This window comes from Globicephala melas, chromosome 8 (genome assembly GCF_963455315.2).
Source record: "Globicephala melas chromosome 8, mGloMel1.2, whole genome shotgun sequence".
Classification (NCBI taxonomy): domain Eukaryota; kingdom Metazoa; phylum Chordata; class Mammalia; order Artiodactyla; family Delphinidae; genus Globicephala; species Globicephala melas.
This window is the reverse complement of record NC_083321.1, coordinates 90,208,366-90,280,454: the sequence shown is the minus strand read 5'-3', so window position 1 is coordinate 90,280,454 and position 72,089 is coordinate 90,208,366. Positions and strand designations below refer to the sequence as shown.

At 39.5% G+C, this 72,089-nt stretch overlaps 2 protein-coding genes across 3 annotated transcripts; one reads left to right on the top strand and one right to left on the bottom strand.

Annotated features, from left to right (window-relative positions):
* Positions 1 to 3,963: 3,963 nt before the first annotated feature.
* On the top strand, positions 3,964 to 4,542 carry LOC115844778 (NXPE family member 4-like). Its single transcript, XM_070046234.1, is given in 1 exon segment — positions 3,964 to 4,542. A coding segment is annotated over 1 exon segment (579 nt).
* A 46,101-nt stretch (positions 4,543 to 50,643) lies between these two features.
* REXO2 (RNA exonuclease 2) lies at positions 50,644 to 61,272 on the bottom strand. Of its 2 annotated transcripts, XM_030837455.2 has the most exons (7): positions 61,074 to 61,272; positions 60,029 to 60,112; positions 56,326 to 56,403; positions 55,698 to 55,809; positions 54,259 to 54,367; positions 52,983 to 53,036; positions 50,644 to 51,081 (listed from the first exon to the last, which is right to left on the bottom strand). In XM_030837455.2, the coding sequence occupies exons 1-7, from the start codon at positions 61,218 to 61,220 to the stop codon at positions 50,952 to 50,954; spliced, it is 714 nt and encodes a 237-aa protein (XP_030693315.1). In that variant the 5' UTR covers positions 61,221 to 61,272; the 3' UTR covers positions 50,644 to 50,951. The 2 variants fall into 2 exon arrangements, with proteins under 2 accessions (XP_030693315.1, XP_060160057.1); XM_060304074.1 differs by lacking the exon at positions 60,029 to 60,112.
* Positions 61,273 to 72,089: the final 10,817 nt, after the last annotated feature.

The following is a 72,089-nucleotide window of genomic DNA, read 5'->3' as shown; positions in this document are numbered from 1 at the left end:
AGCCTCTGCACCATCCCCTAGGGTCACAGTCACATAAACGAACAACACCTGCCCCACCACCGCTACACACACACACACACACACACACACACACACACACACACACACACACGGAGGTGGGGCTGCAGTATCACAAGCTTGAGAGTCAGATTGCCTGGACTTGTATCTTGACTTTGGCAGTTATTCCTCTTATGGCCATAGGCAAATTATTTAATACCTTCCTGCTTCATTTCCTAATCTATGAAATAACTATCAGATAGGACTTACCTCACAGAGTTGATTGTTTCCTCATATTCACAAAATAATTATGTAGCTGGTTAAGTCTTCATCGCCTCCCAAAATATTCTTCCATTGCCCAGGAAGAATTTAGATCCCACATCCAAATCAATTCAAACCTCAAGCCTTCTGGTGATTTCTTTCTTTCTACATACCAGGGACCCTCATATCTAATATATCTTGACAACACACTTTACAGGCCACACCTGGAACCTTGTTATCACCCAACTGATATCTCACACTTTTTAACCAGACACTTAATACAGGCATATCTTGTTTTATTGAACTTTGCTTTATTGCACTTTGCAGAGATTGCATTTTTTTAAGTTATTTTTTTTAACATGGACCAATTTTAAAGTCTTTATTGAATTTGTTACAATATTGTTTCTGTTTTATGTTTTGGTTTTTTGGCCCTGAGCCACGTGGGATCTTAATTCGCTTACCAGGGATTGAACCCGCACCCCCTGCATTTGAAGGCGAAGTCTCAACCACTGGGCCACCAGGGAAGTCCAGATATTGCATTTTTTACAAATTGAAGGTTTGTGGCGACTCTGAGTTGAGCAAGTCTATTGGTGCCATTTTTCCCACAGCATTTGCTCACTTTGTATCTCTGCGTCACATCTTGGTCATTCTTGCAATATTTAAAACTTTTTCATTATTATTTTATTGGTTATGGCAATATATGACCAGTGATCTTTATGTTACTCTTATAATTGTTTGGGGGAACCACAAACTGCACCCATATAAGACAATGAACTTAATTGATAAGTGTTGTGTGTGTTCCAGCTGGTCCACCCACCAGCTATTCCCCTCTCTTCCTCTCCTCAGGCCTCTCTATTCTGAGACACAACAGTATTGAAATTAGGCCAATTAATAACGCCCCCCTGATCAGTCAGCAGCCATCAACGTCAGGGCAAGACCCCCTACCAGCCAAAAGATGACAACTCACTGAAGGCAAGATGATGGTTAGCACTTTTAGCAATAAAGTCTGGAGCCGCACAGGCTCAGTGGCCATGGCTCACGGGCCCAGCCGCTCCGCGGCATGTGGAATCTTCCCGGACCGGGTCACGAACCCGCGTCCCCTGCATCAGCAGGCAGACTCTCAACCACTGCGCCACCAGGGAAGCCCACAATAAAGTATTTTTTAATTAAGGTATGGACATTGTTTTTTTAGACATAATGCTATGGCACACTTAAGAGATGACAGTATAGTGTAAACATAACTTTCATATGGAGTGGGAAAACAATTCACGTGACTCACTTTAAGGCGGATATTCGCTTTGTTGCAATCTGGAATTAAATCCGTAATATCTCCAAGGTATGCCTATACTCTCACTCTCATTACACCTTGAATTCACTCACTAATCCAGTAAACAAAAATGTTTTGAAGCCTTTTATGTCCCAGGCACTGTTTCCTTGATTCTTTCCTTTCAACTCATAAGACTCTGCCTGGCCCCAATTTTCCTTTTCTTCCCAACATAGGTTCTGTAGCTAATTACTTGAACTGTTTTCTCCCCTAAATCCTCAAATTCATTGAACATGTTTTTCTGTTTGAAGTCTCAGTTTCCTAGAAGGAAAGCATATTTTAATTCTTAATTTGTCCCTTGTACAGTTGCGTTTTTCTGAAGGTTAAAGAAATAATAAGCAAAATTGTTTCTCTAGATATCATACACTGCTGGAGATTACAAGTTAATTTGTATTCTCACCTTATACCACGTATCAAATGAATCTCAGGTTATTTATAGATTCAAACTTTTTTTAAAAAATCTAACTATTACAACAAACACAGGGGATATAGTCCTTACGAACTCTTCTTTTTAAAATGTAGAAGACCAGCCTCAGTTAAACAAGGGATAAATGATGAAAAACTCTTACAAATAGAATGACAACAATTACTGAATCCACTAAACTATAGTACTGGCCAAAACCAAAACAAAACTAGGGAGATTATGGTGGAAAACCATAAATGTTGTGTGTTCTGACACACAAATATTATAAACTCTGATAACACAGAAATGTTATAAATAACAAAAGATGGAGGAGGGCAGGTGGAGAGATTTCCTTATCATTTTCAGCCTGGTATTTAAAGATACTTTTTAAAGCTAATAAGTACACACACATATATATACATAAATATTAAAAATATGTGTTTTAATAAACAAGTTATACATAATACAATTATATATTATATATGTATTACATATAGTACTTACATATACTATAGTATAATATGCTATACATTATAGATAATATATAATATATAATATTATATATATTATATAGTACTATATATATCATAGTATATATAGAATATTCTGTATACAGTTATACATATAATACATATAACTTTATTAAAACACACACTTTTAAGGAAATAGGGTGAACTCAAAGATAAATAATTTAAAGAACAAAAATACAGTAGTGGAGAGGAGAAAATTGGGGCAAGACAGTATAAATAATTTTGGTCACTGCTTATGGTAGGGAGTCAACAGATATTGCTGAAAAAAGAATATTAAATGTGTTATGTAAATCTATTGCATGTACTTGTTATATTATATAAAGAAAATTACGAGAATGAAAACACAAACCTGGAATGCCTGGTGGTCCAGTGCTTAATACTCTGCGCTTCCACTTCAAGGGGCATGAGTTCCATCCCTGGTCAGGGAACTAAGATCCCACATGCTGCGTGGTGTGGTCAAAAGAAAAAACCCACAAACTTTTCCATATTTTAGGACATACACATAAAAAAATGCCCTTAAATTTCAACCCAGTAATTCCACTTCCGAGTAAATGTACAAAATGATTAATTTCCGTATTAGTAGAAAATGAGGAAAATCTGTACGTCCACCAACAGGTGATTGTTAAAGAATGAGACATCCATTCAATGAAATACTTGGTGTCCATCTCAATGGATGACTGAAGCAGCTCAGTATGTGTTAAAATGAAGAGATATTCAGAATACATCCTTACATTAAAAAGCAAGGCACAGAACAATGCATATGTTACCATTTATGTAAAAAGAAAAGAGAATATATGTAGTGTGTGTGTGTATGTGCACACACATGTGTATATATACATAGGCTCTGGAAAGATATTTATAAAAGAGATAAGAGTGATTACTCCTGGGAGGAAAACTGTGTGGCAGGAGACAGGAATGAAAGAGGGAGGCTCCTTTCATACTTCTTTCCATTTTGTATCTTTTTAATTTTGTACCTTGTTTATGCGGTACCTACCAAAAAAACTTGACATTTCACTATTAAAAATGTTTATTTTTTTATTATGATTTTTCCTTTCATTTTATTAGGACACAGACATGGTGAAATATTTCTTAATATTTAATTCTTTCAATGTACTGTTGTAACCACTTCTTAATCAAAAGAATTCTTTTAATATTTTTTAATATCTTTAAATATTTTTTAATGGGCTTTAATAGCCTATGGAATAGTAGTGGAATAGTAATGGAACAATTGACACATAGGTTTTACCAAAAGCTTTCTGCACTTTAATTATGGAAATTCCTGGGCTGGACTCTTTGGTGGTAAAATATTAATAAAGATATAAATCCAACCTTAAGGTTAACAGAGACAGGCTCAGCTGTGTACATAGAATATGTCTCAGTCTTTGTCATTTCAAGTTTGGTGTGAATAAGAGATGTCTCCCTTTATGCATCACAGAAATACCTTCAAAATGGTCTTACACCATGAAGTACCACTGGATCCAGCAGTTTCACCAACAGAGACTGAGCTGAGAATAAAGGGGAACATGGAGAAGCTAGACCAGCTGATCCCACCCAGACCCTTCACCCACGTGAGCTCCACCACCAGCGCCACACACAGCAAAGCCACCCTCCTCAGCCCTCAAGACACATACTGCAGGGGGGATCAGCTAGACGTCCTGCTGGAGGTGAGGGACCACTTGGGACGCAGGAAGGAATATGGCGGGGGTTTCCTGAGGGCCAGGATGTCCTCCCCAGCCCTGAAGGCAGGCGCTTCGGGAAAGGTGACAGACTTCAACAATGGCACCTACCTTGTCAGCTTCACCCTGTTCTGGGAGGGCCGGGTGTCTCTGTCTCTCCTGCTCATCCTCCCCAGTGAAGGGGTGTAGGCTCTCTGGAGGGCAAGGAACCAAGGCTATGACAGGGTGATCTTCACAGGCCAGTTTGCCAGTGGCACCTTGCAAGTCAATACTGATTGTGCCCTCATTTTAAATTCAAGTGCTGAACTGTGTGAGAACCTGGATACTCGTGTCCAAGAAGCCTTTTACTAAAGTCTACAAATAATAAATGTTGGAGAGGGTGTGGAGAAAAGGGAACCCTCCTGCAATGTTGGTGGGAATGTAAATTGGTACAGCCACTATGGAAAACAGTATGTAGGTTCCTCAGAGTTGCCATATGATACAGCAATCCCACTCTGGGCATACACCCAGACAAAACTATAATTCAAAAAGATACATGCATCTCAATGTTCATAGCAGCACTATTTACAATAGCCAAGACATGGAAACAATCTAAATGTCCATCAACAGATGAATGGATAAAGAAGATGTGGTATACACACACACACACACACACACACACACACACACTGGAATATTAGCCACAAAAAAGAACAAAATAATTCCATTTGCAGCAACATGGATGGAACGAGAGATTATCATACTAAGTGAAGTAAGTCAGACAGAGAAAGACAAACACCATACGATATCACTTATATGTGGAATCTAAAATATGACACAAATGAACTTTTATGAAACAGAAACAGACTCATAGACAATAGACTTGTGGTTGCCAAGGGGAGTGCGTGGGGAAGGGATGGAGTGGGAGTCTGGGATTAGCAGATGCAAACTATTCTATATGGAATGGATAAACAACAAGGTCCTACTGTATAGCACAGGGAACTATATCCAATATCCTGTGATAAACCATAATGGAAAAGAATATGAAAAAGAATATATATATATATGTATAACTGAATCACCTTGCTGTAGAGCTGAAATTAACACAACATTGTAAATCAACTATACTTCAACAAAATTTTGTTAAAAAAGAAGCCTTTTACTATGTGAGGCCTCAACACATGCTCTGTGAGGCCCTGTTCATGTGACCACCAGAGACTCAGTCAAGAAGGGTAGAGACTTTTACATAGTGCAAGCAAGCTTTCACACTAATGTGCATTGAGACATTTTCCTATAGCAACCACTCCAGTCCTTTTAATTAACAGTGAGCGCTGCACTCTCAGTGCTCAAATACCTGTGGGTTATCAGTGTTATTCTCCTAAAGGCCACAGTTCTGTCAGGTGATTTTCTCCATACAAGTGGTTCAGGCCTGGGGATGGATGGTTCCCTGCCCTTGTAGGCCCCAAAGTACTGCATCATCCCGTGTTGGTTTCCTTAAATCTCGCCTTTATTAAACTCTCCTGGGTCACCAAGTTTGCGCCTGTCATGTTTCCTCCTGGGCTCCTGAATGAGCCAGAGGAAACTTCATGTGCAAATTTACTAAAAGGGCCTTTACAAAATTGAAAGAAGGTAATGCGGCTGGGGGTTAGACGAGGAGGAAGATGATGAAAGATGAGGAGGGAAGGTGGCCGGGGCCAGCCATATCATGAAGAATCTGTTAAAGGAGTTTGGATTTTATTTCAAGTGAAATAGGAAGATATCAAAGTGTTCCATGCAGGAAGATAGTCTTCTTTCTTATTAATCTGTTTATTAAACTAATACATATGCGTGGTCCAAGACATCAAATTGAGCTCACTGCAGCATCAATTGTACCAAAACCCAGCAGTTTCTACCACACTCTCCCCATCCCCCCATACAATCAGTCTGAATTATTTTAACTGTTTTAAACATTATTTACCACCATATTTTTTAGCTATTATGCTTATGTAGCTTGATCAACTTAATTTTCTAAACAAATCTCGACTTTATGAACAATCGACTCAATTTTCTGAATAAATCTCAATTTTCTGAACAAATCAGGGATTTTCTCAGGTAAAAGAAGCCCAGAGGCAAAGCAGGGATGGCACACGACCCAATATGCCATCAAGACCCATCTGAGACCTTTCTGCTCTAACTCCCCTCATTAGCACATGACTTTCTCTCTCATCCTTGTCACCTCAGTGTCTCAAGATGGATGCTGCACCTCCAGCAATTCAACTGTATTCCAGGCAAGAAGAGGAAGGGCAAAGGACACATTTCAGCTGCATCTGCCACCCAAAGACTTCTGATCATGTGTCACATGTATCACTGGCTAGATTGATATAAAATGACCACTCTTACTGACAAGAAAGGCAAGGAAATAAAATTTTTTTGCTAAGCATGTTGCTACCATATGTTCTGTTAGGAGAAGAATGGACCCCAGGTAGGTCTCTAGCAGTGTTTGTAACACTGCTATGTCTTCCTTTTGCCATTTTGGCATTTTATATCAATTCCCTAGGTTGGTTGTAAAAGATTTCGTTCTCTTACATCACACTTGCACCACATTTTCCTTTACTGCTTTCTCTAACTATACACAAGGGCTTTACTAAGTTAACTTAATAGTGTTTTGCATTGCTAATTAAATTTTGCTATCTGCTGAGCCAAGTAGTACACCTTCCTTACCCTCTCCAAAAAAACACAAATTTTTTGGTTTTACTGGAATTTCATTTGCTCTGTTTTCTATGTATTTATCTTTAATTTGTCCACATCCCCCATCATAACTGTCAAAATTCTTCCATTCTTATTTTCCAAAACATTGACGGCGTCAGATAAGGTTTCAAGTCTATCTTTATCCCTGCAGAATTCTTGCCCGGAGCCTTTTGCCACCTATTCTGGTTGGGAATGACTGCTTTCCACCTGCTATACAAGGAAGAAAATGACCTAGGAACTCCTCACCACTTCCCTGTACAGCATCTCCAGTCTCCTGAGTTTACTGCTCATTTGGCTTAAGCATATCTTTCAAAAACTTTCTTAGAAAAGAAAAATTTAATTTTTACTTCTTGCTTATCTAAAATTATCTTTATTCTACCTTGGCACTTTTTGGAAAGCTTGGTTGGGTTTAGATTTCTGAGTTGATTAATGATTCTCCTTCAGAATTTTAAAGTCCATTATTTTTCAGTTTTCTCTAACTACAGAGTTTGGTGCCATTATGATTCCTAATACTTGCTATGTCATCTGTTTTTCTCCTCATCTCTTTTCTTCAAATCATCTCTATACCCTGGTGTTGTGATTATTCAATTTAAGGTGGGTAGGAGTAGGGATTTTTTTCATTTATTGTGCTGGACACACCCTAGAACTTTTCAAACTGGAGGCTAGTACTCTTAATTTCAGAAATATTATATTTTCCTGGTATTTTCTCTATTTTCTCCTTCTGGAATTCCTAATAGTCTATTGTATCTCCTGGATTTACCTTGTAAACTTAAGTTTTCTACTGTATACCACTGTATCTTTTGCTATATTTTCTGCCAGATTTTCTTGATCTTATCTTTTGGCACTTCTGTTGTTGATTTTTTTTTTTCAGTCACTATATTTTTTTTCATTTTAGAGCTCTTAATTGTTCTCTGGTTATACTTTTTCACAGCATCCCATTATTTCCTGGATGCAATATTTTCTCTTACATGACGAAAACATTCAGATTATTATTAAGATGATACATTTTTTGAAATTTTATTTTATTCTTTACATTGTCCCTGTTGCTTCTGGATTTCTTTTATCTGTGTGATTATTTAGTCTCTCTTTCAAGTAGGAGGTATTCATCAAATACCTGAAATCCTTAGATGTCTGCTCATATCTTTTCATTGGGCACTTGAAAATCAACACGGATGCTCTATGTACATGGATGGGGCTGGTCAACAGGAACGTCTCACTGTGCAGTGATAAGGTGGCAAAAGGCCTATTCAGTGGACTACACACACACACACACACACACACACACACACACACCAGTACCTGGAAGCTTTTCTCTTGGCCCGTCCAATTTCTCAAGAGAAAAACATCCCCTAATCTCTGAGGAGTCCAGCTCCTGTCCAAAATCCTATGTATGATCTTTCAGGCCTGACCACAGGTAACTGCAAAGGCTTTATCTGACAGGTCTCATGGGGAAAGCTGTCCCACTTCCCACACCAGACCTAGTACACAGCCAGTGTTTGGCAGCTTCTGGAGGTAGTTACAGTCAAGGACTCAGACTTCCAGCCGTGCTCTTTTGCATATCTTCACTTAGAAATGTGCCTGACAAATAGCGAGCACCCAATAATATTAGCTGAACAAATGAAATGTCTGCAAAGTGGCAGGCACCGTGCTAGGCACTGGGGATACAGTGATTGTACAGCACTTGGCCTCATGCAGCCTATATTCTAGAGGAGGAATCTGAGGCTAACAGAGGGACCCTAAGCTCATCTGGATGTGTGGTAGGGGGAAGGGCAGTCATGGAAGCCTTCCTTGAGAAAGCAGTATTTGAGCTGAGATATAAAAGTTGGGAAGGTGATAGAGATAGGGATGGGGCAGAGAAAAAGAAGAGCATCTGAAAATCCATGAGGAAGGGTAAAGCATGTTGTGGCCATATCATAGTGCCGTATTATGGGAGAGAGTGATGTGAAATGGAGCTGGAGATATTGGGGCGGGGGGGGAGGGGGAGGGCAGGTGGCAGTGTGGAATGAAAGTCACACCAAAGATTTTGGTCTATTGTAAGGAGATAGTAGACCACTGAAGGGTTTTTTGTGTAGGGAAATGGGGGAGGGGAACATAATCAGATTAGCTTTAAAAAAAAAGATCAATCTAGCTGCAAATTGGATGACAGGTTAGAGTGGGTCAAGAGTATTTGTGATTTGGGATAGAAGAAAAATGTTCTACAGTTAGGTTTTAGAGATGGCTGCATATACTAAAAACTACTGAATTGTACACTTTAAATGGGTAAATATATGCTATGTGAATTATATCACAATAAAGCTGGTTTGTTGGGGTAATTTTTTTTTTTAAGTAAAGGAGGAAACAAGTTTTCAGGCTATTCCTGTAACCTGGATGATAGGATGATAATATAAGCCAGGGTGACACTGGCAGAAATAAAGAGGAGTAGGGAGATTCAGAAGATATTTAGTAGGCAAAATAAAAATGGACTTGTTTAATGGAGATGTTGACCGAAAAAAAATGCACAACCTAAAAGTTGAGAATTATGTTTTATTTGATGGACAAAACTGAGGGCTGAAGCTTGGAAGACAGTCTCTCAGATAGCTCTGAGGGACAGCTCCAAAGAGGTTAAGGGAGGAGCGAGGATATATAGGGGTTTTTGCAACAAAAACCAGGTAGTTGGAACATCAAAAGATTACTGTTGATTAAAGAAAACCAGATATCTCAAGTTAATGAATTTAGTGAGCTTTTTTGTGTATGGGAAGATGCAAGAGTCTGGGCTATTGAAATCATCCCTTTTATATGCACCGTAACCATCTAGGTAGGGCCAGTGCCCTGCTTTCCATCCTGACTTCCCTCAGGGCACACAGTAGGGGGTGGCTGCAGTGGCCTAGGGCTTTGTTTACTGATATGGCAGGCAACATTTTTCATCCACAGAAAGGAGAGAACAAGAATATATTTCTAACCCTCACATATACGGTCAAATGATTTTTGACAAGGGTGCCAAGACAATTTAATGGATAAAGGACAGACTTTTCAACAAAAAGTATTGAAAAACCTGGATTCCGTATGCAAAAAGAATGAAGTTTTATCCTTACCTTAGACCATAGAAAAAAATTATTCAAAATGGATCAAAGGCCTAAATTTAAGACCTAAAACTATAAAACTCTTAGAAGAAAACAAGGAAAGCTTTATGACATTGGATTTGGCAATGATGTCTTGGATATAACACCCAAAGCACAGGCAACAAAAGCAAAATTAGGTAAATTTGACTACATCAGAATTTAAAACTTCTGTGCATCAAAAGACACAATCAACGGAGTGAAAAAGCAACCTATGGAATGGAAGAAAATAATTGCAAATTAAATACCTGATAAGGAGCTAATATTCAGAATGTATTAAAGAACTTCTACAACTCAACAACACAAATCCAAACAACCTGATTTTTTAAATGGGCAAAGGACTTGAAAAGACATCTCTCCAAAAAAGATATACAAATGGCCAACAAGCAAAGAAAAGATGCTCAATATCACTAATCATTAAAGAAATGATTTAAATGACTAATCATTTAAAGAAATGTAAATCAAAACCACAATGAGATATCATCTCACACCCATTAGGGTGGCTGCTATAGAAAATTTTTAAAAACAGAAAATAACAAATGCTCACGAGGAGGTGGAAAAATTGGAACCCTTGTGCACTATTGGTGGGAATGTAAAATGGTGTGGCCACCACAGAAAACAGTATGGCAGTTCCTCCAAGAATTAAAAATAGAATCACCAAATGACCTAGCAATACCACTTCTAAGTATATATCCCCAAAAGAATTAAAAGCAGAGTGTCAAAGAGAATTTGCACACCCATGGTCATAATAGCTTTACTCATACCAGCCAAGAGGTGAAAGCAAACCAAATGTCAATCAACAGACAAATGGATAAACAAAATGTGATTGATACACACACACACACACACACACACACACACACACACACACACACAGAGGAATATTATTCAGTCTTGAAAAGGAAGGAAATTCTGACACATGCTATAACATGGATGAACCTTGAAGACATTACACTAAGTAAAATAAGCCAGTCACAAAAAGACAAATGCTGTATGATTTTACTTATATGAAGTATCCAGAGTAATCAAACTCATATAAACAGAAAGTGGAATGGTAGTTGCCAGGGGCTGGGAGGAATAGAATGGGGAATAGTTATTAATGCACATAGAGTTTCAGTTTTGCAAGACGAAAAAGTTTTGAAGATTGGTTGCACAACAATGTGAATATACTTAACATTATTAAGCCGTACACTTAAAAACAGTTAAGATGATAAATTTTATGTTTATATGTATTTTACTGCATTTTAAAATATATATATACTTTTATTTCTTCTAACACAGTAGAGACAATGTAATCTAAAAATACATCTGCTAGGACTTCCCTGGTGGCGCAGTGGTTAAGAATCCGCCTGCCAATGCAAGGGACGTAGGTTCAAGCCCTGGTCCAGGAAGATCCCACATGCCGTGGAGCACATGTGCACCACAACTACTGAAGCCTACACAGCTAGAGCCGGTGCTCTGCCACAGGAGAAGCCACTTCAGTGAGAAGCCCGTGCACCGCAACAAAGAGTGGCCCCCACTCGCTGCAACTAGAGAAAGCCTGTGTACAGCAATGAAGACCCAAGGCAGCCTAATTAATTAATTAACTAATTAAAAATACCCAGAAATTCTAGGTGATTTATAACATCTTTTTTAAATGAATAATCTTATAAAATCCCACAGAATTTCATATCATATATAACCTGGCAATTACCAAATTTATATATATAATGTGGACATTTCCTCTCATGTCTCCCAGCATCTTAAATTCAACTGTCAATCTACATCTCCATTTGTATGGCTTAACAGACATCTCAAGCTTATGATCTAAGTGTCCAAAACCAAATTCTTGATTTTCCTCCACCAAACTGTTCTATCCAGTCTTCCTCATCTCAGCAAATAGCAATACATTTCTTGCCAGTTGTCTAAGCCTAAAACCCTTGAAGTCTCTCCCATATATTCAATATTCAGTTTATTATCAAATCCTATTTTCTCCACCTTCAAACCATACCCAGAATTTTACCACTTCTCACCACCTCCGCCATAACCACCCAAGTGTACACCATCATCACCTCTCACCCACAATACTGCAATAGCCTTCAACTTTGTCTCCCTACTTCCATCCTTGGGCCCCATAGTCTATTTTCTAACTGCAACCAGACAAATCCATTTAAAATACAAATCAGATCACATTCGTGCATGTCATATCTTTGCTCAAAACCCTCCAATGATTTTTCATCTCACTGAGAGTATAAGCAAAAAATCTTGTCCTGACTCACAAGGCCTTACATGTTCTTGCCTCTCATTACCTCTCTGGCTTCATGTCCTGCCATCATTGTCCCTCATTCATTACCCTCCAGCCTCACTGGCTTTCTTATTTTCACTCAGACAGGAAGAAAGGGGCCTGAAATCCCTGCATAAGCCTAAACCTTCAAAGGGCTACTCTCAGAGAAAGGGAGAACTGGAAAAAAATATACCCATGAAAGATGACAAAGAAGTTTGTCTGTCTTGTCCTAGATTCTGATAGAAAAAGGGAAGTCTCCCTTTATGAGTTAGTAAGCACAGACCTGCCTCGATAAAGATCTGAAATTCTAATCCATACTACCTGTTCAATTCAGGAAACCTCAATCCAATAACTAAGTAAATAAATAAGCAAGTAAGCTGGGGCTAATTCCCTAGGGGAACTTGACAGAAACAAATACAAACTCTTTCTGAATTCACACACTCAAACCAAACCACACATAATTCCCATGGTAAATCTCACCAACCATAATATGATTCACAATCCAGATTTACAACAACACAAGAAAACCATCTAGGGGACTTCCCTGGTGGCGCAATGGTTAAGACTCTGCACTCCCGATGCAGGGGGCCCAGGTTCGATTCCTGGTCAGGGAACTAGATCCCACATGCATGCTGCAACTAAGAGTTCACATGCCACAAATAAGGAGCACGGAAGCTGGGCTCCTTTTTTAATAGTCTCACCAATATAATGAGATCGTAAGTCTCTCCAAAAGCCTTCCCTCTGGTCCTGAACTGTAATGCACTTCATTTGACAGCTCTCTTGGCTTTCTTGGAGCTTCCCTGATCCATTAGCCCTGGAATAGATAAGGCACCTGCCTCCATGCCCCAAACAGTTCTCCCTAAAACTTTAAGTCACCGTACTTGAATAGCAAAACAGTCATCCAGAATCCAATTGTTTCCTACATAAAAAATCTCTTAACTACACCACAACAATAATAGATATTACGTCCTCCCAAATTAAAAAGAATGTCATTCAAAGATGATGTGAGGTTCATGTTCATTTCAATGCCTGAAGAAGTAACAGGCTAATTTTTTGTTTCCCTTTTTTGAAGGTCTAGTCTATACACTGAAATAATGGAACAGATTGAACCCACTGAGGTCTCAGCATGTAACTATAAGTCTGCTCTTTGTTGTAAGAGGTGGTGCTTAGGGCAATGGTTCTCAAATTGACTGGACGTCTTAGAATCACCTGGAGGGCTTTTTAAAAAGAGATATTCTCCAGTTTTTACACTGAAAATTAGGTCTGGAATAGGGTCACTAAATCTATTCTTGTTTGTTAACTCCCTGTGTAACACTGCTAAATTTTAGAACTACTGCTTTAGAGGATGACATTATTACTTGGCCTCAGTCCTGATCTGGCTCCAACATAATGGTCTTCAGGGTCATAAGTTAGAGTTGTTGTTAAAGATGGCAGCATATTCCTAAGCAATTCATGGGTCAAAGAGAATACCAAACCTGCAACTACAGAAACAGTCTAGAAAGTCTAGAAATAGACCTACAAGATACATTCAACTGATTTTCTTTCTTTTTTAATTTAATTTATTTTATTTATTTTTGGCTGCATTGGTTCTTCGTTGCTGCTCACAGGCTTTCTCTAGTTGCAGCAAGTGGGGGGCTTCTCTTCATTGCGGTGTGCGGGCTTCTCACTGAGGTGGCTTCTCTTGTTGCGGAGCTCAGGCTCTAGGTGCGCAGGCTTCAGTAGTTTTGGCTCACAGCCTCAGTAGTTATGGCTCGTGGGCTCTAGAGCGCAAGCTCAGTAGTTGTGGCGTACGGGCTTAGTTGCTCTGCGGCACGTGGGATCTTCCCAGACCAGGGCTCGAGCCCATGACCCCTGCATTGGCAGGCAGATTCTTAACCACTGCACCACCAGGGAAATTCTCAACTGATTTTCAACAAAGGCACCAAGATAATTCAATAGGAAGTGGATAGTTTTTTCTACAAATGGTGTTGGAACAACCAAAGAGCTACTGGGTAAAAAATAATGAATCCTGACTCTACACTTCATCCCAAAAGTTAACTGGAATGAATGATAGGATCAAAAAAAGCTAAAACTGTAAAGCTTCTACATGAAAATATAGAATATATTTGCAATATTCAGGTAGGTAAAAATTTCTTAAATGAAACACAAAAAACAATAACCATAAAAGAAAAAAAATTACAAGAAGGGAATTCATTAAAATTAAAACCTCCTATTCTTCAGAAGACACTGCAAAGAAAAGATAAACCACAGACTAGAAGAAAATATTTAGAATCATAAATCTGACAAAGAACTTATATCCAGAACATATTAATATAAAGAATTCGTACAACTCAAATAACTAAAAGACAATCCAATTTAAAAATAGTCAAAAGGCTTGAACACTTAACAAAAAAAGCTATATAAATGGCCAAGAAGAAGCACACAAAAAGATGCCTAATATCATTAGACAACAGAGAAATATAAATTAAAAACACAATGAGATTCTATTTTATACCCCCCAAAATGACTAAAATGAAAGACTGACAATACCAATTATTAGTAAGGATGTGAACAACTGGAGTCTCATGCATTTCCGGATGGAGTCTGTAATGGTACAACTACTGGAAAAAGATTGGCACTTTCTTTAAAATTAAGCATACATCTACCCCTTGGCCCAGCAACGCCATTAAGTATTTACCCAAAAGAAATGAAAACATATCCACAAAAAGACTTTTACAGGAATGTCCAGGCAGTTTTATTCATTATAGTCCAACATTGGAAACACCTCAAAAGTCCATCCAGAGGACATAGGATAAACTGTGGTACAAACGATACAATTTTTAAAACTCAGCAGTTTAAAAAAAATGTGCCGCTGATACAAGCAACAATATGGATTAACCTAAAAGTCATTATGCTGAGGGAAAGTACTCAGACACAGAGAGTACTACTGTATGATTTCATTCATATGAAGTTCGAGAATCAAAAAATGACTCTGGTGATAGAAATCCAAACAGTGGTTGCCCAGTGGGGGACTGATTGGAAGCGGGCAGAAGGAAAGCTCAAGGGAGGGACTCTGCATCTTGCTTGGTGTGTTGGTTACACAGACTTGTCAAAACTCAACAAACGGTACAATTAAGAAATGCATTTCACTGTACATAAATTTTACTTCAATAAAAAACTTATCAAATTGTACTATTCAAATATGTGCATTTCAATGTTTGTAAATTATACTCAGTTTTTACAAAAGTTAAAAATAAGTGCAGCTATAGAACATTACACCTATAAAAGCAACAACATCTACAAATCAAAATTGCTATGGTGAGGACAACTACATTCAGAAGAAATCTCACAGCCTTAAATATATTTATTTTTAAAAACAGAAAATGGAAATAAATTGGAAAAAATGTCAAAAAAGAAGAGAAACCTGAGCGATAAAGAGAAATGCATTAATAATGATGTAAAAATAATGATGTAGAAATTATTAGAAAACAAAAATAGATATGATAAATAAATCCGAGAAATAATTTCTTTGAAAATATCAATAAAATAGACAAAGCTTACAGATTTAGACAACAGAAAATATATTCAAATCATTAAAAATGAGAATCAGGCTTTATTCACAGATATACAAGTACCCTGTAATGCTATAAGAAATTTAAATGCACCACTCTAAGCTAAAAATTCCAAAAATAAGGATGAAACACAGGATTTTCTAAAAAACACATAACCTTCCAGAAATGATTTGAGAAACTAGTCCATGTGGATACCAACAACCGTGGAAGAAATGGAAAATTTTGCCTAGGGAATAACTCCAAATGCAGTACCATGTCTAGACAACTTTACTAGTGAGTTCTAGCACAGCTTCAAGGAAAGATAATTCACATATCACTTAAAGTGTTCCAGAGTACAGAGAAAGACGGCACACTGCCCAATTCATTTTCCCAAACCAGCAATAGTCTAATCCCCAAGTCCAACAAATAGAGCACAAAAATGTAAATCACAAACTAATCTCCCTATATAACATGCTAATCCAGTAGCATATAAAATATACCAGTCAGTTAATTAGTCACTTCAGTACCTCAGAAGATTAAAAATAGTTCTTTTAATAAATGCAAAGATTAAAAAATAAATGAAATATTAAAATAAATACAAAAGCTTCCTGACAATAGAGGAAAACCTCCTTAATCAATTAGAGTATAGTTATTGTATAGAGATAGCCAATATTAGAGTTAATGATGAAATACTAGAGCCCATTCCCATTAAATTTAGCAACAAGAGCAGTGTGCTGGTTATTATTTAGCACTTTCCTGGAAGTTCTAGCCAATGCAATAAAGGACAGAAGAATTCTTTTAATTGGTAAATTTTAGAAACATGGGGACAAATTACTCTCTATTTTCAGATCATGCTTCTTTAAATGGAAAACCTAAGTAAATCAAATGAAAATTCACTAGTAGAAGTCATTAAGGTAATTAGTTTTAAAATATACAAAAGTCTAGAGAGCTTCAAGATAGGGGAGGAGTAAGACGTGGAGATCACCTTCCTCCCCACAAATACATCAGAAATACATCTACATGTGGAACAACTCCTACAGGACACCTACTAAACGCTGGCAGAAAACCTCAGACTTCCCAAAAGGCAAGAAACTCCACGTACCTGGCCGAGTGGCTGACAGGGTCTTGGTGCTCCAGCCAGGTGTCAGGCCTGAGCCTCCAAGGTGGGAGAGCCAAGTACAGGACACTGGTCCACAAGAGACCTCCTGGCCCCATGTAATATCAAACAGCAAAAGCTCTCCCAGAGATCTCCATCTCAACGCTAAGACCCAGCTCTACTCAAGAACCAGCAAGCTACAGTGCTGGACACCCTATGCCAAACAACTAGCAAGACAGGAACACAACCCTACCCATTAGCAGAGAGGCTACCAAAAATCATAATAAGGTCACAAACACCCCAAAACACACCACTGAACACTGTCCTGCCCACCAGAAAGACAAGATCCAGCCTAATCCACCAGAACAAAGGCACTACTCACCTCCACCAGGGAGCATACACATCCCACTGAATCAACCTTTGCCACTAGGGGCAGACACCAAAAACAACGGGAACTAAGAACATGCAGCCTGACAAAAGGAGACCCCAAACACAGTAAGTTAAGCAAAATGAGAAGACAGAGAAACACACAGCAGATGAAAGAGTGAGGTAAAAACCCACCAGACCAAACAAATGAAGAGGAAATAGACAGCCTACCTGAAAAAGAATTCAGAGTAATGATAGTAAAGATGATCCAAATTCTAGGAAATAGAATACAGAAAATACAAGAAACGTTTAACAAGGACCTAGAAGAACTAAAGAGCAAGCAAACAATGATGAACAACACAATAAATGAAAGTAAAAATTCTCCAGAAGGAATCAATAGCAGAATAACTGAGGCAGAAGAACAGATAAGTGACCTGGAAGATAAAATAGTGGAAATAACTACCACAGAGCAGAATAAAGAAAAAAGAATGAAAAGAATTGAGGACAGTCACAGACACCTCTGGGACAACATTAAATGCACCAACATTTGAATTATAGGGGGTCCCAGAAGAAGAAGACAAAAAGAAAGAGACTGAGAAAATATTTGATGAGATTATAGTTGAAAACATCCCTAATATAGGAAAGGAAGTATTCAATCAAGCCCAGGAAACACAGAGAGTCCCACACAGGATAAATCCAAGGAGAAACATGCCAAGACACACATTAATCAAACTGTCAAAAATTAAATTCAAAGAAAAAATATTAAAAGCAGCAAGGGAAAAGCAACAAATAACATACAAGGGAATCCGCATAAGGTTATCAGGTGATCTTTCAGCAGAAACTCTGCAAGCCAGAAGGGAGTGGCATGACATATTTAAAGTGATGAAAGGGATAAACCTACAACCAAGATTACTCTACCCAGCAAGGACCTCATTCAGATTTGACGGAGAAATTAAAAGGTTTACAGACAAGGAAAAGCTAAGAGAATTCAGCACCACAAAACCAACTTTACAACAAATGCTAAAGGAACTTCTCTAGTCAGGAAACACAAGAGAAGGAACAGACCTACAATAACAAACCCAAAACAATTAAGAAAATGGTAAAAGGAACCTACATATTGATAATTACCTTAAATGTAAATGGATTAAATGCTCCAACCAAACGACATACAGACTGGCTGAATGGATACAAAAACAAGACCCGTATATATGCTGTCTACAAGGACTCACTTCAGACCTAGGGATACATACAGACTGAAAGTGAGGGGATGGAAAAAGATATTCCATGCAAATGGAAATCAAAAGAAAGCTGGAGTAGCAATTCTCATATCAGACAAAATAGACCTTAAAATAAAGACTACTGGGCTTCCCTGGTGGCGCAGTGGTTGAGAGTCAGCCTGCCGATGCAGGTGATGCGGGTTCGTGCCCCGGTCCGGGAAGATCCCACATGCCGCGGAGTGGCTAGGCCCTTGACCCATGGCCACTGAGCCTGCGCGTCCAGAGCCTGTGCTCCGCAACGGGAGAGGCCACAAAAGTGAGAGGCCTGTGTACCACACACAAAAAAATAATAATAAATAAAAATAAATAAATAAAATAAAGACTATTATAAAAGACAAAGAAGGACACTATATACTGATCAAGGGATCAATCCAAGAAGAAGATATAACATTGTAAATATTTATGCACCAACATAGGAGCACCTCAATATATAAGGCAAATGCTAACAGCCATAAAAGGGGAAATTGACAGTAACAGAATCATACTAGGGGACTTTAACACCCCACTTTCACAATGGACAGGTCCAAAAATGAAAGTAAATAAGGAAACACAAGCTTTAAATGATACATTAAACAAGATGGACTTAATTGATATTTACAGGACATTCCAACCAAAAACAACAGAATACACTTTCGTCTCAAGTGCTCATGCAAGATTCTCCAGGATAGATCATATCTTGGGTCACAAATCAAGCCTTGGTAAATTTAAGAAAATTGAAATCGTATCAAGTATCTTTTCCAATCACAATGCTATGAGACTAGATATCAATTACAGGAAAAAATCTGTAAAAAATACAAACACATGGAAGCTAAACAATACACTACTAAATTACCAAGAGATCACTGAAGAAGTCAAAGAGTAAATCAAAAAATACCTAGAAACAAATAACAATGAAAGCACAACAATCCAAAACCTTTAGGATGCAGCAAAAGCAGCTCTAAGAGGGAAGTTTACAGCAATACAATCCTACGTCAAAAAAAAGAAACATCTCAAAAAAACAACCTAACCTCACACCTAAATCAGTCAGAGAAAGAAGAACAGAAAAACCCCAAAGTTAGCAGAAGGAAAGAAATCATAAAGATCAGATCAGAAATAAATGAAAAAGCAATGAAGGAAACGATAGCAAAGAACAGTAAAACTAAAAGCTGATTCTTTGAGAAGATAATCAAAATTGATAAACCATTAGCCAGACTCATCAAGAAAAAAAGGGAGAGGACTCAAATCAATAGAATTAGAAATGAAAAAGGAGAAGTAACAATTGACACGGCAGAAATACAAAGGTTCATGAGACATTACTAAAAGCAACTATATGCCAATAAAATGAACGACCTGCAAGAAATGGACAAATTCTTAGAAAAGCACAACCTCCCAAGACTGAACCAGGAAGAAATAGAGAATATGAACAGACGTATCACAAGCACTGAAATTGAAACTGTGATTAAAACTTTTCCAGCAAACAAAAGCCCAGGACCAGATGGATTCACAGGTGAATTCTACCAAACATTTAGAGAAGAGCTAACACCTAACCTTTTCAAACTCTTCCAAAATATAGCAGAGGGAGGAACACTCCCAAACTCATTCTACGAGGCACCATCACCCTGATACCAAAACCAGACAAAGATGTCACAGAAAAAGAAAGCTACAGGCCAATATCACTGATGAATATAGATGAAAAAATCCTCAACAAAATACTAGCAAACAGAATCCAACAACACATTAAAGGAATCATACGCCATGATCAAGTGGGGTTTATCCCAGGAATGCAAGGATTATTCAATACACGCAAATCCATCAATGTGATACACCATATTAACAAACTGAAGGATAAAAACCATATGATCATCTCAAAAGATTCAGAAAAAGCTTTCGACAAAATTCAACACCCTCCAGAAAGTAGGCATAGAGGGAACTTACCTCAACATAATAAAGGCCATATATGACAAACCCACAGCCAACATTGTTCTCAATGGTGAAAAAATGAAACCATTTCCACTAAGATCAGGAACAAGACAAGGTTGCCCACTCTCACCACTATTATTCAACATAATTTTGGAAGTTTTAGCCATCGCAATCAGAGAAGAAAAAGAAATAAAAGGAACCCAGATCAGAAAAGAAGAAATAAAACTGTCACTGTTTGCACATGACATGATACTATACATAGAGAATCCTAAAGATGCTACCAGAAAACTACAGGTGATCAATGAATTTGGTAAAGTAGCAGGATACAAAATTAATGCACAGAAATCTCTTGCATACCTATACAATAATGATGAAAAATATGAAAAAGAAATTAAGGAAACACTCCCATTTATCATTGCAACAAAAAGAATAAAATACCTAGGAATAAACCCTACCTAGGGAGACAAAAGACCTTTATGCAGAAAACTATAAGACACTGTTGAAAGAAATTAAAGATGATACCAACAGATGGAGAGATATACCATGTTCTTGGATTGGAAGAATCAATATTGTGAAAATGACTATACTACCCTAAGCAATCTACAGATTCAATGCAATCCCTATCAAATTACCAATGGCATTTTTTACAGAACTAGAACAAAAAATTTTTTAATTTGTATGCAGACACAAAAGACCCTGGATAGCCAAATCAGTCTTGAGGGAGAAAAACGGAGCTGGAGGAATCAGGCTCCCTAACTTCAGACTATACTACAAAGCTACAGTAATCAAGACAGTATGATACTGGCACACAAACAGAAATATAGATCAATGGAACAGGATAGAAAGCCCAGAGATAAACCTACACACATATGGTCACCTTATCTTTGATAAAGGAGGCAAGAGTATACAATGGAGAAAAGACAGACTCTTCAATAAGTGGTGCTGGGAGAACTGGACAGCTACATGTAAAAGAATGAAATTAGAACACTCCCTAACACCATACACAAAAATAAATTCAAAATGGATTAAAGACCTAAATGTAAGGCCAGATACTATAAAACTCTTAGAGAAAAACATAGGCAGAACACTCTATGACACAAATCACAGCAAGATCCTTTTTGACCCACCTCCTAGAGTAATGGAAATAAAATCAAGAGTAAACAAATGGGACCTAATAGAACTTAAAAGCTTTTGCACAGCAAAGGAAACCATAAACAAGACAAAAAGACAATCCTGAGAATGGGAGAAAATATTTGAAAGGAAGCAACTGACAAAGGATTAATCTCCAAAATATACAAGCAGCTCATGCAGCTCAATATCAAAAAGACAACCCAATCCAAAAATGGGCAGAAGACCTAAATATACATTTCTCCCAAGAAGACATACAGATGGCCAAGAGGCACATGAAAATTTGCTCAACATCACTAATCATTAGAGAAATGCAAATCAAAACTACAATGAGATATCATCTCACACGAGTCAGAATGGCCATCATCAAAGAATCTACAAACAATAAATGCTGGAGAAGGTGTGGAGAAAAGGGAACCCTCTTGCACTGTTGGTGGGAATGTAAATTGATACAGCCACTACGGAGAACAGTATGGAAGTTCCTTAAAAAAATAAAAATAGAATTAGCATACGACCCAGCAATCCCACTACTGGGCATGTACCCTGAGAAAATCATAATTCCAAAAGAGTCATGTACCCCAATGTTCATTGCAGCACTATTTACAATAGCCAGGACATGGAAGCAACCTAAGTGTCCATCAACAGATGAATGGATAAAGAAGATGTGGCACATATATACAATGGAATATTAGTCAAAGAAAGAAATGAAATTGAGTTATTTATAGTGAGGTGGATGGACCTGGAGACAGTCATACAGAAGGAAGTCAGAAAGAGAAAAACAAATACCATATGCTAACACATATATATGGAATCTTAAAAAAAAAAAAAAAAAGGTTCTGGTGAACCTAGGTGTAGGACAGGAATGAAGATGCATATGTAGAGAATGGACTTGAGGACACAGGGAGGGCGAATGGTAAGCTGGGATGAAGTGAGAGAGTGGCATGCACATATATACATTACCAAATGTAAAACAGATAGCTAGTGGGAAGCAGCTGCATAGCACAGGGAGATCAGCTAGGTGCTTTGTGTCCACCTAGAGGGGTGGGATAGGGAGAGTGGGAGGGAGACGCAAGAGGGAGGAGAAATGGGGACATATGTGTATGTATAGCTGATTCACTTTCTTATATGGCAGAAACTAACACACTATTGTAAAGCAATTATACTCCAATAAAGATGTTAAAAATATATACATATATACAAAAATCAACAATATTTTTTTCTATATACCACCAGTAATCAGTTAAGAAATTTAACAGGAAAAATGTCACATTTTAAACAACCATCAGAAATATAAAAGGCCTAGGAAACTTCTAATAAGAAATGTGAAACACCTTATATGACGAAAACTACCAAACTTTACCAAGGTCCAGAAAAGAAAATCTGTTTATTTGAATGTTTAATATCATAAACATTAAGGTAATCTTAATGAAAATACCAATAAAGTGTTTAAGAAGTTAACACAATAATTGCAATGTTCATTTAAAAGAATAAACAAGTTATAATTGGCAGAAATTATTTTAAAAGATGTATAATAAGATAATAAAAGATGTACAATATTTGTTTTACCAAGTATTAAAATGTACTATAAAGATACATAAATTACAATAATAGAGTATTACAACAGGAACAGAAAGGAAGAATCAGAACCAATTATATATAATAATTTCCCTCTGTGATAAAAATGCCATCTTGAATCAAAACAACCCTCTGTGGGAGGAAGAAAAGGAGTTATTCCCATTTAGCAAAGGAGAAAACTGAGCATCAGATAGTAAAGTAACTTGCTCTAAGTCACCCAGTTAGCACCCAGCTAGAAAACATTAACTGTGATTACTTCCTGGAGATGGGATTACAAATTATTTTTTTCTACTTTGTGATGATCCCCTTCTATAACGAACAGAAATAATAAGGATGATATTTTTGAAATATTAAACTGATGTAAGTTTCATTTCCCATATGTTGTGTTATCCTGCCTAATCAACAGCATTCATTCAACATTTTGGGGAGAGAGAGAAGTATTGCTCAGGTTTGATCTTCAAACCAGAATTCTAGCACATAGGAACAAGAAAAGATCTGAAAGCTAGGTCTGGTTGTTTGTTTTTTGAGGGGACAATACCTCAAAAGTGTATTTAATATCTTTCATATATCAAGAGAGTCAAATCTGGCCAACTTGATCAGAGTCTTACAAAACCCATAGAACAGGCAAAAAAGAAGATATGGCATTCACATCACATAGAAAGGAAAAGTAGAAAGCCCTCTGGCCACTGGGAAAAGAAGCTGGGAGAGGAGAGAGAGAGGTTATCAAGGAGAGTCCTCAATTCTGTTCCCCTGCCTCCCATATCTCCCACTGTCAAACCTTGGGTAAGGTTTGCAATAAAAATACTCCAGATAGTTTGAGGTCATGCCAAAAGCAAAGAGGAGACTTGAATTTCCTTTTCCATTTGGAACTTTGATAAAAGAATGGCTTGCAGGTACCTTGTGCCAACATATAATAGAATGAAAATGAAAGGGGAGGGGAGAAGGGAGCAATGTTGCTGGGTCACATAAGGGCATCAGCATCAGTAGGAGTTAAGTGGGAGCTCAGGAATCAGTGGGTCATCTTGCACTTCCCTTGACTAGAAAACACAAGCTACATCGGCCACAAAGACATCAACAACAGCTGCAGAAAAGACAGAAGACGACTCTCAGAGATGAAGTGGCACAAATTACACATGGATCAGAGTTCAGTGGGAGCCAGCCGAGAAAGCCCTTTCTTAGGATAGAAATCTTTCCTTCTACCAGGAGGTCATGTAAGTGTCTCTGTGCCCAGAGAGAGGTAAAGAATGAGGAAGACAGGGCAATCAAGAGGAATATGGCAGGGAGAGGAATCCTCCAAGATTGTCCATTTATCAGCAAAATGGGGAAATAATCTGAAAGATACCATTTATCTGAAAGATACTAGAAGAGACATTGACCTGTGATGGGAAATTTCACTTTTGTCCCCTCAATAGCAGAAGCAATATTCATCCAGTCATAAAAAAGTTAGAAAGCTATATACTATTTTACATATCTGAGTTTTAGTTTATCAGCTTTGGCCCTGCTGTGTGTTTTTCCTAAGAATATCTAACATGTTTTTCTGCACTTAAAGTGTGCCAGGCACTGTGCTAACTGCTTTACATGCATATCATATTCCATACAATAATCCCAAGAGGCAGGTGCTATCATTATCCTTGAACTGCAGAAGAGCACACTGTGACTTAGAAAGGTTAAGTAAATTTGACCAACATTAGACCGCAAATAAGTGACAGTGAAGATTTGAACCCAATGCCAGAACCCTCTCAATACAACCTGTGTACCACTATTACACTCACTCTCTGGATGCTTAAAGAAACAGAATAAATGACTAACCCAACCAGCAAGAGGCAGAACTGGGGTTTGAACCAACGCAGTCTGCCTCAAGATACGCCAGTTTCTATTTCTTGAATAATTTTCAAACCATTTTAACAAATCTACTTAGTGAAAATGTAAACTTTACTCTTGCTTGTATTACTATGGAAAACAGGGAATATACCAATTAGGGAATACATAGATTAGGGTAGTGGGAAATGAAAGAATAAAAAGGTAACAGAATATAAGTAAGTTCAGCAAGGTTTTATGAATAGAAACTTGGTGAAAGAAAGACAAACTATAGGAAGGAGTAAAATTACTGGTAGCTGGACATTGGGAATAGTGAGAGGAACCTAACTATTATAATCTAGCAATGCGAGATTACAACTAACAACTGGCTCAGTGAATGGGTAGGAGCCCAAGAAAGAATGCTGAAAAGTCCTTGTGGATTGTACATGCTCAGTTCTCACAAGACAACCACACTTCCTACTGGAAAGAAGCTTCTTATTTGTTTTTTTTATTGAAATATAGTTGACTTACAATGTTGTGTTAACTTCTGCTGTACAGCAAAGTGATTTGGTTATACATATATACACATTTTTTATATTCTTTTCCATTATGGTTTCTCACAGGATATTGAATATATCAATAGTTCCCTGGGCAATACAGTAGCACCTTGTTGTTTATCCATTCTATATATAATAGTTTGCATCTGCTAATCCCAAACTCCCACTCCATCCCTTCCCCAACCCCTCCCCTTGGCAACAACAAGTCTATTGTCTATGTCTGTGAGTCTGTTTCTATTTCATAGAAGTTCATTTGTGTCATATTTTAGATTCCACATATAAGTGATATCATATGGTATCTGTCTTCTCTTTCTGACTTACTTTACTTAGTATAATAATCTCTAGTTCCATCCATGTTGCCACAAATGGCGTTATTTCATTCATTTTTATGGCTGAGTAGTATTCCATTGTATATATGTACCACATCTGAAAGAAGCTTCTTAAAAAATGACACACATGCAGAGGAGTGCTGGACAGCCCATGTCTAAGTGTTCAAGGATTCAAAGTACAAGGGTGGAAGGTATGGGAATGACAGACTGGACAACATGAGAGTATCTGGTATGCATTATGGGGGGAAGATAGCTGTGCAAGACCTTTGTAGTTGTAGACTATTAGCTAAGGCACCTTGCACCTGCTTTCAACAGGGATGAATAACTAAAGAAATGTAATTTGCTGTTATGTAGGGAGGATGGAAGGGAGAAAGAAGATTTGTAAATGTTCAAAGTACAGTTAAAACTAATGGAAAATGCTCCAACATCCCAAATAATCAGCATGTGTTGACTCCTTTGTTTGTAAGGAGGAGATTTCCTGGGAGTTACTGTCTGAAATCTTTTCATTAGAACTTAGGTAATGTCCACACTTCAGAGACAACTCTAGTTGCTTAACTCAGTTCATTAAATCACAATATTGACAAGGCAAGTGTCTTGAGTGTCCAGGTCAGTTAACTGCCTTGTTTCAGAGCTAAAGGCTGCTCTCCTAACCTCAGAGTCAATGGTGAAGAGTCTGTATAGTATTGCCTTTCATACTTGGATTCACACTAGGCTGTAGGCTACTTAAGAGCAGGAGATATTGTTTTCATCTCTGAGCCTTGCAGAACTATGGTGCAGGCCCTTGATAAATGGGTGAGGAAAGAGCAGGCATGCAGCCACCACTTGCCAATGAGCACAAATTGAGAGATTCTTTAATGTCTTTCAGCTGAAACCTGCACATAGCCATCTTTAACAAAGTAGCTGTGCTACGTTCCTCCACGTGCCGAGGTAGGAGAAATGTACGGCTGATGTTTCTGATACTTGCAAGTGTACAGGAAGGTCTGTAACAAAAAAAACAGCAGGGCTTGGCTTCCCTGGTGGCGCAGTGGTGGAGAGTCCGCCTGCCGATACAGGGGACACGGGTTCGTGCCCCGGTCCGGGAAGATCCCACATGCCGCGGAGCGGCTGGGCCCGTGAGCCATGGCCTCTGAGCCTGCGCGTCCGGAGCCTGTGCTCCGCAACGGGAGAGGTCACAACAGTGAGAGGCCCGCGTACCGCAAAAAAAAAAAGCAGGGCTGAACATTGCTTATGAGGGGTATTGTTTTACCAGAGAGTGAAAAGATGGGGGGAAACAAAAGATTGAGATAAGTTCTCACCTCCCAGTGGTTGCCCTTTGGAAGGAGGACGGATTGCAGAAATTTGCTAACAGAAAATTAAATGTCATCAATGACTCTTTGAAAGGAAAACTGACTTATACCTCTACACCACAGGATTGACTACTTTCCAACAGTTTCTGAAAGTACGTTTCTTCTATCTTAATTTTAAAATTCAAGCATCATTTTTTGAATCTCTTTAAATGTGATCTTCCTATGCTAATGGTCTTATTTGGGCTCATCCGCCTTTTCAACTTGTGAGTTACTTTTAAAATTTCACTTCTCCTGTCACAAGGAATATTAAAAATATTCTTCCTCTTCACATGTTCTAATAAAAAGTTCTGTCATTGCAGTTTTAATTCATCTGAGCTAGAGATCTGCCCTTTTTAGGCAACATGCTCAAAATTTGATTATCTTGTCATGTGTTTTAAAACCTTACCAAAATCTGGGATGAGTTCCTTTTCTGTGCTGGGCTAACTTTGAAATTTGTTAGGCAATGAGATGGAAATTTCAGGACACCAATCAAAGGTTCACTCATTTCCAAGGCAGGACTACGCAACATTAAATATTACTTTGCAGTTTTCAGCCATCTGCCACAGTGTGACACCATCATCCCACCCCCACTGTAAGCTGGGAACTCACTTGGTACCAAGGGTTGAACAACAAAGTTCTGTGCACACAACAGGGTGAAGTTTCTGACTAGTTTTGCTTAGGCCCTGGGGTAGAAATAAATGGTCCTTGGTGAATCCAATCATAACTCCAGAACCTCGTTTGAGGCAAGTTCAGTGGGCAGAGTCCCTCTGTGATCCTCTACTTAAACATTAAAACAGCAAGCAAGCATCATTTCTAGAGAGAGATTTCTCAAAAAAATTAGCAACTATTGTATATTCTCTTCTCTTGTTGTAATAAATATCATTTATTTCCCTGAAAGGGAGAATACTGTTCTTAACTGACTTAAAATTAACAAGTCACAATTTGATGACCCCTTTTTTGGTGTTGTTATGTTAAGTATAGAGGAATAGGGTAGTGGGCTTCAGGCCCATAAATGATGTTTAATAAATATCTCTGAAAACATTAGAGTGAATATTTTAACCACTGGGTCATTGGATTAATTATGACTCTCAGTTGTTAATGACAACAGTCTATCGCTAATCAGTTTAAGTAAGAAAGGGTATTAAGTGGGATACAAGGATTCAAAGTGAGAGCTGGATCCACCACTCACACTGTGTCACCGGAGCTCATCTCTCGACTTTGCTTCTGGTTATGGGCTGGTTTCCTTCTTCAGAGAAGCCCTTCACCATGCAGAAAGAAAGGCGGCTGCCCAAAGACCCAGAGGCACATCCTTCTAGCTCATCCACCGCTACAGGAACAAAGGATTTTCCTCCCCTAACATCCAGGTACCTATTCCGGGCAGAAATCCGTATGGGCAATGTGCCTATCACCAATCACTTGGCCCAGGGGACCCCTAGCCATGTGTCCACAACCCATGTGGTGGAAAGACAGGGCACCAGGCCTGACAGGTTGACAGAATGACAGCTCACCTGGTGGGATGAGGGGGGGACTAGTTGCTCGAGAAAGTTAAACTTGGCATATATATGGCTATTACAGTCAAACGTTTTAAAGTGACAAATTCTATTCTTGTCTTTAAAATAAAAAAATATATATATGGTTTATTTACCATCAGTAAACAGGTGTGTGTGTGTGTTTCTACCGTCATGGAAGTGGATTACTTAAGAAACGTGTAGGGACTTCCCTGGTGGTGCAGTGGTTATGACTCCGCCTGCCAATGCAGGGGACATGGGTTTGAGCCCTGGTCCGGGAAGATCTCACATGCCACAGAGCAACTAAACCTGTGTGCCACAACTACTGAGCCTGTGCTCTAGAGCCCGCGAGCCACAACTATTGAAGCCCGTGTGCCATAACTACTGAAGCCCACGTGCCTAGAGCCCGTGCTCCGCAACAGGAGAAGCCACCGCAATGAGAAGCCTACGCACCACAAAGAAGAGTAGCCCCCACTCACTGCAACTAGAGAAAGCCCGTGCGCAGCAATGAAGACCCAACGCAGCCAAAAATAAATAAATAAATTTATTTTAAAAAATAAAAGAACGTGTACTTCTGATAAGGGGCTAATACCAAAATACATAAAGAACTCATACAACTCAACAGCAAAAAGAAAAAAGGAAAAGAAAAAAAAAGAAACAACCTGGTTAGAAAATGGACAGAGAATCTGAATAGACATTTTCCCAAAGACAACTCAGAGATGGCCTACAGGTGCTGAACAGCACTAATGATCAGGAAAATGCAAATCAAAACCACCATAAGATACCACCTCACACCTATTAGAATAGCTATTATCAAGAAGACAAGAAATAACAAGCATTGGCAAGGATATGGAGAAAAGGGAACACTTGTGCACTGTTGGTGGGAATGTAACTGGAGGTTCCTCAAAAAATTAAAAATGGGGAATTCCCTGGCAGTCCAGCGGTTAGGACTCTGCTCTTTCACTGTCAAGGGCACGGGTCTGATCCCTGGTAGGGGAACTAAGATCCCACAAGCCGTGCAACGTGGCCAAAAAAAAAAAAAAAAAAATTAAAAATAGAATTACAGGGTACTTCCCTGGTGGTCCAGCTGTTAAGTCTCTGCACTTCCACTGCAGGGGGCCTGGGTTCAATCCCTGTTCAATCCCTGGTCAGGGAACTAAGATCCCACATGCCGCATGGTGCGGCCAAAAAAAAAAACCAGTAGAACCACCATATCATCCATCATTTCCACTTCCGGGTATTTATCCAAAGAAAACAAAAACACTAATTCGAGATGTATGCACCTCTATGTTCACTGCAGCATTATTTACAATAGCCAAGACATGGAAACAACCTAAGTGTCCACCAACAAATGAATGGATAAAGAAGATGTGGTATATATATAATGGAATATTTTTCAGCCATAAAAAGGAATGAAATCTTGCCATTTGTGACAACATAAATGGAACTTGAGGGTATTATGCTAAGTGAAATAAGTGAGACAGAGAAAGACAAATACTGTATGATCTCACTTATATGTATAATACAAAAGCAAAACAAGAAAAAAAAAAAACCTGAGCTCATTTATAGATACAGAGAGCAGACTCATAGTTGCCAGAAGTGGGAGGAGGGGGGAGGGGTTGGGAAAAATGGGTGAAGGGGGTCAAAAGGTACAAACTTCCAGTTATACAGTAAATAAGTCATGGGGGTATAATGCATACCACAGTGACTATGGTTAATAGTAATACTATTGATATATTGCATATTTGAAAGTTGCTAAGAGAATAGATCTTAAAAGTTCTCATCATAAGAAAAAAAATTTTGTAACTGTGTATCGGTACAGATGTTAACTAGACTTATTGTAGTGATCATTTTGCCATATATACAAATATCAAATCATTACATTGCACACCTAAAACTAATATAATGTTATATGTCAAATATAACACAATTTAAAAATTAATTTAAAAAAGAAAGAAAGAAATGCCCTTTCTCTGGTCCCACTCCAGACACTGGGGATGGAGCCCAGCAACCTGTACCAGAACAAGGCTTCCAGGTGATTCTGACCTATGCTAAAGTTTGAGAACCACTGGCCTAGTTGCCTTTCCCATTTGAGTGAAAAGATTTTTTTTCAGTCTTTGGTAGTTAAGATCAGGGATTGCAAAATGTTTCCATAAAAGGCTAAATAGTTAACATATTAGGTTTTGTGGGCCAAGAGGCAAAATCAAGGTTATGTAGGTATTTATGTAATCCCTTAAAACAAAACAATTCAAAAATATAAAAACCATTCCTAGCTGGTGGGCTGTACCAGAGCAAGTGGTGGGCCTGGTTGAGAACTTTGAGTCAGGCAGATTTATAAAGAATATTTTTTTTAAAAAAGAAGAGAAATATGTACTTCTAGATGCAGAAAAAACATTCACATTCAGTGGAAAAGATAAGGACTTTATCACGCTGAATTTTTTCTCAGTGAAAGATAAACACATCACCCAGAAACTGACCTGAGAGCAGCAAACAATGCAGTCATCCTCATCCCCCTGGGCCGGAAATCCAGATCATTTCCTATCAGTGTTTTTATTCACAGGGTCAAAAAGCCATTGAGGGCTTCCCTGGTGGCGCAGTGGTTAAGAATCCGCCTGCCAATGCAGGGGACACGGGCTCGAGACCTGGTCTGCGAAGATCCCACGTGCCGCGGAGCACACGTGCCAAAACTACTGAGCCTGCGCCCCAGAGCCTGCGAGCCACAACTACTGAGCCCGCACGCCTAGAGCCCATGCTCCGCAACAAGAGAATCCACTGCAATAAGAAGCCCATGCACCGCACCAAAGAGTAGCCCTCACTCACTGCAACTAGAGAAAGCCCATGTGCAGCAACGAAGACCCAATGCAGCGAAAAATAAATAAAATTAATTTATTGAAAAAAAAAAGCCATTGAATGTCTGCTCCTGAGAAGTCCAGACACCAAAGTGGGATGGAAAACATCAATGATGTGCATATGGAAGGAGAGAGACTTGTGACTTTTGAGGCTGTATTAACTCACTTATCCTGAAAGGTATGTTTTAAGATCTCATTGTGAATGTGACTGATGCCTGGGATAAAACCATTGCATGTGGCACTGAGAATATCCACCCTCCGGATCGTGTGATTGGAAATGAGACTGAAATGTTTTTTAACTTGCTTTTGCCAAATTACAAATATAGAAAAATCACCAAGGGCCACTCTCCATAGATGGATACCACACTCTCCCAGTTTCCCTCCCATCACTTTAGCCATTCCTTTCAACATCGACTGCTGGATCCTCTTCCTACCAAAATATATCCTGATATGGCTCATGCTTTGTTCCAGACCTTCTTCCCTTCTCATCTACAGCCTTTCTTTGGGGGATTTCATCTGTTCCATTCAGTTACCATCTATCGGCTGACTGCTCCCAAATCCCCATCTCTAGTATAGAACCAGCCAGAGCTCCTGAGCTCCAGACTGCTGCATTCAGCTGCCTCCTAAACATCTCCCTGTGGCTGTCCCTGTGTCTAAAAAATGAACTTCTCATCCCTACCCCTCAGTCCCAATGCTTTTCCTCCAATGTTCATTATCTCAGGAAATGATATCACCATCCTGCCCATTTCTCGAATATGAAATCTGGGAGTCATCCTTGATACCTCCCTCTCCTTCAGAATCTCCTTTCACATTTAAACAATCACAAAATCCTATTCTACCTCCTAAATGTCTCAAAACTGTCCACTTCTCTAAATGCCCACTAATCCAAGCCACCATCATTCTTTCCTTGACTACTGCAGTAGCCTCCTAACTATCCTACCATTCTTGTCCCCTCCCTCCACCAATCCATTCAAATCCAATTATGTCAATCTCTGCCTTTTAAAATTTTCAAAGGCGATGAAGTCCAGAGACTCTCAAAGGGATATGTTGGGACTAACTGCTCCAGAGTCCTACAGAAGAGCTCCTTAAAACCATTGGCTCTGAAGTTGTACCAAACCAAAGAATCAAAATCCCTAGGGATAGTCCCAAGACACTGAATTCTTAATCCCAAATCCTCACTAAAGTTTACAGGACCTCCATAATCTGACTTCTTGAGATCCCGGGCTAAGGCAGGCACTTTATTCACTATCCACTCTGTACCTCCCCTGGAGGTGTACTCAGGGCATTGATTCCTATGTGTTAAACTGATTCCCTGCCAGAGAGTAAGATCCAGGAGGGAAAGCACCGCAGCCGCCGTGTTTAGCACTTATCCCTAGTGCGCAGGACAGTGGGGCACATCTGCTGTTTAATATTCATTGCCACTCAAAATCAAAGAGAATTTAATGTAAAGGACTTTCTCTTTAGCATGGTTAGTTGAACATGCCTGAAAACATGTTCATTTGTTGATATAGTTCACAGGCCAAGAAAAGAAAGGGCTCAGATAACAATGACTGGAGTAATTAATTAGTGGCCTAAAGGAGAGAGGATAATCTTCAAAATCAAAGTAATTATTTGGAGGTTGACAACAAGCTCTTCTCCTGTCTCCAATGAGACCATATGAACAGAAATAAGCTTTGGACTATGTTCAAAGACTTTCTGATCCTAAGTACTGTAATGGCACATAGGGAAAGACACCTCCCCCCTCCATTTCCCTTTAGAAAACTTGTAATTATAAATTCTTTCTCTGTCCTTTTGAGAGGTATGCAAATCTTTTTAAAAGCTAAATAAGCTTCTCGCCAGGTTTACAACGCCGGAATGTCTTTCTCAAGGACCTAGGAGCCACCTCTTTGAAATGTAAACATCAACGGAAAGAACAGCCCACTCTCGCAGTCTCTATGAGAGTTTAACTTAGTCCTCTGGCTCCAAATTCTAACTACCTACTGTCATAGAGAGAAGAGAAGCTTCATTATTCTTCCAGATGAAGACAGTTAACAAACACAGATGGTCACCCCAATTACCAAGTGAATCTATGAGGGACTATTTGTGACAAATGGTGCTGTCATGTCCTCTTACCTGAGGACTGGTTACCATTTATCTCGAGAACATGGTGTAGAGGTACGTTTTATCTGCCTGGCTATATGAGAGGGTGAGATTTCCTTCTGCCTTTACATTCTCTTTAGCTGACTGCCTGTGATGTGCATCCCGTTCTGCTCAAACCCTCATTCAGTAATAAAACTGTTTCGTCTTCAACCTTTATGGAGCAGTTTCCTTCGGTGTCAAGAGATGCTGTTTTCAATTCTATTTCCCCAACAGCACCGATCACCAGCAAGACTGACCAAATGAAAGGTAGGGAATTTGTGTCCAAAAAGTTGTTTACCAGCAGAAAAAACAGCTAAAGCTGCTTGAACATTTCATCAGATCCTATTCACCTGGAGGACCCTGCACAGCTGAGTTTGGGTGAGATATCCTGCCCTTAAAAACCAGTCTTTCCGGGCTTCCCTGATAGTGCAGTGGGTGAGAATCTGTCTGCCAGTGCAGGGGACATGGGTTCGAGCCCTGGGCCGGGAAGATCCCACGTGCCACGGAGCAACTAAGCCCGTGCACCACAACTACTGAGCCTGCACTCTAGAACCTACGAGCCACAGCAACTGAGACCACATGCCACAACTACTGAAGCCCGCGTGCCTAGAGCCCAGGCTCCACAACAAGAGAAGCCATCGCAATGAGAAGCCCGCGCACCACAACGAAGAGCAGCCCCCGCTCGCCGCAGCTAGAGAAAACCTGCACGCAGCAACGAAGACCCAACACGGCCAAAAATAAATAAATAAATAAAATTTAAAAAACAACAACAGTCTTTTCCACTTGTACAATACTTGCCCACTGTACTCCTGTCTCCACTGACTTCTCCCTCCTGGTCTCAGTATCCTTTTTTTTTTTTTAACTTTGGCATATTAGCAATAGAAGGCTCAGGCAGGGCACACTCGGACCCAGACCCACAGAGGGGCAGATATGCAGCCTGAGGGACTTAGAGAAGGAGGATTTATAAACATAAATGAGGAAGTGGTTATGATGAAAAGGAGGAGACATCCCAGAGGGAGTAATACCCGCAAAAACGTCACATTAAATCGACTCTCGGAAATATTTCACAACACTGAAAGAGGAAAAGCTAAAATGTTGGAAGCTGATGTACAAACACAGATGAGAAGGCAAGCACTGTTCAAACTAATCTTGGTATGTTACAGTGAAACAAACACTTTTGTCTTTAATGTTTTTAATGTTTTAAATTACAATGTACTATAAATATTAGTTTTACTAACTTTTTTCACTTCCCGATACATTAATAAACAACAGAGCTAGTTAAAATAGAGAATGTTTTGGGCTTCCCTGGTGGCACAGTGGTTGAGAGTCCGCCTGCCGATGCAGGGTACACGGGTTCGTGCCCCGGTCCGGGAAGATCCCACATGCCGCGGAGTGGCTGGGCCCGCGAGCCATGGCTGCTGAGCCTGCGCGTCCGGAGCCTGTGCTCCGCAACGGGAGAGGCCACAACAGTGAGAGGGCCGCATACCGCAAAAAAAAAAAAAAAAAAAAATACAGAATGTTTTGATGAAAATGTTGAAGGTCACATCTTAATCTTTCTCACTGATTTTCAAGATTGCTTTCCATGGCTTTAGTGCATGTGGTCTTACACTATCATGCAAACCAAGGACCAGCTGTATTTCTTATTCCTCATTAAACAAGTTAATACAAGTGCCTAAAACAGTGTCTGTCACACAGTAAGTGCTCAATAAACGTCACCTATTATTTCGAAGACATTACATACTGTTTATCACTTTGAATGTAAAACTTTATTTTTTTAATGTCTATGCTTCTTGCTCCTATTTCTCTCCTTCCATTCTCTCTTGAAACCATTCCAATCAAGCTTTTGTCCACTCCTCCACCAAATCTGCTCCCCTCAAAGTCACCAATCACTGCTGAATGGCTAAATCCAACAGTAGCTGTAAATCTTACTTAATATACTAGACAGCGGAATTTAATTCAGTTAATCACAAACTAGTTTGGTTTCTAAAGACACTTTCCTGGTTTCCTCCTACCATGTAGGCTTACCCTTTTCAATTTCCTTTGCTAGTGTTTTCTCTCTCTCTCTCTCTCTCTCTCACACACACACACACACACACACACTCAACAAAGTCATCAGCATATTCTGTCAGCCTGGTATTTTCTAGTCATTAGAATTATCCCTATTTTATAGATGAAGAAACTGAGCCACAGAGAATTATGCACTTGTCCCAAGTCATGCAATTAATTAGCTGCAGAAATGGGATTTGTACCCAGGTAGACCAGCTTTAAGAGTTTTTAAATGGGAAATTTCCTCAATTCTAGACATCAAGGTTTCCCAAAAAACTAAGGTCTAATTTCAAGAGTGCTTTCGATAAAGACAAAAATAATCATTTTCTAACAGTTTCCTCCAACTAGACAATTCAGAAAGGAAATGTACACCTAACACAAAACAAAGCTTTGTAAACCAAAACATAGCTCTAACAGTCTGTAACGAAATTTCCCTTGCAGTTTTCTAACCTTTGTGTTTGTATATACAATTTTTAAAAATTGGAACTTTTTTGTTTTTTAAATTTGTTTTTTTTTAATTCAAATGTATCATAATGTCTTACCCACTGTAATAGAGTGCCCTCAATAAAATTAAACTTCAATTTTTTAGGGAACCCTAAGGACTAGGAATAAGAAAATCTGCCATTTTAAAACTGTAAGAACTTTTTCCATTTCTCCAGAAATAGAGGATTACTTCACTTTTAACACACTGACTGTTTTGACAAAAACACTCTTTGGTTTTGCAAAGATGGGGCAAAGACCCCATTCTGGAAAAGGAAATATTGAGAAAATGAAAAGCTAAAATTGCTCAGTAAGGAGGCAAGAAAACTAGAAACACTTGATCTAATCTAATCTGATTTAATCACTGTCCCATTATTTCTGGGTGTCCCTAGACGAGATTAGCATTTGAATTAGCAGCCTGAGTAAAGCAAGTTGCCCTTTCCAATGTGTGCAGGCATCATCCAATCCATTGAGGACCTGAATAAAATGAAAAGTCATAGGAAGATACAATTGGCTCTCTGCCTGACTGTTGAGCTGGGACATTGGTCTTCTCTGCACTCAGAACTTACTGGGACTTACATCATCACTTCCCTGGTTCTTGGGCCTACAAACTCTGACTGGAACGTAACAACACTGGCTCCCTGGTTCTCAAGACTTTGGGTCTGGACTGGAACTACACCACAGGCTTTCCTGGGTCTCCAGCTTTCACTCACAGGATTTCTCATTCTCCATAGTTGCTTGAGCCAGTTCCTTATATCAATCTCAATCTCTCATATATATCATCAATAAAAGATTTGAACAGACATTTCATAAAAGAAGATATATGGATGATAAATAAGCACAGGGAAAGATATTCAACATCATTAATTACTTACATTAGAGAATACAAGATACTACTACTGCTATGCTCTGAATGTTTGTGTCCCCTCAATATTCATATATTGAAATCCTAACCCCCAGGTGATGGTATTAGAAGGTAGGGCCTTTGGTCATGCTCAGGTCATGAGGGTAAAGTTTTCATGAATGGGAATAGGGCTCTGAGACCCCAGAGAACTCCCTCGCCCCTTCTACCACGTGAAATTACAGGTGAAAATACCGTCATCTGTGAACCAGGAAGCAAGTCCTCACTGGAACCCAACGTTGCTGGAGACTTGATCTTAGACTTTCCAGCCTCCAGAACTGTGAGAAGTAAGTTTCTTTTGTTTATAAGCTACCCCGTCTATGGTATTTTGTATAGCAGCCCAAACACACCTATTAGAATGTCTAAAATTATAAAGACTCACCATAACAAATATTGGAGAGGATGTGGAGCAACTGGAACTCTCTTACACAGCTGGTGGGAATGTTATGTGGAACAATAACTTTGAAAAACAGCTTGGCAGTTCTTGAATATTAAACATATCCTTACCATATGATCCAGCCATTTCACTCTCAGATATTTACCCAAGAGAAACAAAAGCATCTGTCCATACAAAGACTTGTTCATGAATGTTTATAGCAACTTTATTTGTAACAGCCAAAAACTGGAAACAACCAAATGTCCATCAAAAGGTGAATGGGATAAACAAATTGTATTATATCCACACAATGGAATACCATCTATCAGTAAAAAGAATGAACTGTTGATACATGCAACGACATGGATAAGTCACGAAATAAACATCCTGAGTGAAAGAAAACATAACCCCCAAAAAAGTATATATTGTATGAGTTCATTTACATAAAACTCCAGAATATGCAAACTAATCTATGGTGACAGAAAGCAGATCAAAGGTAGATAAGGATTGGAGGAAGGACCAGAAAGTGAGCGGAAGGAAGGATTACACATTATAAAGGAAGGAGAAAACTTGGAGCGATAGACATGTTTATTATCTTGATTGTGATAAAGATTTCACAGGTATAGACATATATCAAAATTTATGAAATTACATGCTTTAAATTTGTGCAGTTTACTGTATGTCGATTATACTTCAATAAGCCTGTTTACAAAAAAAAAAAATTACTACTATATTTCAATTACTTCCTACATGTCCAGCAGTTTTTGCTTTATATATTTCAGGGTCATATTACTTAGTGTTCAAAGTTTCATGACTAAAATATTTTCTTGGGACTTATACCTTTCCTTTAAAAATAAATTATCCTCTCTATAAATCTTCTTACCTTAAATTTTATTTAGGCTAGTACTAATATAATTGCTCCTCTCTTTAATGCTTGCACTTATCTCCCTTTGGCCTGGTCTCTCCATTAGATAGATGACATTGGGCAAGTTACTTATCTGCCTTAACGGTTGCCATGAGGATTAAATGAGTTAATATTTGTTCAATTATTTAAAATTTTCCAGGATTTTTCAATCTTGGCACTATCGACATTTTGGTCCTGATAATTTTCTGCTGTGAGGGCTGTCCTGTGCATTTTAGCATGTTGGGCAGAAGCCTTGGTGTCTACCACTAGATGCTAGTAGCAGCCTCTTCCCAGCTGTGACAACCAAAACTATCTCAGGAGATTTCCAAATGTCCCCTGGGGGACAAAATCACCCCCAGCTGAGAACCACTAATTTAAAACAATGCCTGGAATATAATAAAGGCTATGTAAGTATTTGTTACATAATTGTTCTGTGGCTTTGGCTGTGGCCTTCCTCCTAAGGCCACGGGGCACTGCACTCTGGAAAAGCCCAGCTGTATCAATAAGCAGCCCATTGCCCACATACTACTATGTTGATGTTGCCATGTTTATCCTGGGGCCTCTTGGTTTAACTGCTTTAGATGCTGTTGATTCATATCACAGTGTTTACTTTTTGTCCCACAGCCCTCACCTCTAGCCCTCACCTCTAGCTCTCACGCCTCTAAATGAGGGCTCTCAGTAGGGTTCTCCCATAATCTCCCTTCATTTCATGTGATACTGATGATTTTTTAAAAAGCAATATTACAGGCCATTTCTAATGTTTTCTTTCAACATAGTTCCTCCTGTATTACAGCAGATGGTCTCTAGTATCGGGGTATGTGGCTTTCTTCCCTACTTCCAGGGCTCTCTCGGATTTGTCCTCTTTTGGGGTCATCTTAAGTCAGTTTTGGGAATGTGGGGAAGCCTGTGGAAGAGTTTACATATTTCCTAGACCTCTATCCTACATAGATCTCCCCCCCCCCCAAAAAAAAGCCTCTTTTCTATTTTCCAAAGAGAAAAGATTTAGCTTTTCCCAGTCAAAAATGTGGAACAGATTGGATTTTAGTAGAAAAACAATGTGCTTAGAAACTCTTGGTAGGAATTAAACATGTTTAAAAAGAACCCTGCAGTTTTCTTTTACAACAATATAAAAATACTAGCAGTTCACAGATTTATTAATAAGTTAAATTTCTGAAGCTCTGACCTTTGCCAAATGTCAATGTTATTCTTTCGCTATAGATAGCAGAGATGTTTTCCCTAGGATTGTTTGATAAAATGTGCACAGTGTATTTATGAAGTCACCTAAGATAAAACTTTGTCAAGGAGTCAGAAGGTCATATTTTCTTGACATGCTTAAATTTGAGGTCACTACTGTATCATAAGGAAGATTATATTTCAGTTATCTATTATCTGAAAGCTGTCTGAATAGATGTGATATTCACTTACTTACAGAATTGGAGAGGATCAGTGCTCACATTCTTTAACCTTCAACTCAATTCTGCAATCTGGGCTACATTATCTCTGCCAAATGATCATCTTCTCCCTGCAATAAAAGACTAAACTGCTCTACATGAAATAAGATGAAAAATGTGGGGATATTTCTTCCTGAAGAAGAGGAAGAAAAGAAAGGTAAAAAGAATAAGTTGAAATTAAAAAGTAAATAGCAAATGGGGTGGGGGGGGATTGCAACAAGGGATGATATCATCCTAAATACATAAATAGGTTTTTAAAATTAATTAAAAGAAAAACATTGCTTCTACAATACAAAATTACATGAACAATTCACACAGAATGACAATCGGATAATGTATGGATAAAAAAGTTAAACGTTAATTATAAAGAAAAAATATAAGTGAAAGATATATAAAGAATAAAATAGGGCTTCCCTGGTGGTGCAGTGGTTGAGAGTCCACCTGCCGATGCAGGGGACACGGGTTCGTGCCCCAGTCCGGGAAGATCCCACATGCCATGGAGCGGCTGGGCCCGTGAGCCATGGCTGCTGGGCCTGCGCGTCCGGAGCCTGTGCTCCACAACGGGAGAGGCCACAACAGTGAGAAGCCCACGTACCGCAAAAAAAAAAAAAAAAAAAAAAAAAAAAGAATAAAATATAAGTGAAGGATATATATAATTCAAATTGCCAAAAATTATTTTTGAAAGATATTATTCAATACCACTCACCAAGGGACAAGGAAATGGGCACTCCCATACATTGCTGAAGGTAGTCTAAATTGACACTAAACAATAAGTTAAAACACAAAATATCATAGTCTATTCTGTAATATCATTATGGTTACAGTACTAAGAAACCTCAGCTTAACAAAAATAGAGATATTAAAATCAAGGCTATAATGGGGAAAGAGGGGAATGGGCTGGAGAGTTTCAGAACTGTAATACCAAAACTATTTTCACTGCATGAAACTTCAAAAGATATTTTTATTTACCCAAGTACAATTTGTTATTTCAAGCTACAAATAAATTTATTCAATAAATGTCAAAAAATAAAATAAAAACTACCTTCATAGACTGTTTTCTATAATGCAGCACTGAAAGACTGAACAATCCAATGTACCCAAAAACTATAATCTACTAAATAATATTTGTTTTAAAGAGAACATTATGAGCGAATTTTAAAAAGACTTCAAGCTAGATAAAAGCACTACATGAAAAATTTGTGAGATGCAGCTACAGCTATATTTAGAAGGAAACATTTTGATATTAATAACTAATAAAACAATAATAAATAAAAAATGTAGAGTACTTTCTATACACGACGCATTTGTTAAAGTTTTCCTATTTAACTTTCTAATTGTATTTTGATTGTAAAATATATACTGGTGAAAATAAAACATACATATTTTTCAAAGAATATTCATTTTTAGAATGCAAACACCTAGGCAAAACACACAACTTATAGAAAGAAAATATTGCCAAAACCTTAGAAGCTTCCTTTGTGCCCCTCTTCCAATCACATCCTCTCCCTCCCCTATGAAAGTAGCCCACTGTCTTGAGTCCGACTTCATAGTTGTTCCACGTATGTATATATTACACTGCTTAATCTTGGCTGTTCTTTTAACTTTACCGAAATGGAATCATATTGCATGTATTCTTTTGTAGCCTGAATATTTTTCTCATCACTCTCTTTCAGCCCATCCATATTGCTGCATGTAGCTATAGATCTTATTTTCACTGCAGTATCACATAAACACACCACAATTAATTATACATTCTACTGATAATAAACACTTGGATCGTTTCCACTTTAGGGCTTTTATGAACACCACTTATACTTGTCTTCTGGTGCATACGTGCAAGATTTTCTCTAAGTTAAAAATCTAGAAGTAGAACCACTGGATTTTAGGATTTGCACATATTTAAATTTACTAAGTAATGCCAAATGAGTCTCCAAAGTAGTTGAACCAATTTACATTCTCACCAATAGTGCCTGAGAGTTCCTATTGCACCATATTCTTTTTTTCCCAGTTTTATTTATTTAAAATGCATTTTTGGGACTTCCTGGTGGTCCACTGGTTAAGACTCCATGCTTCCACTGCAGGTGGCACGGGTTCAGTCCCTGGTCCAGGAAGTTCCAAATGCCGAATGCCGTGCGGTGCAGGCAAAAAAATAAAATTAAATTTAAAAAAATAATAAAATGCATTTTTATTGGGGTAACATTGGTTTATAACATTATATGTTTCATGTATACATCCCTACAGCTGCACCACATTCTTAATCCCAGGTATTATCAGACTTTATAATACTACCAATCTCATAGGAATGTTTTTTATTGTACTTTTAATTTGAATTTCCTAATTAATAAGGAAGTTGAACATATGTTTATTGACATTCAGATTTCCTCTTTTGTGAAGTACCTTTTCTCATGTTTTTCTCATTTTTCTATTAGATTCTTTCATTTTTGTTTATTTGGTAGGAATTCTCTATATATACTGGATATCAGTTTTTGTCAATTATATGATTTGTAATTATCTTCACCCAGTTTGCGACTTGTAACTTTACTGTCTTTATGGTAGCTTTCACGAAAAGAAATTCATTTTAACAATCTTTTCTTGTACGCTATGTGTATGTGTGTTTCTGTACACACACATACACACACACACACACACACACACACACACACACATGACTGCACGTTATTTTATTTTGCTTTTGGCATGCATGCGTGAGGGTAGTCTTATTTAGGAAATTCTTCCTTATGTGGAAAATACAAAGATATTTTTTCTGGAATTCATTTGTGTATGGTATAAAGTAGGGGTCCTGTTCCATTTATTAGAATATGGGTACCCAATTGTCCCATTAATATTTATTGAAGGAAAAAAACTATCCTTTCAAACTGATTTGAAAACCATCTTGTTATATATCAAGGGTCTTTTAAAGTGTGGTTCTGCTTCTGGATTCTCCATTCTGCTCTTTTGGTCTATTTGTCTATCCCTGCAACAATACCACACTCAACTAAACTCAGTAGCTTTATCAGTCATTATATCTAAGAGGGCTAACTCCCCCACCTTATCATTCTTCGTCAAGAGTGGGCCAGGGGCCTCCCTGGTGGCGCAGTGGTTGAGAGTCAGTCTGCCGATGCAGGGGACACAGGTTCATGCCCCGGTCCGGGAAGATCCCACATGCCGCGGAGTAGCTGGGCCCGTGAGCCATGGCCGCTGGGCCTGTATGTCCGGAGCCTGTGCTCCGCAATGGGAGAGGCCACAACAGTGAGAGGTCCGCGCACCAAAAAAAAAAAAAAAAAAAAAGAGTGGGCCAGTACTTAAGCCTTTGAACCTCAGCATAAATTTGAGAATCATTTGATCAAAGGTCTACAAAATAATAAGGTTGGGAGGCTTCCCTGGTGGCGCAGTGGTTAAGAATCCTCCTGCCAATGCAGGGGACATGGGTTTGAGGCCCGGTCCGGGGAGATCCCACATGCCGCAAAGCAACTAAGCCCGTGCACCACAACTACTGAGCCTGTGCTCTAGAGCTCACAAGCCACCACTACTGAGCCCACGTGCCACAACTACTGAAGCCCACGTGCCTAGAGCCCATACTCCACAACAAGAGAAGCCACCGCACTGAGAAGCCCACGCACCACAACGAAGAGCAGCCCCCACTCACCGCCAACTAGAGAAAGCCCGCGCGCAGCAACGAACACCCAACGCAGCCAAAAATAAATAAAAATTAAATTAAATTAAAATTTAAGAAAATAAATAAAATAAAATTCTATTACTATTGGCCTTGAACTAGCAATTTTGGTAGCAATTCACTGCCACTAAGAATAAGCAAAAGAAGAATAAAAAATTAAATTTAATTTAAAAAAAACCTAAGTGGTCAGCCATTCAAATAAACAGTAATGTGTTCCTATGAGTTACTCAACAGCTATTTTCCTATTAGGCTCTATGTTATATCCAAAACGCTATCACTTTGTAACAAAGAGAGGTCCATGTAATAAGACTTTCACACTGTAATCCCTAATCAATTCATCATGTTATATCCATTTCGTTTTATGAAAACATCTATGTATCATGAGTAACCTTCTAGCCTTCTGGGGTCATATTTTCCTTAAGATCCAATGAAAGGAAATCAAGCCCCTTCTTTTATGATAGGAAGTTCAAGTCCCTCCTGTATGTTTGAGGATTCCCGTGAGGGACTTCTACGTTTTGGTTATTGTCACGTGTCACCTCTCACTGGTGACTGCTGTTCTACAGCTGCTCTCTGAGAACCACTGACCAGCTTATTGCTGCAGCTTTACCTGCTCACTTCTCTCAATTTTCCTTTGCTAACTAATGTTCATGCCAGACAGAAGGCTTTTAACAAATTTCACGGAAAGTATAAATTACAACACACAAGAAGAAAACCTGAAATTATAGATTCATCATCAGAGCTCCATCAGTTCATCAGCCAAGGGAGCTCCCTTTGGCCATTTTTTTTTCCCTTACATTCTCCTGGAACATCTATTCGGCTGAGTCCTTTCTTTTGTCTTCTAACTCTTTACCAGACCCAAGGAGACTACCAGGAAAAAATAAATTATTTGACTTCAAAATAATTCTCTGAATTCCACCCCCCTTCTCCAGAAGGTGGAGCTTCATCCTCTCCCTCCTGGAATGTGGGCTGCACTCAGCAACTATCTTCAAAGAATTTTGAGTATGGAAAGGGAAAGAGTAAAAACTCAAATCTAAGTCTCATGCACCCACTAGATACAAATGCAAAATTACATGGGAAACACAGATGGGGAAGCATACACTTGCTATATGATATTAAGAAATCACTGTTGAAATTTTTAGATATAGTAATATCATGGTTATTGTTTTAATTTTTTAATAGATACAAATGCAAATTAAATGGGAAATACAGATGGGGAAGCATACACTTGCTATATGATATTAAGAAATCACTGTTGAAATTTTTAGGTATAGTATCATATCATGGTTATTGTTTTAATTTTTTTAAGAGTCATTACAGAGCTACATACTGAAATATTTACAAAAGAAATGACACACTGTTTGGGGACTACTACAGAATAATCTGTGAGGGAAGAGACCAGATGGGGGTACAGATGACATAAGAGTAGAGCAAACTGTTCAAGCTGGATGAAAGTCTATGGGGGTTCATTATACTAGTCTTTTAATTTGTATTATGTCTTAAATTTTCTATTAAAAATTTAAATAAATTTCTGCTGAGATGTACCCTCCCTCAATGAGAACCATTTACATTATTAAACAGATTACTTTGTATCTCCATTTGACTTATTTGCATTCTGACTGCTTTTCTCACATTATTAAAAAATACAAGGGGCTTCCCTGGTGGCGCAGTGGTTGAGAGTCTGCCTGCCGATGCAGGGGCCATGGGTTCATGCCTCGGTCCAGGAAGATCCCACATGCCACGGAGCGGCTGGGCCCGTGAGCCATAGCCGCTGAGCCTGCGCGTCCGGAGCCTGTGCTCCGCAACAGGAGAGGCCACAGCAGTGAGAGGCCCGCGTACCGCAAAAAAAAAAAAAAAAGAATATTATAATCGTAAAACCATGAGGCATTTTGATGATCTTACTAAAGCCAAAGTCTGTTCAAAGATGATTTGCTGTCACCTTTGACACAATCTGCTACCAACTTTAAATATTTATGGCAGGAAAAGCACATTTCAAAGTCTGCCTCACTGAGCAGCCTGCTACATATATAAATACAAAGGAAAAAAGGACAGGCATCAATATACCAATGGTGGTCTTCTCTTTACAGTGTGGTTATTTTCTACAATATTCACTTGTTATTTTATAATCAGAAAAAAAAACTGACACACAAAACAAACAAAAAAAATACATACAAAACGAAAAAGAAAGATCGTGCAAAACAAGATAATGAGAAAGGAAGCCTAGAGGAAGCAAATCAGTGACCCCAAAACTACAGAAAAATCCAGTGTTATTCTAAAAAGATCTAAAAAGTATTCTTCGTTGTGAAGCAAAGATATTTCATTATCAAGCCTCAAATGAACCCATACAGAATATTCCTCGAGACTTTCTTGAGCCTATTCTAAATTTACTGAGTAGGCTTCTGATTACAAACTCATTTTCCCAGTGCCCTGATGCTGGAGAAAGGGCTGCCCCATACAGCACACGTTAACATGGTATTTTAGTTATTAGTAAAGGAAACCCCCATGAAAACTGATCAGCATTCAGAATTACACATCAGTTCCTAGTGTGTTTGTTGGGAATAAGTTCCTCCTTAAGGGACTGGTATAATGCTGATGTACTGATGAAACCAAACTTCTGGGCCCGGAACACGGAACCTAAAGCTTGAGCACCCAACTGAGATTCTGCTCCAGAGTCTCTGAGCTGATCAGTTGACCATAACCCCCAGTGATATCCACCTTTCCCTCATGATCACCCTCCTTTAGTCTGCAATAAGGATTTGCTGTAAAAATCTTACAGTCATTCATTCACTCATTCACTCAGCACTTACTAGGGCCCTATTAAGAAGAACCTAGGGCATCCCTGGTGGCGCAGTGGTTGAGAGTCCGCCTGCCGATGGAGGGGACACGGGTTCGTGCCCTGGTCCGGGAAGATCCCACATGCCACAGAGCGGCTAGGCCCGTGAGCCATGGCCGCTGAGACTGCGCGTCCGGAGCCTGTGCTCCGCAACGGGAGAGGCCGCAACAGTGAGAGGCCCGCTTACCGGAAAAGAAAAAAAAAAATGACTGGGCTATCATGTCAACCTATTTCACGGAAGACTGTAAAAGAATAAGAAGGCAGAAGGATATAACAAGGTACTTTAGAACTCCTAGATTAGTAGAGATGAGAGTGTGTATACGAAAATAAATGAATGATTTAGAACAGAGAGAACACAACCAAGATGAGTGAAAATATAAAACTATACACAGTCTCTAGTAATGAATTCCACTGCTCAATATGAATTGTGAGCTGGTGAGATGGAATGCAAAGTGGAAAAAGTTCTTCCACAAAAACAAAATAGGACTGGGTTCCAGGACAGCCTAGATTGGCCGTGAACCTAGATTAACCAAGAAGTACCCTTAACTCAGAATTCAGAAACATCTCTCCCCCAACCCACATGGCTAAATTTGGAGAGAAGCAGCAGGCGGCTAGACGCCCCTCAGGGATATTAATTTGTTAAATTTCCCTTGTCTGTAAACAAAACCAGCAATTCCTCATACCACGCTGATGCCGACATAACAGAAAACACCACCCTAAATTACTGGCTTCCTGCTATTCCAAATCAGAGAAACAAAGTGACTCACTTCTCCCAAGGGCACAAACAAGGGTCCCAGATTCAGCTCCTCCAAGCTGGCTCCCATTACTCCTTCATCCTAAGACAGGATCATTCTGAAAATAAGTCATGGTCAATTACGCGTCCTTTTTTGTGGTAAAATATACATTACATAAAACGTACGATTTCTGCCATTTTTAAGTGTAGAGTTCCGTGGCATTAAGTACATTCACATCATTGTGCAACCCAAATTCTGCAACTTAATCCGGGGTCCCCAAGGATTCTTTAGGCTGTATGTTTTCATTTGCACAAGAATATAGTTTTGCTCCACACTCCACAACCTTCCCATTTTCTAGGGCTCATTCCTAATGAGAGACTCGTATTTTCCATACCACAGAATGCCAGTGAATTCCATTATAACCCAGGTGCAAAACTTAACCGATTAAATTATCCTTGAAGACCAAGTTAAGTCTCAGGCCCTATGCATTCAACTTGGCAAGCTGAAAGCAACTATTGCATCTGCCTGCCTTCTAGTGGAACGAAGACTTAAAATCCCTTCTTTTCTGCAGACTTTTTAACGTATATATTAACAACTTTATTGAGATACTGCTGACATACAAAAATGATATATTTAAGGTGTACAACTTAATGTTTTACATATAGATAGTGGAAAAATCACCATCAAACTAAGTAACTTATCCATCACCTCTATATACCTCTACATAGTTACCCTTGTGTGTATGTATGTTGATTTAAGACCTATTCTCTTAGAAAATTTCAAGTATTTGTCTACTCAATAGAAAATACTCAACTAGGGAGGAACTCTTCATTTATATCACCACCATCGCTGTGGTTCTATCGGCAGCCATATAAGGCGGGGGGAGGGAGGGGTCAAAAGGTAAAAAGAAAAAAAAAAAGGAGCCATATAAAATTAAAGACTTCGCTCAAATAACTAAAACTCAATTAATTTTCACAGTAGATATACAGCCTCTATCAATAGATATATAGCATAATAGCTTTTGCTTCATCAACAGATACAGAACATAACAGCTTTTGCATGAACTTGCTACATACGGCTTATCCTTGCAACCACCAACTTTCCACCATCCTTGCCACTTATTAATTTTTCAAGATAGGCATTCGAGTGTACCTAGGACTTCCATAGACTATCACAAGGCAATCAATATGTCAAATTTTATTTAATGACAAAACTGCACTTGACCACTATAACTAGCTATTCCTTATTTTTTCTTTAAGGCCTATACATGTTAAGAACACCAGTTGTGCCAAAGGAAACTATCAATTTCCCCATGAACTTGTCAGCTCGTTTATTAATAAAGGGATATATTGTTTTGTAAATGAGGAAACACAGGTGTCTCAAGTTCCATTCTTATCTCCCATGGCTAAGCTGCCAAAGAGGGTCTCTCTTGCCCACACGCTCAGTACAACGGCTAGATTATCATGAGCACTCAGGGACTACTGACTGGAGATTATCATCACGGTCCTGGTTCATTCACCTCCCGAGTTTAAAGCAGGGGAAGTACATCTGGATGATCCTAAGAACACAGCTTGCAGGATAATTACAGCACAGACAGAAGAACCACCAAATGAAGAGCCCCAGCAGCACGGGAGTGGCAAGCTCTGCTAAACAAACATACTGAGCATTTTTAAGGCTGTAGTTATATTTAAACCGATTTGCATTACAGTTCATTTCACAGAAATTACTTCCTAGACTCAGGACTCCCTTGTGAAATAGTTACCAGCACTACAAATTTAAATTTCTTATTTTGAAGCAGACCAATAAATAATGAACTAATCACTGAACCATCATGTCTTCATACAGACCTACATCAAACCAGACTGGCTTATCTCACAGGTTGCCAATTATTTTACTAAAAATTAACATATGCCCCATTAGGGGATAACAGAGAATTCTGCTACGTAACGAAGCTACAGAACACAGGATTAAAAAAGCAAGCTGGCCGTTCCTGTGACACAAGATTCAAAATGAACACCAGGAGTTAAGATTCTCGAGAGAACTAAACGGTAGGGCTCAAACAGTGAACCTGGTGAATAAACAGGCCAGCTGGGTGGGAGAAATCCCATGACATTAATAGTAGTATCTGCTTCCTCTGAACCGCCTTCTCAAGCCTAGAGTTTTCATATCTCTTCTTACATTAGAATTGATAACATTCCTCAGAGCCAAGTGAGGACAGAGACCATCTTGTCAAATTCTAGTTAGAAGCACTAAGACAGGTCAAAGTCACCCTGTTAGTGAGGTTTGTAACAGTCCTCAGCATCACAGTCATGGGCATTAAGTGAACACTGATTTAAGATAAAGGCCCAGGCACCATAGCTATGGACCAGAGCAGCCCTTCCCAGAGATCCTGGCCTGAGTCAACCCATCACCATCATGCATCAGCCATCATGACAAGGTACCCACTGTGTACCAAGCACTGAGCTCAGAACTATGTGTAGTATGTAATTTAATCCTGACAATTCTTTGAGTTAGGTAGTGCCATTCTCACTTTAGAGATGAGGAAAGCGAGGCTTCGAAAAGTGAACTTGCCAAAGTCACTCAGTATGTCACGGAGCTCAGATATGGACCCAGAGTTTGACTCAAGAGCCCTGTTCTTAACTACTATAAAATCCTGTCTTCCAACCCGCTGTAGTTGGTACCTGAGCTAAAACCCATGCCACTCTGAGAAGTCGAAAAAGCACTGGTCAGAAAAGTCAACAGACTTAACTTTTTTCATCAGCTCACGCTTCCTACACTTGTGAATTTGAGCCTTCATTTACTCATTTAGAGAAGTACCACTAAAGCCTCTCTCCACTCATAGGTTGTTGTATAAGGTTAAACAACGTAGTCAACGAAATTATGAGGTAATTCTAATCTACAGTCCAGTGATTTCTGTCTGTAACTCTCACATTAGGATCACACTGCTATGTTGATATAATGGCCGTATGATCGAGTTAGGATGGAATCTGAGATCAGCACAGAAGTCTTTTAGTCCAGTGGTTCTCTAGGAGACGTGGGTCACCTGCAGGCCCTGCCCCATTCTGATTCCTTGTTTTAGGGGGCATCTCTGAAAGAGATTTGTTGTAGAGACAGATGATCCTAATGGACCCTCTGGCTGAAGACTAAACTATCTACTGTGCTCTAAAGTACATAAACTTAGGAGTTAAGATATTCAAACCAAAATCCTTTCTCAAATAATTGCTGACCATTAGACCTAGGGCAGTCAACTATTTACATTCTACAAACCTAGCACCGTGGCTGCCTTGCGGATAATATCTATTCAATAAGCCTTAAGTTATTACTACAGAATCACTGTCTGGTGGCTTACTTGAATTTCTTGAATATAGCCAAGAGTAGCTATTCCAGAGCTCTGATAGTTCAGTAACTATAACTAACAATGAGCCCAATTTGCTTCTCTGAGCCTATCTCCAGTTATTCTATTCTTGACTTGTAAAGCAAAACAGAATAAGTTCGCTTCCTATTTAACATAAGGAACGTAACCCACTCCTAATGGCATTATGAGCATTTAAACATTAGGCATACCACCTACAAAAGAAAAATAAAAAAACATCATCTTCCAGTCATTAAACTACTAAAGAACAGATGGTACAAAAAGGGTTGCATTTCAATAGAACTAGCTTTATTTTTTTTTTTAAACAAAAGAAATGGTCTAAAAGCAAATACAGATATGTACCAAGGGATGGATGTGATCTGGTACTTACAAAGGAGCTGCTGTGTCATAAATGAAAACAGCATGTTAGGAGAAAAATAATTTCCAGGTGCTGTGTGCTTGAATAATCGGGAGATGCAAGTGCACTGAAGGAAGGTGCTCTGCCCAAGCAGTCAGCGTGAGCCCAGGGGAAGAAAAAGGAAAACCACCAGAGGTCCTTCCAGAGAACTACATGGTGGCAGCATGAGAACTGGCATCAACTCACAGTCTTCTCATTTTCCCCATTTTCTATAATTTTCCTCTTCTTCTCATCTGTTTTTTTCTTGAAGATGTTATTTCGGTAAAACTGAAGTTCTCTGATGCTTTCACTAATGTCATCAAGTGCCCTACAAGCAAACATACCACGCAGAGTTGAAACGTCCGAAACCCAGAGGAGATGGTCACCATTTGGCAAAGCGTAACGTTTTATAAATAACTTAAGAACAATAAGAGCGACTGTAAATGCAACTATCTGACATCATCAAGAAGTGGAACATTTCAGCATAGCAAACTTAAGTGCTTTGTTTTTTAAAATATGATTTAAAAAAAAAAATTCTAAACTATAACAGATTAAAGTCTACCAAACTGTTCCATCAGATAGTGAGGTGTTCCACAGGGAAAAAAAAAAAAAAAGAATTCCGGGGTCAAATCAATTTAGGAAAACCTAGATTAAACATTTCTTCTTTTGAAGTTTTTTGCAAAGCATTTAATGTACTGATGTGTTGTGAATTCCCCAGAGGAGGTTGTACTATATACACAGTATTTCTAAAACTTAATCGACCACCTGTGTGGAATGCATATTAACAGCTCATGGCATGGAGTTTGGGAAACACTGCACAATACTTAATGACGTCCTGCACAAAATATAATCACGTACTCGAACGTAACTCGTGACTCCAGCATCATAATGAACATCAATTATCAGACAGTATCTAACCACAAAAGAGGATCTACCTCCTCTCTCGTGGTGATTTGTGCTATAATCAGTGGCAGCCTGCCTCCATCTAACAGCCTTTCTTCTCCTCCAACACGCTGTTTCTCATCTGTCGTAGTCTGAGAAATCAGGTAACCAAGATTATTAGAACAGTGTGCAAGTAAATCAATCTGCTCTGATTGTCAAGGGCCTCTTCTAGAGACCAAACTGCACAAACTTTAGTGCAAGAGCTTTAAGACAGTTATTTCTGTGGTTAAGGCAACAATTTTGCTTTCTTCCCAGGTCTCGAATAACCGGCGGAGAGCTGAAGCTGTCAAAAATACAGCCTCTGGCTAAATCAAGGTACACCACATCTCAGCCACAATACTGAAATCCAAAAAAAGATCTGAAAACCCAAGGTTCTTCTATAGCCCACTATGTGGCAAAACCCGACCAATCTTGATGTGAGGCTATTTATAGTCATTAGTTATGCCATTTGGTGTGAATATCTGTACATTTCACTGTAGAAACAGCAATGTGTTCGATTATGAGGTGCTTCCTCAGGCCTTGCTAGGGGTATTACTACCTTTCTAAACCCGGAAAAATCCTGAAATCCAAAACACATCAAGCCCCAACTGCTTCACAAGAGGTATCCCAGACCTGTGTTATTGTGCTGTAGTCCATGAAAGCCCTATGAAAAACATTAATGCCAGGCTCTGTAGAGCAGGGACTTGGTCTTCCTGTTTGGCTAGAACTGTACACGGTACACAGTAGGGGCTCGGTACATGGCTGAAACAAATGCCAGCTGCTACATCTCCCACCAGGTTTTATGTCCTTCCTCAGAGACTACAACACCAAAATGTGAAAGAGGACTCTAGATACACAAGTTCTTTAAATTCCTTGTGTACTTCAGCCTAAGGTTGCAGACGTAGAAAGAAACAATCTGAAAAACTACAAAGTGTCTAAGTGAGGCTAACTGTGTTGCACAACTGTACACAAAGTGTTCTAATTTTTAACGACTACAAATCCATACGCTTGATGGGAAGAAAATTATACTGCTCATTACTAGAAAAATTAGACCACTTCACATACCTACAAACTAAGTTATCTACAAGTTTCAAATCAGCAATAAAGACATTAAGACCATACATATCTCACAATGGCATGTTAGAACACTGACCAGAATTCCTGATAATCTTAGCAAGAGAAGGTTACCTTTATGTAGTTGTCCTTTACTTTTCCCCCAAGGGAACAGAGACATTATTTCAAGCAGTCAGGAATTCGGGAGTTATGTGCGTGTCAGACGGCCAAGCACTTGGAAGGACCCAAACTTACCTGTGAGAAGCAGCCTTCTTTGGTGCAAATTCATATTCTTCTGGATACCAGCGTCTACATACAGCAAAAATGGAACTCTCAAAGGAAACTGTCTCAAATACACTGAATAATTACGTCCTTCAAGTAGTTTAATAACTTTGTAAAAGGCATTTGGGTTGTGACTATCGAGTTACCTCCCTGTCTGGGACTCCACCTTCCTCCCTTTCCTCTCTTCATACTATAGGTTCTCTTTGGGCAAGATCAACAATGTATAAGATAACTAAAGCTGCGCACTCCAGCCCAGCCCTCTCCTGCGCTTCTGTCATGGATATCCAACTGCCGACTGGACATCTCCACCTAAAATCCACCAGACACTTCCACCTCCACACACACATACGGTCATACTCATCGTCCTCAACATCTCCCTTCCCCCATCGGCCAAATCTACTCTTCCTCTTATTTTCCCCTTTATCTCTGATCAGTTCCATCATCCACCTAACCACCCAAACTAGAAAGGCGAGGAATCACTTTATACCTCCCTCCTTTTCCTCATGCCCCCATTCAAGCGCTCAATGCCGTGCTACTGACCCTCTCAAATGCTCAGCCTCTGCTCTCTGCCGCCCACTGCCATTTCCCTATAGCTCCTTCTTCTCTCTCCAAGATGGTGCAGGGGTCTTGCTCATCTCCCACCTCTTTTCTTACCACCTTCTTATCAGAATGATCTAATCACATCACCTTTACCTTCCGGCTCCCGCCTATCTTCATACCTCTGCCCATTCTCTGGAAAGCTCACTCCTCACCCTAAATACCTGGAAAACGGCCACTCTTCCTTAAATCTCAACTTGAAAGCTATTTTCTCCGGGACGTTTTTGCTAACTCCCTATCTCCCTCACTCCAGCTGTCTCTGCTCCTTCACTCGTGCCCGCAATATTCTACCCGCACTTTTCCCTAAGAGACGTCATCACACAGTACGCTTCTCAGGTGTGTTTTTTACACATCTGTCAATTCACTGGACTCTAAGCACTTGAGGGCTCTGCATCTGTATGTTCCCAGCACATAGGCCAATACGTGGCGCAGAAACTGGGAGCTCAATAAATTTTCCAGATTAGTGAAATTTATACGGAAGATTTGTGATGTTCTTTCTCCCAATTCTCACCAGTTCAAGAGACAATGGGATGAGGAAGTTATACACCCACCTGGCCCCCTCAGTTCTACACCTTCATTCAATTACTCTACAAATTCTCAAGGAAGACATGCTAAATGAGGCAGTTGAATGGATCCTAAATACAGCCCTTACCTGCACAGCTCTTTAACAGTGCTCACGTCAATTATTCTATAATGAAGATGTTTCATGAACTGGGGCATGTATTTGTCAAGAAACTTCTTATCTGCATGAACTGAATTTCCTAGAAAGACACGAAGCATACCGCATCTGTGTATTTCTAGTAGTATACAAAAGGACATAAAAATTCATAAACTGTATTTAATTGGAGGTGATTGTTTTAAAGAATTCAAACAATTCCTCAAAGCATCTCAAAACTTCGAAATTAGGTTTGAGGGTATCTGATTAGATTACAAGTGCAGATTTCAGAGTATTTAGACAGTTTAACTCATAATAAATTTGTAAATGGCCTCTTTTTGGACAAAAGGATGAATCTAGCATTCCACATACTTAAAATAACGCTCAAATCTGTAACTTCTTTAGATAATACCACATGCACAAATTTTCTCCCAGTATCACAAAATCTACACCACTAACACTAAAAGTTTAACTGTAGATAAACTCATAAGTAGATAAGCATTTATTTACATTTCAATTTCAATCAACCATGACCACATTCATGTTTCCACACAGTAATTTATATTAAAAACACTAAATTTTAGATAAGAACTTTAAAACAGACACCAGCTGCATTGGCTAGGGGGAAAATTTATACAATACATGCTATAGTACTTAAAGTCAAAACTTTTTAATGACTATTTAAGGAAAATGTTAGTTATTATACCAGCTTACATATACAAATACAAACACACGACCACAGGACATTAGCCTCCCTTTGACAATGGCAGTCCTTTCAAAATCCTAGCAGAACTGGCCTAGTTTCCTTAAAAAGTCAATGTCACAAGGGGAAAAAAAGATAGGTGCGCATTTTAGATTAAGAGACTAAAGCGACATAATAACCAAATGAAATGCGTGAGTCTTGACTGAATCCTGGTTAAAAAACAAATAGACATTTCGGATGTGGACTAGGTATCAGATGATGTTACTGAATTGTTTTTAATCGTCTTAAATGTGACAATGATATTGTGGTTACTTAAGAAAATGTCCTTATTCTTAGGAAATGCTGGGTGATCTATTTAGGGATGAAGTGTCATGATGCCTGCAATTTACTTTCAAATATCCAAAAAAATAGACAGATAAACATGGCACGAGGTGAACAACTACTAGATCCAACTTTTCTGTATATTTGAAATTTTTCCATAATAAAAATAGGTGGAAATTTTTTATTGAGTTAATCTGGGCATCCCAGATCTCAGGTCAGGTTTCGGGGCATTTTCCCCGATATTCATGTATAAATTATCCAAGGAAATTTGAGCAACAAAAGTAAGATGGATAATCCCAATCAGGGTTAAGTGGAAGGCACGATGATCCTGGCTGATCGTTCTGGAACCGCAGTCTCTTGAACCACTACGATGGAAGACTATCTACAAGGCAGACATAGGACTGGATTTTACCTGCAAGTGGACAGAGCCCCGGAGGAGTCTGCTGTCGTACAAAGGACAGAAATTCATACTCTGCCTGCTGCAGTGTCATTGTACTCTCCTTCACTGCTTTGGTTAGACCAGACTGCAAGAGAGAATCCCCAGCCCCACCAAGACACATGAAGTCAGTTTTCAAAGGCATCCAGATAGGAAACTTCACTTCTAAAATGGGCAAATATAACCACAGATGGACCATTTACAGAGCTCAAGTTCACACTGAAACTGCCATCGTGGCACCGATTTTTTTCTTAAAGAATCCAAGTCAAATAAGCTATGTTCCTGATTGTTAATAGCATTTCCACACAGTCAGAAAAGATGGTGCTCAAAGTCCAAGGATATAACCTCTGGGAAGAAACAACTTAACAGGAGAGCGGCATTCTCCCTTCTCTGAAAGTTGATGTCTAACCTTATCCAAAAGACTGACTTGAGCAATACTTGATAATCCGCAATGTGCTCGTGACAGACTGAATGCAGAAGAGGAAAAAAGAGGACATTCAGGAGAAGATGGTCTCGAGAGGTCCCAAAGATGAAAAGTGAACAAGCAAGCAGTTTCCCAGGCTTGCCAAGCAATCTTCCTCTACCCCTTTTATGGTAATGTTACCTTCCCATGATGCTCCTTACACCAGTCTGACATGCTGTCCAGTAACTCATCTGGCTGTTTTATAATCAGGTTAGGACCCTGTGGATAGGAAAAGCTGTTAGTCATCCAGAATCAATGGGGATAAGCTTGGTTTCTGGGTTTAACTGCTTTAAGAATTACATATATATACTAGAAAAGGGAAGAAAGGTGAGGGACTTTGTTAACTCTAAAAGTGGTCCTCATTCATTCCAGCACTATTTATGAGAGCAAAAAATAATGAACAAACACACACATAACACAGCCGAAAACTGAAATGCCTATCAACAGAGGACACAGGTATCCACCAAGGGTCAGCAAACTATAGCCCCAGCCTGTGGCTTTTTTTTTCTTTTAATTGCCAGCAAGCTAAGAATGATTTTTACATTTGTAAATGGTTGTAAAACAAACAAATATGGGGCAGAGAGGTACGTGGCACTCTAAGCCTACAATATTTAATATTTGGTGTTTTTTAGAAAAGGTTTGCCAACCCCTATGAAAAGTGTCTATACTGCCAAGTGAAAAAAGCAAATTGCAGAACAGTGTATGCATGCTTATGAGTTCACTTATACTTGTTTTAAAAACAACACACATTGGGCTTCCCTGGTGGCGCAGTGGTTGAGAGTCCGCCTGTCAATGCAGGGGCCACGGGTTCGTGCCCCGGTCCGGGAAGATCCCACATGCCGCGGAGCGGCTGGGCCCGTGAGCCATGGCCGCTGAGCCTGCGCGTCCGGAGCCTGTGCTCCACAACGGGAGAGGCCACAACAGTGAGGGGCCTGCGTACCGCAAAAAAAAAAAAAAAAAAAAAAAAAAAAAACCACATTTGTATATGCATAGAAAATACTAAGAAAATACATAAAAGTTGGGAAGTGGGATGAGACAGGAGAAGAACAGCACAAAAAAACCAACTTACTATACATAATATTTTGCATAAAGCTATACTGTTTACTTTTAACAGTATTTTCACATTAAAAAGTTCAAAAAGTAATTGGTGACATGTGAAAGATTGAAAAAAAAAAGTGATGCTGGAATTCTCAGCTCCACTTAATAGAACATTCAACTGTGAGTCAGACAGAATCCCAGCAGTAGCAGAAGCTCAACTTGTGGCATTAAAGCAAGTCACCTTTGGCTTAGTTTTACCTTCTGTACCATGGAGATAACAGCCCCCGCAACCCCTTCCCTCACAGGGATGTTAACAGGATAAAAGAAATTACAGATATGAAAGTTCTTTGAACTCTCTGGGGAAAAAAGATTCTCTAAATTCAAGGTATGGTTACTACTAAAGCGGTAAAAGTACCTTGCAATTAGTGAGAGGAATGGCAAGAATTTGACTAAAATATGCCTGACAACTACAACTAACAAGGAGTTTTAGCCAAACAAGAAAACTGGTGACAGCAATCTCCATGAAGAAGAAAAAATTTGCTCTGATAACCTATGTTGTTTGGGTTTTTTTTTTTTACTGAAGTATAGTTGATTTCCAATGTTGTGTTAATTTCTGCTGTACAGCAGAGTGATTCAGTTTTACATACATATACATTCTTTTTTATATTCTTTCCCATTCTGGTTGATCTCAGGACATTGAATATAGTTCCCCGTGCAATACAGTAGGACCTTGCTGTTTTGATAACATATTTTTTAAAAAACCGAAAACCTCATATTGCAACACACAATTCTAACAAACCATGATGGAAAAAGCCAACGACTATCAACTTAAGGCTATTTAACTTACTCTAGATTCCAGTTTGGCACACTAAGCTACTTACAGAAAAATTTCCAGGTGGGATGTCTGTTCTTCTAGCATAAAACATTTTCCTCAGACTCGTATACAAGAATAAAACATATATTCCACAGAACTGACACTTCAGTGCTAACTGCCCCTAAGCAATTTTTTCTTTTTAAACATCCTTATCCTCAAAAGAATAAAGATGCAGACACAGAGAATGGACTTGAGGACATGGGGAGGGGGAAGGGTAAACTGGGATGAACTGAGAGAGTGGCATGGACATATATACACCACCAAATGTAAAATCGATAGCTAGTGGGAAGCAGCCGCATAGCACAGGGAGATCAGCTGGGTGCTTTGTGACCATCTAGAGGGGTGGGATAGGGAGGGTGGGAGGGAGACGCAAGAGGGAGGAGATATGGGGATATATGTATACGTATAGCTGATTCACTTTGTTATAAAGCAGAAACTAACACACCATTGTAAAGCAATTATTCTCCAATAAAGATGTTAAAAAAAAATCCTTATCCTCATTAGACTGGGTCTATTTACAAATGCCACCCTCATGTGCAGCTGTGTGACTACAGACCCCAATTTCCTCCAGGGTACATATCAACTAACTGGTCCATTAAACTGTCAGTATTTCACATTGTATCAACAGTCTAAGGGAAAAACTCTTCTTCAGACAAGGGTAAGCAGGGCTGGTAAATAACCACACTTCTCTTCACTATTCATATCTAGGAAATTCCAAGTGACAGGAAAAAACAACCAAACCTAAAACTCAAGGTTTATATAAAAGTTATTTTGTTTGTTTTGTTTTGGAAAAAAAAGAGGTAGTTGCTACAGTGAGATACAAAGTCTCACGATTCCCCTCCAGCTGATGTATCAGGAGGTACTCCAAGATGTATGCCTGGTACTCCATGAAAGTAGCAATTCATCTAAAATGGTTCCTCCCCTCTCTTACCTAACCAGGAAAATAAGTAGACGTCTTAACTGTAGACTTGTGAAATTTATCCAGTGCCAGTAGCACATCGATCCGACCCTCTGGAAACTTATTTTAACAAAACTGTCTTTCCCCAAAACATCCCTGCTGTGTTCCTATTCTAGAGTTTCTCACCACCTCCAAATACTGCTGACAGTTAGTCAGGGCCCAGGATTTCACCCTCTACCAATCAGACGTTCTCATATGCTTATTAAATGCTTTGTGAGTGGCCAAAAGGCAACAGGTGTGTTTTATTTGTTCTGCTTAATGTTTCAGTTAAAAGCAGCATGTTAAAACCTTAATCATGCCCAATATGTCAACAGGAGGATAGTTTATGATTCTGTATCAACAGAAATTCTAAAATCTTAATATAGATCTAGACGAATCACAGGTCCTAGCTGAAAACGTAGAAACTGGATATATGGAGTTATAAGCTAAGCTATATATAAGCTAAGATGATAATATAAAGAAGTCAACTTTGGCATGAGTCACCAATCCTGGTGGGACCACAGTCGAGTGTCTTATTGGTTGGGAGCACTTTGCTCAGACTGCTTGGGTCGAACTCCTGGCTCTCCCAATCACTAGCCAGGTGGCCTTGGGCAAATTACCCAACAATTGAATGCCAAAGCGTCTCTCTATACATAGTGAGTATAACAGTACCTACCTTATAGGTGCTGTGAGGATTAACAGTGAATACATGTAAAGCACTTAGAACTGTGCCTGGCACACAGTAAGCTCTTAGCAAATGATAGCATTTATAGTTCCTAATTTTGGGCAGTACTATAGAAAAATACTAGGCTCTGAGATGGATTACTCTGGTTCTAGTACCAAGCCCACCATGACCTAGAACATTATTTTGGACCTTAATCTACAGGGACCTCAGTTTTCTTATATTTTAAATAAAGAGATGGGGGGGTGCACCAATCTTTAGATTTCCAAAGTACACTCTAAACAGTATGGTTGTATTACAAGGCATAACCTACTTCAGCCAAAATGTTGAGATCAGAGTCAGTTATCAGACAGGCCATCTCAATAATCTGGTCCTTCTCAATGTCCAATCCTGTCATCTGCAATAAAAAATACATCACACACACAAAACCGTCTTTCTGGCCTACTGTATCCAAGTTTATTTAACAGGGCATCCCTCAATCACATTCAATTTATATCCCACAGCCAGGATAAAAGAGACAATAATGCTCCTTGAGCAAGTCCTCAAGGCACTCATTATGAGTTATTTATTCAATAAACATTTACCAAGGGCCTGCTACATGCCAGGCATCACAGTCCTACTCTGGGGCCGATGCAAAGTAAGCAAAATTGAGTGCTGACAGCGTTCAATTTTGGAAGAGTTAGATAACTAACATCACTACATCTCTGCAGAGTTTACAAAGTTTTTATGTTAATTGCACCACTTGATCTTCATCACAATCTAGTGTTATGATCCCCATTTCATATATGAGAAAACTGAGGCTCAAGGGAGAGGGGAGTCCTTGGCTGACTATGGAAAACCTAAAGGGATCAGAACTGGGTTGTAGTCCCAACCCCGACCTTCACTAACTGCGCGACCTTGAATGAGCTGAGTCCTCTCTCTGGGCCTCAGTTTTCTCCTTTAGGGAACGTGGGGTAAGGCTGAGTCATCCCCGGGGTCCCGTCTAGCTCTAACAACCTAGGGTTCTGGGAGACTGGGGAACTGGGGTCTAGCACAGCCGCTGTGCGCACCCCTGCCCCCGTGACCCTGAGTCCATCAGAGGGTTAGGGAGGTCCACATCTGGGCGGAATTGGGAGCTAGGGCAAGCCATATGGATGACTCCACCCTCTGGAAAAGAAACCCCACAGTCCGGCACAGTCCCCAACACCCGCAGGACTCCTGCCCCCCCCCGACCTGCCCCGCGCCGTCCACAGCCGGGAGGCGCTCACCTGCCACACCTGAGACCCAGACACTGCCACTCTCCCCGGACAGGCTCGGCTACTCTGTCCCACGCGCGAAACCTCACTCGCCTCCCCTCACGCCCCACCGCCCTGACTTACCTCCAGGTCTACCCAGACCATCCGCTGAGCCATGCTCTCCCCCACCGCCATGGCTGCGCCAGCTTCACGGACACCCCACGCCCCGAACGGCCCTCGAGTCCCACCCACACCTCGCAACAGCCTGGAACCCAGGGAGCCGCCTAGCATCACCCGGCACAAGCCGCCACGGCCTCAGCCTCTCAGCCGGCGCTGGCGCAGGCGCGATGGTCACTAAACGTCGCAAACCCGCGGGGAGGTGCAGGAGCAAAAACCTCAAGTCCCAGCATCCAGTGCGCCGGCTGGCCCTGAACAGTCCGGCTTAGCTGCCGAATGGGATGATGGGACTTAGAGTCTTGCCTGCTGTTGCGCCTGATATCCCCGCCCCCGCCACGTGTTTTCGGATGTTACTGGACGCGCATGTTTTTCAGAACTAAGTTTATTCGTTTTTAGGAGTTGTTTCCTGAATTTGGATTAGTTGTAAATCGCCTAGTTGAGGAAGAACTCTCTTAGTTTGTTAAGTCGAAAGAGACCTGGTTACCTTTTTTTTAATGTATCTTTTTTTCTTTTTTTCCCCATTCTTTTTAATTACTTGCAACTCCACACACTGGGTATTTTTCTCATTTACATGAAACAGCAGGGCGGTGTGCTTTTTTTCAGTCCAGAAGACCATTTCCACTATCAACAAGTCCTTTAGAAATCCTTAAATGAGATCTTATCCAAGAGATCACTTAGCACGCTGTAGGTGCTGACTAAAAAGTCCCTTTCCTTCATAGGCAAAGGGTTACTTCTTATTCCTTACACAGGGGCTTGCCGTGGTCAGTGTTTCAGTTCAGCTGTTAGATGTCAGTGGTAATGACTTCCTAATCCACCCTTACAAGTTTTCAAGGTTAAATCTCGTCCGTGTATAACGAATCTATGCAGCAAATTAAATTAAAATGAACTAAAAACAGCTTTGCTCGCTCTGCAATCTGCTTTGGTTTTGATCAAAGTATTTTTAATCCTCCACTAACAGCTATAGTTTCCATTATTTCCACGAGTAGAGATGGCCACCAACAAGATCTTTCGACCCTGGAGTATCAAATTGCATTGAGTCTCTTAAATCTTTGGCTATTCCGTGGCAAGTCGGGGTGCTGAGTGCGACATTGTCACAAACATTTGGTCTCAGCCTGGAATTATACCCTCTGTGTATTTTTCTGAAAGCCGTATTGCCACTAATTACAGAGCTGGTGGTCCATCGTATAGTAATTCACACCTCGTGAGCTGGTTTTGTGAGAGAGAAACTTTGTTGCCTAGTAAGAGCTGTAAGAATAATGCAGTGTCCTGGATTTCACCTTCAACTTCTCAGGTATACCCAGCCCACCACCTTCCAGGTCACAGAGGAAATCTCTTCTAAGTGTCATCAAATCGTGTGCAGTTTTATGTATACACACACACACACACACACACACACACACACACACACACACACAATGGTATATATTCTAACTGCACTGCCTGATGAGTCACATTGTTTTGCTTTAGCTTTTCACTCACTTGTGGCCTACTTTATAAGAAATAGTCTACAAAAAGTAAAAAAAAAAAATAATAATAAAAATTTAATAAAAAATAAAATAAAAAAAGAAGTAGTCTACATTTCTTCTGTAGTTTTTTCTTTGTTTTAAACTTGATTCATAGAAAGTAGAATCAGTTGAAGTATATAAACTTTTATCAATTGTGCTTTTTATCCTCTGGAAGCATTGATAAATTTTCAAAGAACACCTTTTGTTTTCAAAGTTACTACTGGAACATGGATCAGTTTTATCACAATTTACAACTTAGGAAATGCTATTTACATTAAAGAACTTGTATCCTGAAAACATGCTCGTAATTTAAAAATATTGGGGAGTTAAAATTATGTGTGGACTTCTTTGAAACAAGTTTTCATAGTAATGTACTTTCATTTTAACATAAAGACACACTTTAAATGAATGGTATTATAATGTAAGGAGATTTATAGTTTGTTGGATTTTGTGTATAATAACATTTGATTGGTAATCTTAAAGGTTATTGTCCCAAAGCAGAACAATGTACGCATCAAATTCACAAATCGAAACCATGTAAATAAAAGGGAGGACAGGGAGTTCCCTGGTTAGGTTTCTGAGCTCTCACTGCCATGGCCCTGTTTCAATCCCTGGGCAGGGAACTGAGATCCTGCAAGCCGCGTGGCCAAAAGGAAAAGAGGGAAGGCAGACAGAAGAACATGGGGCTCTAGAATCTGAAAGCAGCCTTGTCCCACAGTGGACTCATTTCGTTCCCTTTTCCTTTCACAACAGAATTTATCTTAAAACCACACCACTCTGCTCAGAGACTTTGCTTTTTCAATTCTGTCATGAACCTATAAAAACTGCTTTTGTTAATTAACAAGGGTAAAATGCCGATAAATTTTGTTCTCTAAAATCATAGGCTATGAGAAACTTTGCTGTTTGAAGTCATTTCAGAGAGAACAGCTCCTCTTAAAGAATCTGGGCCATGTGTGTCACTTTGATACAGAGAAACTACCTCGATTTCCAACCCAGGGGCAGAGATTCAGATAAGAGGTTTCCAGACACAGCATTCCACATTTATCTTAAATTTATAGTTTCTAAGGAAACAGGACCTGAGTCAGCTTTTCAACACTGCTGGTAGTCAGACTGTGATGTTTCTGGTCCCTCTGGGCTTAAGGTCACAAGGGTGGAGGTGAGCACAGCAGCTCCGCTAGACCCCCACTTGCCCAGCCTCAAGGGCCCCAGGTTGTTAGAGCTAGATGGGACTCTGAGGATGATTCAGCCTTACCCCACATTCCATAAAGGAGAAAACTGAGGCTCAGGGTGAGAGAGGATTCAGCTCATTCAAGGTCATGCTGTTAGTAAGGATCTGAGTTGGGACTACAACTCAGTTCTGATCTGTTTCTAACAAGACATGGCCAAGGCTACATAAACCCTCCCCTTATTTAAAGATCACTACTTCTTTTTTAAGCGTTTGTGTTGTTGTTTTTTTTTACTTTTTGTGTGTGTGTGGTAAAATATACATACATAAAATTTCCCATTTTAGCCATATTTAAGTCTGCAGTTCAGTGGCATTAAATGCCTTCATATTGTTGTGCAACCATCACCACCATCCTTCTCCAGAACTTTTTCATCTTCCCAAAGTGAAAATTCCATGCCATTAAATACTAATTCCCTGTTTCCACCCATGCCCCTCTCAGCCACAGGCCACCACCATTTCACTTTCTGCCTCTGTTAATTTGACTATTCTAGGTACCTCATATAAGGGGTATCATACAATATTTGTCCTTTTGTGTCTGGCTTATTTCACTTATCATAATGTCCTGAAAATTCATCCAAGTTGTAGCATGTGTCACAATGTCCTTCCTTTTTAAGATCAAATAACATTCCATTGTATATATTTACCACATCTTGTTTATCCACTCATCACTCAATGGACACTTGGGTTGCTTCCACCCTTCGACTACTGTGAATATTTACATGGATTTTAATTTTATTTTTTTATTGCTGCTTTCTTACCCGGACTTCCCCAGCCCTGCTTTGATTCTCTCACCTCCTGGGCAGAGATTACTGTGATAATCAAACCAGAGGTAACCCCTACTTCCCCTGGTTCTTCTTTAGAATCATCCAAGGCCTATTTTCATTTATTTATTTATTAATGTTTTATTTATTTTATTTTATTTATTTTTGGCTGCGTTGGGTCTTCGTTGCTGTGCGCGGGCTTTCTTCTAGTTGCAGCGAGCGGGGGCTGCTCTTTGTTGCGGTGCATGGGCTTCTCACTGTGGTGGCTTCTCTTGTTGTGGATCACGGGCTCTAGGCGCATGGGCTTTGGTAGTTGTGGCGGTGAGCTCAGTAGTTGTGGCGCATGGGCTCTAGAACACAGGCACTGTAGTTGTGGTGCACGGGCTTAGTTGCTCCGCGGGATGTGGGATCTTCCCAGACCAGGGCTCGAACCTGTGTCCCCTGCATTGGCAGGCGGATTCTTAACCACTGCGCCACCAGGGAATCCCCAAGCCCTATTTTTAAAAGTCTTTCCCTACTCCCTCTTAGGAGAGACCCCTGGTTCCTCATGTTGATTGTTACAGCAAGTTCATAAACCTAATGTTGTTACAACCTTGTCCCCAGTGAGCTTTATCTGATATGCTTTATCACCATCCTATTAAACTTGACTTTAATTTCCAGAATACAATAATTTTTATACTTGTAGAGGACTAGCACAGAGCCATATAGTAATGGTAGTAATACTAGTTAGTAGTCATTCTGGCTGTTTCTCTTTGCATCCGAGCAAAGGTTAAACAAAACCCACCATCACCACCATTATTTCTTTTTGCCTTTCTCCCTTCCTATTTCATGTTATCAGTTTCTCCAGGTTTGGGGTTGGTTTTCTCCATGAGCTTTGTAGGCAGTGGGTCCTGGAGGCTATTGGACAACAGAGACTCTTTGGTGAGGGAAGGTCTGGTATCCTTAGGGGCAGCCCTGTCTGGTTGCCCAGCAGCAGTGCAACTGGGGACCAAAGAGGGTGCTCTGTGGTCCCCCCACCAAGGCCAGTCTCCTCATCCTGCTCCTGAGCCAGCCCTTCCTGATTAGCATGAATAATCTGATCCTTGCTGGTTATCTAGGGTTTCCTCACACTCCCTGAAAAGTACCTTCTGAGATGTTTTGGCCTCATCCTCCCAAGTGCCATAAAAGTTAATAGATTTTTCATAGATATCTTGAACTCTTAAAAAAAAAGAACAAACCTGCAAACTGTCCTACAGTTTTCAAATGTCCTATAAAGCATTTTTAAATAGGCAGTAAATACCTCATGAACACCTGTTTGGTGATAGTATCTCTTCTTTTCCTGCTTTGTGATACTTTGTCTTGAGAAATGTTGACATCATGTTCACTGCTGATAACTGATAACTGTTGTTTACTTCCTTCTGGTGATATTGGGGAGGAATAAAGGATGCTAAATCTTTTGCCTTTTACACTCTATCACTGTAAAAAGTTCAAGCCAAATATAAAATATGCCTTGTAGGTCTTCCCTGGTGGCACAGTGGTTAAGAATCCGCCCGCCAATACAGGGGACACGGGTTCGAGCCCTGGTCCGGGAAGATCCCACATTCCGTGGAGCAACTAAGCCCATGCGTCACAACTACTGAGCCTGTGCTCTAGAGCCCGCGAGCCACAACTACTGAAGCCCGCGTGCCTACAGCCATGCTCCGCAACAAGAGAAGCCACCGCAATGAGAAGCCCAAGCACCGCAACGAAGAGTAGCCCCCGCTCGCCGCAACTAGAGAAAGCCCCCGCATAGCAACAAAGACCCAACGCAGCCAAAAATAAATTAATTCATAAAAAAAAAATTACGCCTTGTACAAAATGGACACACTATAGGTTTTCATGAAATTTGATGTTCATCTTACCTCAATGTAGTCCAATAAACATTTTGTATGATACATGATATTTACTACTGAATACTTAGTATGTATCAAACACTGTGCTAGAATGCCAGAGGAAAAATACATTTATTAAGCTGACATTATACCAGACACTAGAAGTATTTAAAATATTAATGGTTCATTTTAGGTTTAGAGTTGTATTTTTCTTGTTGTTGTTTTAATAAATTTATTTATTTATTTATTTTTGGCTGCATTGGGTCTTCGTTGCTGTGCATGGGCTTTCTCTAGTTGCAGCGAGCAGGGGCTACTCTTCGTTATGGTGCACGGGCTTCTCACTGCAGTGGCTTCTCTTGTTGCAGATCATGGGCTCTAGGTGAGTGGGCTTCAGTAGTTGTGGCACGTGGGCTCAGTAGTTGTGGCTTGCGGGCTCTAGAGCACAGGCTCAGTAGTTGTGGTGCACGGGCTTAGTTGCTCTGTGGCTTGTGGGATCTTCCTGGACCAGGACTCGAACCCGTGTCCCCTGCATTGGCAGGTGGATTCTTAACCGCTGCATCACCAGGGAAGTCCCTGTTTTTTAGTTTTTGTTGTTGTTGTTTTTGCAGATAAGGAAACAGCTTTAATTTTTCCATCTGTAAAATGGATGGTATGAAGACTAAATAAACACATAGAGAATATCTAATACATTATACAGTAGGTGCTCATTTAATGTATTTTTGTACAAAAATCAGGAGATACAAAATTTGATACAAGGGAGATCATGCCAATGCTTTAAAGAATTAGAGAGTCATACTGGGATATAGGGGAAAAGGATTCATTTTGACCAAAGAGGTGCAGGATGGAAATTGGATTAGATCCTGAAAGAAGAGAACTTTGACAACACATATTATGGGTAAGAAAATCCCAGAGAGATAGAACATCTTGGATCTAAGCAACTAGAATGGTTAGCCCTTATAGTGAGAGAGAAACCAGTTGAAGAGAACAAATTACAGAAAGAACAAGTAAGAGTTGATGAGCTCCATTCTGGAAAGGTTGAAGTTTCACTTTGGACAGGTTCAAGTTGCAATTCAAGGGATACAACTAAGTAGAGATATCTAGCAGGCTGCTGGGACAAGGGCAGGGATAGAGACCTGCACTTGGAGGTCATCTACATAGAGGGAGTAGCTGAAGGCTAGGGGAGAGGAGATTGCAAGTTGTCTGCAAAATACCTTAGGCCCATGCCAACCTTGAGGATTTTAAGTTTTTGCAAATTTAAGAATCTAATTAGCATGTAAAGAGGATCCTCAGCTTGATTTGTGTATGTTGGCACCTATTGAATAAACTGGTGTAGCAAACCTACCAGAAGTTTGTTTCTTGGAAGGGTAAGGAGTATCCTGGGAGAGAAATCAGCTAACAGAAAAAGCAACCAGAAACAAAGAGCACAGTGCAGCACAAAAGCTGACAAAGTAAGAGGAAGAAAAAGAAGAATTCTGACAGAACAGCAACTATCAGTAGTAGATTTGTCTCCTGGCTTATTCCCTACTTGACTCATGTCTAAAGAACAGAGAGGTATTCTAAAATAGCTTTTTCAATGAAAAGCACATTAATAATGGTATCACACAACCCTACTTGAGCTCTCTGCTAGCACACACACACACACAAAAAGCAAAACTGAAGCAAGACAGTTATAGAGATGGGGAGCAGAGAGGAATGTTTCTTCTCACTCCTGATATTTCCTTCCATGTGGAGGAAGTACCACTGGCATAACAGTTCTGGCCTCTTGTACCCGGCCTCTCTTATTTCTCCATAAAAAGTGGGGTAAAATTTCAAGATTTAGGACAGATGTTAGACATGCACAGCCCAGCACAACAAAGGCAGTATTTTGGGAGTGGGTGGACCTGTTTAGGAAGCCTTGAAATACCTAGGTAGGAGATTTTGCAGAGAGCTGAGGTCCCGTGTTTCTCAGGCAGAGAGCAACAGAAAGTTGTTTCCTTCTGTCAGTGTGACCTCATTTGCATCCATACAACAGTTGAGATTTAACCGCCTCCCTGTGGTACCAGTTGACCTGGTGATCTCTGTCTTGATAAAAAGCTTAAATCAAGTAGTAATTGTCATTGCAGCCAAACAAACAATTCTATAATTTTGAATAGTCCAATGTCAATGCCACATGACTGGACAAAAGACTATGAATATGAATATTCAGTGTGGGCCATGTATAATGAAAAAGAGAATAGGCTTTGGAACCATACTAGCTGAATTCATACCCAACCTCAGCTCACTTCTATCCATACATCCTTAAACAAGTTGACTCTAATCTCTCTGAGATTCATTTTCCTCCTTAAAATAGTAATAGCAGGACTTCATTAAAGAATTACTACAAAAGTTTGAGGTAACATGCATAAAGGCAGCACAATGCCTTGCCCATGGTGGGTGCTTAATAAATAGTATAAATAAATCATTGTTATTATTACTTAATAAGCCCACTCCACTCACCATTTATAAGCATGGATCATTTCTGATCATGTAGGCAGTGTTTGAGAAAACAGATTGTGGCAGAGACTGATCGTTATCTAGCAAATATGCAGCTATCTTTAGAAGCATCTCCATTAATAACACGTTTCTTGGTTTTAACAGGGCACTTTGCCGTCCTTGTGGCTGGGTATAGACATGTGACTAAGTTCTGGCAAATGATATTATGGAATTTCCAAAAGATTTCTTAAGGGAATTGATATGAGTTGGAGGTGTTATTTTACCCTTCCTGGTTACCTGGAATTTTGATGTGGTGGTGAAGGCCCAGGTTCTCTCTTGGAACATGATGTGATCTTGAGCATGGAACTAGTGGTGAGGATGGTGAAATAGAAAGATGGGAGCCACCTTGGTCTCTCTATGCATGGTGACTTAAGGGAACTTCCATACTAACTAGAAACTTGGTATAGGTGAAAGAAAAACCCCTATTATGTTAAGCCACTATTTTTGAACCTTTGTTTTTTTGTAACCTAATGTAATCCCCGACTCTTACAGAAGAAGTGGTGGGTAAAGAAAGGAATTTAGAAAGACAGATAACTGTTGGTCAAAATGATAGGAAGAGGTTCAAGAAAATGCAGCATTACAGATGCTGAATAAAATTATTTTAAGATAGGACCAAAAAAGAAGATTAATGTAAAATTTTCTCTGCCATTTGAGCCATTACCCCTGCCCCTTTAGTGTGCACTATGCATCTGCATTATACATTAACCAGATCTCCTTAGAAGACACAGGAATGTCTACTAGCCAAAAAAAAAAAAAGAAAGAAGCAATTTTCTCCTAGTGAAACCATGCACCTCAGACTGGGACTTGAACCGATGAGGCCAGGACTTGAACCCGGCCAAAACCCCATGGTCTTCCAACTGAGATCATACACTTGGTTTCAGGACTTAATGAAGCTCAGGTTCCTGATGTCTCATCGCAGAAGGAATTCAGTGAGAGACAAAGTGATAGGTGAGAAGTGAATTTATTTAGAGAGAAACACTCCACAGAGTGTAGTCCATCTCAGAAGGCGAGAGTGGCATCAGGGTATGGGGTTGTCAGTTTTCATAGGGGTGGGTAATTTCATAGGCTAATGAGTGGGAGGAGTATTCCAGCTATTTCAGGAAGGGGCGGGGATTTCCAGGAATTGAGCCACCGCCCACTTTTTTATCCTTATGGTGGGCCTTAGAACTGTCATGGGACCTGTGGGTGTGTCATTTAGCTTGCTGATGTGTTACAATGAGCATGTACTGAGGCTCCAGGTCTAGTTGAAGTTGACTTGTCTGTCATCTTGGACCCATTTGGTTCTAAGCAGTTTATGTCATGTCCTCAGACTATGTCATTCTTTCAAAGGTTGTGCCCTGACCCCTTCCCTCCTGTTTCATTAGTGCCAGCAAGGTAATGTTACCAAATCAAAGCTTGTTGAGGCGAGGAATAGCGACTTTATTCGGAAAGTCGGGCATCCAAGAAGATGGTGGACTAGTGTCCTAGAGCACCATCTTATCAGGGTCTGGATGTTAGTTTCTTTTATAGAGCAGAGATGGGGAGGAGGTGAGGAAGTAAAGTAAAAAGGCCATAAGTCTTGCAAAATACTCCTGGTTTTGGCCAGCCTCAGGGAGAGCATGTGTTATTTCTTCTTTTCTGCAGCCATTTACAGGTGAGCAGGGTCAGGGTGTTTCTCTGTGAGCTGAACAAAGGCACTTTAGTTTAACATTCAGGCAGAGGGGCAGGGTTCCCTGAGGCAGGCCATTATGTATGCCTATAGATATAGACAGAATAAAAGCAATGGAAAGCAAAGGTCAAAGTAAAAGAAACGGATCCAACATGGAGTCAGATTTTGTTCTTCCCTGTTACAGTAACTCCTTAGGTGATAACATTCCTTCCTTAATCCTATAAGGGATCACAATGATCACTACTCACCTTTTTGGACTATGTAAACTGTCAATATATTACTTTGACATATAGTCCTTTGATGTATATCCGTTTGTCTCAAAAACTTATATGACTGTGCTTTGACCTCTAACAGGTGGAACAGTCCTCAGAGCTTTCTGAAAGACTGTATCCTGGGTTATAATCCTCAGGTTGGCTCAAATAAAACTATTTCTTTCTTAGAATGACTCGATTAATTTTTTTCATTGACACAGAAAATAAAGGAAGAAAATTTTGAATGAAGGTGTGAAGCCATTGGTATCAACCTCGGGATGAGGTCGGCAAGATGTCATTGTATTTGGTCATTAGAGCACAAAATTCTGCTGCAAACTTGAGAAACAAATAAGAGAATCTGAAAGTTGAGAAAGTAGGTAATAAAGGCCCTTTCTTGATATCTTGTAGAGAATAGAAGAGAAATAGTAACAGAGAAAATGGGTTTGTTTAAAGAGTACAAGCTGATAGGAAAAAGGTCAAGAAGTTAAAGGGAAGGAGGTGGAGAAAGAGGTGAAGCTGAGAAAAGGATACAGGCAAAAGATTCTGGGAGAACAAAACATAAAAGCACAGTTGTTGAGATGAGCCTTAGAATGATCATTTTAACAAATGAAATCCTCTCCTTTGAATGAACACTGTTTTTCAAAATAATTCAATTGTCCTGACAAGATTTTTCAAACACAAGTGCTGACAACAGTAATTTTATTTCTACATGGTAAATTAAGTACCATCTTCAAACCCTTGCACTGAATTTTAAATACCCATAACAACACAGTATTTAATTTTGAAAGGGGAGAAATCTTGCAATAACAATAGCAACAACAACAAAACTTCATGTGGAAATATAATTGTTGGGAATATTGTATCATTAGCTTAAATCAAATGGCCCTTCCATTTTTTAAAATTGTCATTAACAACAAATAAACTAATATATCAGAAGTATGTTCATGAAATCAGACCCTCTTCAGAGCTTATCATTTACTTTTGAATTTTAGTCATCTTGTACCACAACTAAAAATTTTAATGACCTATTTGTTTCATCTAATTGCACACATTTGATTTTCTTTTACAAAAATTATCAAAGTGATACTGCTAAATTTATGCATTGCTTTTGTTAGGGGAACCATTGACTGAAACCGCCTGCCCTGGCCAGGCACAATAGTAACCACTTGCATGAGTCATCTTACAACAGGATGTCCTGGTGAGGAATGAGGAACTAACAAGCTACCACCAAC

Bases quoted from the DNA above. Each gene is read 5' to 3' on its own strand.
- REXO2 (XM_030837455.2), bottom strand. From the start codon at position 61,220: ATGCTAGGCGGCTCCCTGGGTTCCAGGCTGTTGCGAGGTGTGGGTGGG. The intron at 60,113-61,073 runs GTAAGTCAGGGC...TTTTTATTGCAG, and splicing joins TGGTCTGGGTAGACCTGGAG to ATGACAGGATTGGACATTGA. The intron at 55,810-56,325 runs GTAACATTACCA...TCTCTCTTGCAG, and splicing joins GTAAGGAGCATCATGGGAAG to TCTGGTCTAACCAAAGCAGT.